The sequence below is a fragment of the Apium graveolens genome, unplaced genomic scaffold (assembly GCF_009905375.1).
Source record: "Apium graveolens cultivar Ventura unplaced genomic scaffold, ASM990537v1 ctg6880, whole genome shotgun sequence".
Taxonomy (NCBI): domain Eukaryota; kingdom Viridiplantae; phylum Streptophyta; class Magnoliopsida; order Apiales; family Apiaceae; genus Apium; species Apium graveolens.
Window position 1 is genome coordinate 37139 of NW_027419861.1, and position 72089 is coordinate 109227.

The 72089-nt window shown below is 34.6% G+C and overlaps 2 protein-coding genes across 8 annotated transcripts in view; one reads left to right on the forward strand and one right to left on the reverse strand.

Annotated features, from left to right (window-relative positions):
- LOC141703632 (histone-lysine N-methyltransferase, H3 lysine-9 specific SUVH1-like) overlaps positions 1-1699 on the forward strand; it is a 3987-nt gene extending 2288 nt beyond the window's left edge. For all 4 annotated transcript variants that reach the window (XM_074507092.1, XM_074507091.1, XM_074507094.1 and 1 more), the window contains 2 exons: positions 1-60; positions 1374-1699. The exon at positions 1-60 is cut by the window's left edge. In XM_074507092.1, the coding sequence (XP_074363193.1) occupies positions 1-9 (9 nt within the window). In that variant the 3' untranslated portion in view covers positions 10-60; positions 1374-1699. The remainder of the gene's footprint in view (positions 61-1373) is intronic.
- A 3930-nt stretch (positions 1700-5629) lies between these two features.
- LOC141703631 (uncharacterized) lies at positions 5630-23682 on the reverse strand. Of its 4 annotated transcripts, none has more exons than XM_074507088.1 (20): positions 23529-23682; positions 22420-22641; positions 22260-22341; positions 22085-22162; positions 21915-21974; positions 21720-21824; positions 21049-21159; positions 20763-20804; positions 16335-16427; positions 16080-16228; positions 14037-14170; positions 13801-13910; positions 13629-13671; positions 13427-13518; positions 11921-11969; positions 8913-8983; positions 8018-8134; positions 7305-7390; positions 6513-6558; positions 5630-5920 (listed from the first exon to the last, which is right to left on the reverse strand). In XM_074507088.1, the coding sequence occupies exons 2-20, from the start codon at positions 22569-22571 to the stop codon at positions 5888-5890; spliced, it is 1653 nt and encodes a 550-aa protein (XP_074363189.1). In that variant the 5' UTR covers positions 22572-22641; positions 23529-23682; the 3' UTR covers positions 5630-5887. The 4 variants fall into 4 exon arrangements, with proteins under 4 accessions (XP_074363189.1, XP_074363188.1, XP_074363191.1 ...); XM_074507087.1 differs by having other exon boundaries at positions 22420-22690; positions 23529-23680; XM_074507090.1 differs by having other exon boundaries at positions 22266-22341; positions 22420-22690; positions 23529-23679.
- Between the last annotated feature and the right edge of the window lie 48407 nt (positions 23683-72089).

Sequence of the window (72089 nt, forward strand, 5' to 3'; positions counted from 1 at the left end):
TTTGGTTAAAGATATCTATGAAATGCTAGCACCAAGTGTGATAATCAAGAAAGATACCAGGTTAGGCTTTTTCTAAATTTTTATAATAATTTAGCGTGCAGTGAACTTGGTATTCGAAATCTATTTTTATGCAATTTCATTGTGTATCTTCTTTATATCTCTCGAGTAAACTTTAAACTTATTGTATGTGGTGTGTGTGTGTGTGTGTGTGTTTGTATATATGTATCACTTATGGCAAAGTTTTACATTGCATCGGTCATACTTGTTGGTGGTATATTTATTTTAAATGAATGACGAGGCATCATGGAATTATGCTTTTCCCCGTCCACTTCAAATTTTCTCTAAATTATCGAGGGCTGGTGTAATATTATATTATGCAGACATCTTTGTATTATTGAAAATGAAGATCAGCTAGAGTTGTTTCTGTGTGTTCCTGAAATGATGGTTAGGGTTTAAGGGTGTAATGCATGAATTGACTATTAATTAATAAAAGAGTCTTACTGGATGTAAGAAAAAAAGAAGTGAAAACCCACTCAAGATTGTCATGAATCTTACAAATCTTACCGAAAGATCCATTCTTTTAACATTTCTTCATATTCAACATAGGTCTGCCTCCCAAGCTGTGTAATAGGTGATTTCATCAATATTTGAATATTTTTATGTTGAATGACTTTCCGCTATTAGTCCTCCGTAACTTGATTGGCGCTGTGACCTTCACATTTTATACTATAAAACAATGTTCTAAAAACAAGCTAGGCGGGCACCTAGGAGGAGGCGGACAGTTACGAAGGCTCATGGTAGTTAATTCTGATATTTCATTCTAGAATATGATGCCTAAGGTGCCAACCAGTAAAATGCTGGAATTATTGTTTTGTTGGTGTTAATGGTTATGTTAACCCTCATTCCAAATTCTGATGTTAAATTGACAGTTGTAGTCAACACAAGATGCTCTCTCTACCGCATTTTATATTCTGATTTATAATATATCTCTCTCTCTACCCCCCTCTCCCTCTCCCCCCCCCTCCCTCGCTCGCTTTCTCCCCCTCTCTCCCACCTTCCCCATTAAATTGCAAAAAGGGCAAAAGACTTGATCAAAATATCGAAAGGACTTTTTCTGAACCTTTTTTCTCCACAAGTAGGATGTTTTCCACCATCAAACTGTGATCACTCTGTTAGATATTTTGAGGCTGATATTTTAGTAGTGAATGTTGTGTATTCCTAACTGTGTAATCTCGATTTAATGCTTTGACTGTTACATGTGGCTAGTGCTTTTCTTATTGGCAGGTATTTATAAAATATATTAAACTTTTTCCTCTGGTGTACATTGTTGCAATTTCTATTACATTCCTGAAGTTCACTACTCTGTTTCGCAGTTCAATTACATATTGCTTTTGGGTGAAGACGTGGAGGCAATCTTTATAGCTATCATCTACCTGAACTTTGTCTTTGTTAGTTCTTTACCTGGTTTATTGCTTCATGAAGACTGCTGTATTTGACTTATATTTATGTTTAGTCCTTAAACTTATGTTTTTGAGGAGTCCTTGTAGTGGGTGGACATATAGATAATGTAAACCTTTTCTATGCGCCCTCTTTGGATACCAGTTTTTGGGGCACTTTTCTTTGTGAAAGTCTGAGTAATGCCCTAGGAAAAATCATTTTTTTTTATATATTTTTAGAAATGAAATTGCAGATTATTAGAGTTATTTTTTTTTTGGAATGTTCATATACACAAATCCAAATATTGGATTTCCATCATGTTGCCGGAATTTTATAAAGGTAATACGTACATCTAACATACAAAATACTTTTTTTTTGGTATGTAACATACAAAATACATCGAGTAGACATATTTATGCATATATGTCAAGGTGACGTTCTACACATGATTATGCATATTTTGTAATGGGTCCTTCCACACAGATTGTTGGTTTATCTGCACCACATTTGTCTAAAAAAATTTCAAATGTCTTCTTGATATAATCCACGACTTTGCCAATGGTTTATCTTTCGTGCAATCTATGCATAATAATACTGCTGCCATTTGCATCGACTCTTCTTGAACCTCCCTTAGCATTGCACAGTTCTATGTCTCTGAGTTTCTTTGGCTCCCCCAAAATGTTCTGCAACACATGAGCATTACAGAATCCTAGCATGTTGAATACAAGTCACCTGAATATTCTCTTCTCGATGTTTTGTCTGCTCAGCACTCCCTCAAATTTTCCTAGCAGCGTGTTGCTCTTAGCGATAGTGAATAAGGAGTCTAGGACTAATGGGTCCTAGCGATATTTTGTTTATTTGCAGTTCTATAATTAGATCATAATACATAATAACAGACTATTTTACGTGATTTTATCAAAATTACACATTGAACTGTAATTCGAAAACAAAACCGATTGAGTAAGGTAGATATGAATACCGATAATAAATTTTTCGCAAATTTGTTTCGTCTGTAACTTAGTCGAATTGCATGGAGACAGAGTAATGATTTTATGTTTTTGGAAAATTGAAAATCAGCTTGAAAATATCATTTTCGAGGAGCACATTAACCATAACTGGGGGCCTATTTATTTACCGCCCGAATCTATCTGAAAGCGAACTTTCTGAGTTCATGAATGGTCGGTCCATTCCTTGAATGTTACATGAACTCATCAACTTTGGATACTCTACGTTAGTTCTTAAATTAAATTCACAATAGCCTATTCTCAGTTGGGGAGTGTAATTGCAGAGTGTCGAGATCTTCTTGCGAGCTTAAGTAACAAAATTTGCAAACAAGACCGCTCACTTTCTAGCGAGATATTAGCTGATCGTATATGGAGAGTGGGGATGTCCGCTCCAATTTACAATATTTCTTGTCGAATGATTTATGTTGCTAATAAAATTCGACTTTTCTTGGCAAAAAAAAAATCACAATAACACTTAAAAGAGTTTAGAATTTAATAGAATTAATGATGACAAATATTAATAATGTATAAAAAGTTAATAGCAAATACAAACATAGAAACTGTTGATAGATGGGATTACTGATGAATGTGTAAAAAGTTTAGAATTTAATTGAGCTAACGATGACAACTATTAATAATATTGGTTTTGATTCATTTGACGTCTGTTTTTTTCTTAATTTTACTTAGAAATATTATATATTTTAGCCATTTAAAAAAACATTCATGTATTTTAGTTAAATTTATTTTATGACCTAATAAGTAAAATATGGATTCAACTTTCTTAATTTTTATTTGATAAAATATATAGCATTTAAATATTATGTGCACCAAATTGTCAAACAAATTTGTTCAATTAAATAGATAAATTGTAGAAAAATAGTGTTCCGATAGAATAAAAATTTTATTCTCCAAATATCATTATTCATTCATAATTTAGATTTTTGATTCATTTATATAATTCATAAATATTAATCATTCAGATCTTTTAGATTTGCCAAACTAGCCTTGTATACTATTCAAAGTCAAATGAGGCTCGGTGTATATAACACATTACAAAGTCTCTAAGATATTGCTGAACTTCTTATTTTACTCAAACTTAATTATTCGCATATAAACTATATATTAAATATGATTGTATTTAAAATGTAGTGTTAATTTTATGAAGTTCTCATTTATTGTGATTCCACACACATTATGTGATTAAATATTTTATAGTATATTATTTTGAGAATCATTTTCCATAAATATTATTATTATAATAAAAATTATGCAAAACACGTAACTATTATGAGTAGAAAATTATAAAATATATTATTTTATAAAAGATATTTAATTTGAAGAACATACATATTTATATTATAATATTACCGAATATGCATGTTTTACTTGTAAAATATACTAGATTTACAAGATTTTTCATTTAAAGAATGCTAATATAAAATTATTCATAAATTATTATATGCAGCAATATTTTAAATAACATTCTAATTGCAGAACTTAAGGTAACTACATGAATTCACAAAAAACATGAATTTCGTAGAACTTTCTTCTTAATATTAATCCCATAAATTGCTTATTATTTAAGAACAAATAAACTCTCACTTAATACAAATCAATCCAAATAAAAATTACATTCAATAATAATAGGTGTGCAAAAAAATATTTATTTTTAAAAGTTTCTTAATTAGTCAATTCGGTCCATCTCATATATAAATATGAAATCAAATCGACTTTTGTAACCTAATCCTAAATAATTCCCATAAATTTATAGCTCATGTTAAAATTGATCTAAATGATTTGCACAAATTTATATGGTTACAGTTTTATGTCTTACATACTAGTATTACGTTAAACAATAGTTTTAATATCCATATTATAATTCGGACAAATACTTTTTTTGTCAGAAAATCGGACAAGGACTTGAATATGAAATTCAGGTTGTCAAAGATTATTTTAAGCCATTTAAAAAATTACATAAATATTTTAGGAATTAAAATTAGTCATGTCATTTTTTAATATAAATATTTATCCAAATACTACAAAACTTGACCAAAATAAAAAATAAAATAAAAATTTGATCCATGAAAAATATCAAATCTAAAAATTTACTATATAATAAAGCCGAATCTAAATCATTCAATTTTGTACAAGAGATTCTTCTAGTGTATGTATAATCCGGCAACACGTGAGTTTTTATACTCGTTTGGATATTTAAAAAATAATGTAATAATATATATTACCATAGGTACACTAATCTCTTGCTTTGTTCTAATTTTAGTGCCTCTAAATATGAAGTTAATACAAATTTATAAGATTTTATATATATATATATATTATTTGAAGTGGATAAAGATCTTAAGGTTAATTTTGAAATACTTTCCTAAAATTATCATAAATATATGTAAATAAGTAATATAATCATTTATTATGAAATATTTACTTATCATAAGTAATATAATCATTTATGTAAATAAGATTATCATATATTTAATCAAGGATCCTTATTCTCTGAGATCAGAATCCTAATATTTAACGTGACACGTGGTTAAAGTAAAAATAAATTTTAAAATATATTATTTACACACACACAAATTAATTTATATGAAATACACTATTTCATTTGGAGTTCACATATATTATGTAAATAAAATATAATTTAAAATATTACAAAATATATTATTTTTTTGAGGTATGTTATACGAACATCACTATTTTATGAAAAATCTTGCAAATTACATACATTTTACAAATATAAATTGCAAAATATATTATTATACAAAATATATTTAGTTTGCCGAAAATAAATAAGAACATACATGTTTGCAGAATATAAATATTGTATCTATAAATGTATGATATTTGAATGATTTTATAGAAATAATAATATTTTTTAAACATGTTTTGCAGGATAACAGTGAAATTAATATAAATGGACTCCAAACACTTCTACAATAAAAAAAAATGAATTCTCTAATTTATCAATGCACACTTTTAATTGTTAATATTTTTAATTTCGTATTAATATTAAATATAAAAATTTCATTGTATTAAAATACTTATAAATACGAATTTAACAAAATCACTCATGACTATATTTGATCTTATAAATGAGACGTAAATTAATAATCAATAGTTTACCAAAAATAGTGTTACAAGTGAAAATAGGAAACGTATAATGGGTTTAGAGGGAGTAGCTAATTTTTCTTTTTCTCATAAATATAAATTTTAAAGATAACAAGCTATTCTACAACTAGTATTACAAACTTTGCACATTTCCTGTCAAAACACTCTTTTACTAGAGAATACAACAGAGACTATGATGATAATAATGACATGCATTTTATTCTTCTACCTAACAAAGAATATCTCTACCTTTTTTTGAAACTGGAAGAATATTAATTCCCTATATACTTGCAGTTGTAGATATCAACAACAAAAAACCAAAATCAAGCTCTCCCTTTGTGCTTTTCGTCCGAAGCCTGCACGGAATTGTAAATCACTTTAGAAGTCTATCTTTCAGTAGTGGCTGCCGCACAACTACAGAAATCCGACATTATCCTGTCTATTTTCGAATAGTAATTTAAGAATATATTTTTCTAATTTTATATTAGTAAAAGTGTTCTGGCAAGCACATATGATCAGGGTGGCCCCCCATGTCTTGTTATTTCTCATTGAATTTTTATGGACATACAGGGGCGCCCCTACAGAAATGAAGTACAAAAGCACCCTCCCAAAAAAGTGTTCCTTGTCCCTATACTAAACTGCATGGATCTGCTCCTTAAATATAGCTTCTTCTGCTAATATAAACTATAATGATGCACACAAGGAACTGAAACCAGAAGGAGCAGTCATTTGTTTCCAATAGAAGCAAGTTCTTCAATAAGTAAAGAGGAAGGTATCACTGACATAATTTACTTCTAGGTATAGAATTAACATCACCAAGAAGAGAATCAAGGAACCAAAGGTGATAGATAGGAAGATTGAAAAAATATGATCTATATAACATAAAATCCCTTTGAGGTCCCTGTATAATTAATTAAATCATTCATGATCTCGTGCAAATAAAAATACCTTGCTTTGGAACATCCTCATGGTCAAAACGATACTGTCACGCATTCTACAATGAAAAAGTAGACGCATAACATTAATAAAAATTCTAGCTCAAAAGACATTGTCATATACAAACATAAACAATTAACACTTTTCAAGTCAATAGATATCATTAGGCCAAACCTAATAATTTCATCATAAAACGGAAAATTACCTTGTAACTACAATCACATTGTTCAAATCAAATATATTATTAACTTATTTTAATTTTTTTAGCATCTTCAAAGTATTTTGTGCCATCTAATATCAATGGCTGTTTCCGAAATCTGCATCTGCTTCTACATAGTTATTATACCCTCGACAGCCATTCACTGTGGTGAAATGATCATTTGGGTATCATCCTGTTTAAGTCTGAAGAAGATGCTCAAGTTGCTGAATGCTGATCTCATTTTTTTTACATAGCATACATTTAGGATTTACGACATGCTCCCATAAAAAGAACTTTGTTGCAGTTCAGATTTATTTATAGTTTCTTCGGATACTCACAGTTTCATACTATACCTTTTTTGAGTGAAAATGTAGGATGATATTTTATGTATTACAGGTCCACACCCAAGGTACAAATATAATATGTTGGAACCTAGACAAAACAAAATTATGCACAAATTCCAATTATGTAATAAGCTCCTCTACCCTTCGAGAAGAGAAGTAGCTAATATTTCTCTTTCACAACATACAATAGTATATGTGTAGCCCAAGAAGAAAGAAGATCTTTATTAACTAAATAATATGAAGACGAATCTGATGTATTACCGCATACTGCTGGCATTAAAAGAATAGGAAGATCCACCTGAACGCCTTGTAACAAATTGTGATGACATCCCAGTGGGAATTTTTATCTGCAAACGTTTTAGGACACATGATATAAATATATACACGAGATGTAGAATAGTCTAAAGAAATATTAATTCGTACCATAATTCAGGCAGTATCTCAATTGATATTGAATTTGCTGTTGTATGAGGCTATGAGCTACATAACAGTCATAGGTACGATACTTTCCACAAAACCCACAGTAATCTCTCGTTATTAAAGAACCTCAGTACTACGCAATCTCAAAACTTATATCAAATCGAATAAAATTGAGCTCATGTCCTTCGATTTCACGATAAAATGTCAAACTCAAAACTCCAAAATGTGACTCTTCTTAGTTCCTATATCTACATAGAACTTCAATAAAATGATAACAACTCATGTCAGGTGATATTGGATGAAGAAACATTGAAAACACCCACGGATCTAGTGCAGTATGTGGCGTAGTTCGATTCAGTCAATAGAGATAACGGGTTGACTGATTATTTGTCTCAATTTACCGCAATTCGAGGGTTTAAATTGGTTTAATGCCTCCAATTATACATACTCAAGTCTCAATATATGTATGAACAAATTCCCCACAAATGCAGATCAAGTTCTTCTCATCCTGTTTTATACTATCAATAATAATGCTTCCAGAGTGAGTAACATACCACAAAGTCAACCGAGAAACTCTCAGAAATTACATCTTGTATTTTATTGACCTGTATCTGGTAACCCGTTCTTTGCAAAATGAGAGTTGCTTGCTCCCAATCTTTGAAAGATTCCAACTGATAAAAATGTCAATAATAGAGCCAAGTGTTACTACCACAAATTTGAACATGATAACTAGTGTAAAATATGAAATAAGCTATTCCTAAAATAAGATCCTTTCTTGCAAAGCCATTCTTAAAACAATCAATTCGAGAAACTAAATTATTAGAGGATGGTGACAAAACTTTGTGATCTTTAAACTGTCATCTCTTCAAGTAGTTAAACTGTATGGCATTGCCAACTTCATTCCTCTCCTGTTAAAAGATTATCTGCTCAGATACCAAATGCCTTTATGTAACAAGTATCTTTTTTCTCTCTTCCTAGAGCATGGACACAGTTAACCTAATTCCACCAAGGCATGATCCTTTAGGTGTTTCTTAGCCCTGTTATTCAAAAATGTTACAAAAGACAGATTTTGCACATAATGTAAGTCCCTTTGATAACAGCCCCTTGAATACTATACAATTCAATCTATATTGATCATTGACCTTCTATGAGATATCATGTGAAGAGTGCACCACAAGACTTCACCATTGCAAAATAGCAATGAAGGGTCTAGCAAGAAGCAAAACTCAAATAGATGGACAAAATAATGATTTTTACTTGCCTATTTAGACCGTGAGAAATTGTCATGCTTTCTGGTTTCTAATACTGATATTATTATATATTATCTAATATTGATATGAATTGATATGTTTTTCCCCATTTCCCAAATCCCTCAAAAGTGGTTCTCCGTTCTTTGCCTATATGCACATTTATTGAGACTATTGGGATGAAAACCAAGTACAAACTTACCAACAGTAGCACATTAAATATAGCTTCGCCTTCAGATATATATGTCTCAATCTCCTGCTGCATTTCTGGGTCTACAAAGAGCAAAGATAACTTTCATGAGATGTGTCGATAGATATATATTGCATAAACTGAGATATTAAGTCATAACTAATATACAAAAAACAACTAACTAATATTTCAAATACTAATAAAAAAATTAATAAATAATTTAAGTAAAATGTTAGATATATTAATAAGATAATGAGAGTTGTGACTATGGCGAGGCCAAGAAAGAGATGTCCTAATTCATTAAATTACTAAATGAGTATTTTGTAATAATGAAATATTTAAACAAACACATATGAATTATTCTTCTTATTTTTTATTTTTTATATGTAATACTAACAAATTACAATATTTTATAGTATATATGTGTGTTTGTGTATGAATATATCAGTTTTTTTAATCCAAATTTGGATTTGGATCAGGTCTAATATAATAGTATAGATATATAGGGTGTTGACCCCAAATGTCATTATTTGAGAGAGAAATGCCCCAAATGTCATTATTTGAGAGAGAAATGCCCCAAATGTAATTTTCTGAAAATATGGCCCCAAATGTCACTCTAAAACGGGAGATCATCTAGCATTTACAAAATAAGAACGAAACGCAACTTCGTGTTGTGTTTTCATTTTTTTTAAAACACAAAACGCAACTTTAAGTTGTGTTTTTAATGGTTAATTTTTTTAAAATTTTTTTTTATTCAGAACGCAACTTCATACAGTGTTTATGTTGTTGTTTATGTTGAAAATGTCACTTCAACTCATCTTTTTTGTGAAAACGCAACTTTAATTTGTGGTTTTATGCGAAAACACAACTTGAAGTTGTGGTTTTTACCTGATAACGCAACTTCAGGTTGTGCTTCTCTCATAATAGCCATTTTTTTAGATGGTGACATTTGGGGCATTTTGTCTCAATAAGGTGACATTTGGGGTCTTTATATACATATATAGAATATAAAAAAGTCCATAAGGCGCATAATTACCAACCAATGTACTAACATAGTATATATTGTTCAGATTTAATACAATAGTCTAGATATAATATGATATAATACATATAAATTAATATATATATATATACCATTACTTTAGAGAGAATATTTTCATATGTAAAATAACACTCCCTCCATCTCACTCATTCTATCCTACATTGACTTTTCAAAGTCAAATGCATCAAATTTTGACTAATATTTACTAAATATTGTTAAGCATATAAATTACAAAAAAATATCATTAAAACGTTTAGAGATGTTTTATCAAAATTAAAATTTCAATTTATCAAAATATAAACATACAACTTTTAATTTATGGTCAAAATATAATGAATTTGACTTTGAAAAATTCAAAAAAGGAACATAGTGGGACGGAGGGAGTATATAATACAATATATTTTTTTTATTGATTTTTCTTTAAGAATTAATTATTAAATGGCAATGTTGTTACAGCGCCACCCCGAGTTGCGGTGCCCGAGGAACTTCGTGGTGTTTGTTGTGGCGTCCATATGACGCCGTAAACAATCATAATGTATGTAAATTTACAAATTTAGTGCTCTACATACTAAGTTACTAAGAGCAAGTCCAATGCATAGCTATATTTAGTCTTATAGCTATAATATAAGACTAAAATTATAAAACTCAACTCCAATGCATAGCTATACATGAATGGATAAATGCATAAATGGATACTTAGTCTTATAAATAGGAAAGATGGCTATAGCCATCCTTGCCACATCATCAAATAACTAATAATGGAGTGCAAAGAGGTCCGACCACTTTCAAATAAAGTGAATGAGTTTGGATAAAATTTTAGTTAAATATGAAAATTCTTGGTTGTATAATTGAACTAGCATTGGAATGCAAAAGTTATTTTAGCAGTAAAAAACACTTTTTGATGTCAAATTATAACAATGGCTATAGTCATTTTCCATCTAGCATTGTACTTGCTCTAACTAACAATAACAATAATACTATTAAATAAAAAGCCATTACTTATAAAATATATACCAAATTACCAAGTCATGCAGGGCAGTAACAAAATAACTAATACACAAAAGTTAAAACAGAAAATAATTAATTAGACAGGGATGGCAGTAGCTAGCAGCTAGCAGGCCTCCACATCTGATTCAGACTCATCTTCCTAAATTATGTTCCTTCTTGCATCCTTGAAGATGAGACATTTTCATTCTTACACCAAAGTATATTTAATATCACCGCGAGCAACTCTCGGGATATCGCGCGGTTCATTTGCATTTGATGCACCATTTGCATCATCCACGTGTAGCCAAATAGGGTCATCTGCAATCCATTCATTTTCCCATTGCAAGTCCTCAATGACTAATGAATTAAAACCCTTATTACTACTATTAGCACGTAATTTGTTGTTATATTGGTTACTGGATCGGAACAAGCCCAATAGGCAAGGCTTTTAGAAAAAATAGTAATAACGATTTTGTGACGTCCCGTGGCGTCCGTGGCGTCCGTGGCATCCTGTGGCGTCCGTGGCATCCTGTGGCGTCCAAGTCATCTTGTGGCGACTTGAGGCACCTGATTGGTGCATGTTGGCAAGGCGATAAGGACGTTTTAAGCCTTTTCCACGCCACAATGCCACATGGAAGCCAATTGGACGCCACATGGACATCGTTGACATGACAGCCCTGTTAGACAGGGTGCGGGGCAGGGTGGAGACTTAGTGTTGCCCGGGGGAACAGGGATGGGGATAAATAATTAAACCCCATGAGGAAACGGGGCGGGTATGGGGCAGAAAGAAAATATACATGGCGGGTATGGGAATCACGATCCGCGCCCCGAACCCGCCCCATTGAGAACCCTATCCATGAGTCTATATGAAAGGTTCCATCTAGAATATTAGCCTATATATTATATAGAATGAAAGATCCACATCTTTATAAATACTGTAGTTCTCTGATAAGTTAGAATAGCAACAGAAAAGAAAGTCCAGAGAACTTACCACACGTGATTTTGTTTTGATCATTTGCAAAAAGTCTGACAATTTCTCCCTGTAAACAATAATCATTTAACAAAACATCAGAAAAATATTATAAAATAATACTTTGCCAATACATTTGTTTAGCAAGTAGGCGGGGGACGCATGCATGAACCAATGATATGGTAGATGCTAGCTTCAACATAGTTTAAAGGCTCAACTGAAAAAAAGTCACTGATATTTTTATCCGAGATCACATAATTAGCATATGCTATTGCATGACACATAATCCCACAAAGGAAGGAAGAAAATAACCTGAGCACCAGATGCAAGGGGAAAAATTCTCAAAGAAACAAAATTTTGGCAAGGACCATATTATTTTTGGAAATAAATGACCACAAGTACAAACATTAAGTTATGTTCTATACCAGACAATGTTGAAGAAGTTATACAAGGGGTGGTGCTGCATGATAACAGTATTGGAGCAGTTTATTTCATCAGGGCTTACACCATTTCGTATCTGGATAAAATATAATTTGACATGCTTGCTGATTTGTTACAGTTTTTCGGATAATTATAATTTGACAAGTTTGCTGATATGTTACAATAATTCCTGTATAACATCACATTTTCCATTTAATTATCTCGTTCGGGATATATTTTATTGCTCTTTATCTTGTAATTTGTTAGACCCCCATTTACAAGGACATAACATACAAGAGCACGGAAAGTCAAGGAACTAAAAACTTATCAGAGACGCGAAAAGAAAGGAAATATGGTGGATGCATAATCAATTGGTCAACTATAAATCATGACCGGTCGAGCAGAATCAGTAGACTTAATTGAGAGAATAAATGACAGATTATATACATCTAAGGAAGGGATTCTCAGCATGATTTAGGAACTAGATTCTGGCAAATTTAGTATTTAATCTGGTGCCTAGGTATAGTTTAGGCATTGAGTTTTATAAGTGGTCTATAGCAGAGAAGTTCTGTCCTGATGGTGAATCACCATTCACCATATATTGTAGTTCTGGTGTAGCACCAGAATGATATTAGGTATTTCAGTTTAATCCAATGTATATCTCTACTTGTTCCATATACCAATTAAATCATCTGGGTTCATAACATAATTTGTATAGTTCATAGGACGCCTGAATATACTATACAAACTTACCATGAATCAAGGTGTTGCTTCAATTCTTAACATTTTAGAGCTCGTTAGAGCTAATTGCCAAGTGCTTCCAGGAGAGTTTGTCTCTTCCGGACTTAGTTTCTTCTAAAGGTAATGATGTATCTAGGTTTGGTGGTGATTAATTTGTTTTTCCTATTTTATATAGCAAGTTCGTGACATTAATATTATGGTTTCGACCTACTGTGTCTTTTGCCATCAAATACTCATAATACAAGTTTTAAACAAATAACGATACATGCCTTTACTGAAACCTTCTTTCTTCATTTATATATAACATGATAGGTTTCAACACATAGAAATAAATAAAACCTAATTGAAATAAGTGAAGTGGCATACCTGATGACCTTGGTCATTCATTGGTATGCACTCAACAGCAATAAGTTTATCAACATCATCAGCTGTAATAGTATATTCTGGATTTGTGGCTCCTGAGTAACGAAAATGAAACAAGAGAACCGATGTGAATGTAAAAGCCACTGGTCAACATTTATAATATCAACACTAGCAAAATGGAAAACCAAGTTACTTCAACACTTGCCTTCAATGAATTGCCGAGTGCCATCTTGATTATGGCGAACCCACTGACACATATGAAAACATTCATCAAGGGATATTGGAGGGAATACTAAAGAGTAGGCTGCGCAGGAAAGACAACTGCAACGAATATATTTATATAAATATATATATATATATATATTTATATATATTACCTGAAACATGCATAAAGAAGTTCCGCGCACGGGATAACCACATCCTAGAAGTTTATTTCCCGGTATAGCATCTCCAATAATTTGAAATCCTTCTATACCAGGCCCGTCTTCTGAAAAGACCGAACCACATCAAAATTAAAGATGTCGATATTTCAGTATGTAAAATTAAATTAGATAAAAGAAACACGCTTCAACAATGTAATTGGAGGAAAAAAATGGTTGTCAGTTCCCTATACCTTCTACATCATAATCAAAATCAACATCTGTATCATTCATATGTTGAGGATCGTTAGAGAAGTCAGTCCTCTCTTCATATGTCATATTCACTCTTCCGTCAGCCAAATTGTCGGGACTGGTTCGTGCAACCTCCCTGGAGAAAAGTTACAAGAATGAAGAAAACTAGATTAGAAAGAACATGGAACCAAAAATAACTAGATGTTATGACACACCTGTTATAAGTATCAACCATAATAACTCTTACCATAATAACGGGGTCAAGAACATGTATTTCCCAACAATACCTAGATCTAATTTTTCCTAACTGTTGAATCTAAATTTTGCATATTGCTGCCAAAAAAAGTGATATAAATGATCTTTAATAGGACAGAAATATCAAGATTCATCCATGTGGACCGACAAATGTCCAATTTGACAACTTTGTGCAAATATTATGAAATAGATAATTCTATCATTTATCCATAGAAAATTTTCTGGCCATGATGACAGAAATCCAGACGTTCTTGATAATGAGTTACCATTACAGTCGCTAGCCTAATCTTATTACTAAAGGTCATACGCAGTGCGCAAGACTCGATATATACACGACTCAATGTCTAACCTGATTTCTGAGGTTGTACACAATACACAAAGTTCTTGCATCAGCAGGGACCGTGGGCAGTCTCGATGTATGCGACATTACCCTTCTTTTACATGATAATGTTTTTATTCAGAGTTCAAACCGTGACCTATCATATAGTTAGTAGACACTTAACCTTCCAAGCCTATCCTGATTACTCAATAACTATAATTACATTGTAAACTGAGGAGATACGCATTAAACGCAAACAAATAAACAGTTTGCAACTTATGCAAGGTAAAATAGTAGTGAGATTTAAACTAAATTGGCCATTAAGGAGAAGCGATGTCATCTGCACAATGAGGGCGGAGCACAAGTTCGTATTGAGGAGCAAGTGTAGCTCAGAAGGATAATTTCACGTATTTGGACTCCACGAGGGAAGATCAAGGACAACGCCACAGACTGTAGTAAAGCAGGATGATAGAAATGAAGGATTGCTACAGAGTTTTGTGTGACAAGGTACTGTTGAAACTAAAGGAAAAATTTCACAAGCAACCTGCTACATTATATGGTTTCCAGGGTAAGGTGATGGTGTAACATGTTTTTATATCTCTCTGTCGAAATAGTTTAGTTTCCCTCTTAAGGCTCCAACAACATTCTCATTAAAAACTCTCAAGACTTTGTCCGAGTGAAATGTATTTTACCACTTCCTAGGTCAACTTTATAAGTTTAATCTCCTGCTAATATTTTTATTATTATTGTCAGCTGAAAGTAATATGCCCAAAAATACAGCTATAACCTCTCTCTCTCTCTCTCTCTCTCTCTCTCTCTCTATATATATATATATATATATATATAACTCATATATAACTGAATCTTCTGATTTTGCCCCATGGCATTTTTTTAATCTGCTTGATTAAATTCTTATACTGATGACTGATGAGAATTACAAGCATACCCATACGCAGAAGAGAAAGAAAAGCATGTAAGCTCCTCATATATCACAGAAATGTTCGCCACAAACTGATGGTTGATTAACTAGCAATGTAACATCTTATTAAACCTTCTCGGAAGTTCTTGTTCTGACATGGATTCAGGTGTTGGCACGGTCATTACAACAGATTACAAGCAAAAAGTAACAAAGTCATTCGAGTAACGGTCCTCTCAACATCTCAAACCTCCTACGGGATGATTTGCCAGAGGTTTAAACAAACAAGGCCAAATTCATTGAAATAATAAGAGGACTTCAAGAGACTCCTATTTCAGTAATATATGAAATCAGTACAGACAAGATTCACACTAAAATGGCAGCAGTTTCTGTGTTGCACGTTAAATGAATACCAAACACAGAACAAAAAGAAACTCACAGGCACACAAGATCTGTGTAAGTATTTAATCTATTTATCGTGCAAACTTTCCAGAAGAGAGCATTAAGTTGCACTGAGAAGAACACATCATCATATTTATCAAAAAGCGGTCTAACCTATCAGAGTTTGATACCATCCGATCTTTAGGCATTGAATTTGTCATTTGACCATAATCATTGTTAGGCACATTTCTTGACATACTAAAACCTGGTTCCAGATGTCGTTCACTGATATGATTATTATGGAAAGAAAATTCACTCTGACTCTGCAGCAGAATAAAAATAAAATAATTCAATCGTCCGCATGGATTGTTACTTGTTAGAAATTTCAAATTGATACACAGAGATAAATTTGAAGTCCTCTAATGTTACCGGAGGTGTATATGAATTAGTCAACAGACTAGAACCAGGAATATCAACAGCTTGACGCTTTTCCCCCGTAGAGAATATATTCCCGATTTTAGCCTGCAAATAAAGCAGACCATCATTAATATTTTTATAAAGACAGTTCTTGTAACAAAAACATCCCGAGGGTCATAGAAAAGATGTAAAATCTAGAAAAGAATTTTGCATTCTTGTCAGATATATAGAAGTTTTTCTGTCGATACAATAAGACATAGTGAACCCAATCAAGATGAGAAGACACACACTTTTTAAGTTGGTAAAGACCCGCCCCTTGTTTTAGCTGCGGTCCGTTTCCCGGCTTCGCTTGCGCGATTTGCACTTCTGATTGGTTCCATATCCATCCCCAACCCAATAAGTTAATATATTTGTATCTCATATAACATGATAAAAAACCGGAAGTTAAGATGATATTTAGTTATTTACAAAGAGGCGTATGAAAGGGAAAAATTATAGTTTCTCACAATCGATTTGGGAAGTTTCAGATTTAAAATCGAAGGTAAAGCCTCGAAAAGTAATTAAGCCTTGTTGGAAACGGTTTCTGATTTTACTTCGTCGACATATCCTGAGTAAACCCTTTGAATAGATGATAGCAACTCTATTGGCTTCTCATATTACATTCCAAGACTGATCTTTACACGTTGGACTTGTTTGATCTATATAGTTAGAAGTCCAGAAAACAAATGGTCAAAGTATCCCTTTTGTATTGCTGATCATTTAAAGCCCATAACTTTAAATCGTTATTGGGAATGATGATCTGCCTTCTGGGTTGCAAACTAGATTCCAAAATCTTTGCTTTCAATATGGTATATAGCAGATTTTTTGAGTTCTAATGTTAAAGTTACTTAGAAAAGCTGCCAAGGGAATCAAATAAGAACCAAAGTACACCAAATATGACACAGCACGCCGGCTAGTTATAACCGCACCTGAGACGTTTGGCTTTCCCTATAAATCGACGTGTTGGGCCATTTGCTTGTATTTTTTTCTCATTTTCCTCTAGAGCGTATACTCTCCCAAATACTCTCCAAAATATCACGAGCTCTATGGTAATCCTAAACCTAGAGCTCATGATATTTGGGAGAGTATCCTCTCTAGAGGTCAAGCTTGTTAAGTTGACAAGTCGAGCACCAAGTACCTTTAAATTTATTAGTCGACAAGTCGCCCGACTAGTCGTAAAAAATCGAAAAATAGTCGACATACATATATTTAGAGTAATTATAATATATGACATTAGTTAACACATATCAATTCCAGAATTCAAATAAAACTAAAAAACACAATAATGCATCAAAGAGTCAAATACACTAAACAAACACTGTTAGATATATTTGAGATGTCATGTCTAATATGTTTCATGTTTAGTTTTCAGATCTTAACAAACAAGAAATATCAGGACTTACAGGAATCAGTACTTAGTGGAAGTCGGAACATAATATCAAGACTTAAGGTCATGTCAGAACTTAAGTACGGGAGGACTTACAGTTAAGGAAGGAAGCTGATTAACAGTAGAAGATCGAGACTAAAACAAAAGAAGATATGCATGGAAAGAATTAAAAGACTGGAAGACTTGTATAAGATATTTGATTGATATATTTTAGGATCAATTAGAAGTTATCTTGTAACTGTGTAGTACATAAACACAGACATAGGTTTACACTATATGTGTTATCATTATCGAGATACATTATTCATTGTAACCTAGCAGCTCTTGGTGATATTTGTTCATCACTGAGAGAGAACAGTTCCATTATAACAGAGTTTATTATATTGAATATATCTGTTTACTGTTACTTGTGTTCAAGATCGATTTGATTGTAATAACACTGTATTCAACCCCCTTCTACAGTGTTGTGTGACCTAACAAACACAATCATGCATCAATGAGATCGGAGATGGAGATGAAGGCAGTTGGAGATGATGACTTTAGGTTTCAATTAAAAATCACGTAAGTTTTATTAAAATACCCTAATTTTTAATACCCATGGACACCAATGGACACCAAACTGAACAAGTCGTGGGTCGACTTTCTCTGCTATGTCGACTTGTCGACTAGTCGCTGACTAGTCGTCGACCGGCGACTTGACAACCATGCTAGAGGTGATGTTATTTCCTGGTTTAACGCAGTGTGGTACAAGCATGGTATCACCCGTTATGCACGTCATAACTGGCTTCTTTACATGGGCAGGCTGTACACTCTTTCAAGACTTCTATCATTTGGCATAGCCTCCACAGCTTCTTTGTGCAGGTGGGATTGAAACTGATCAACACTTGCAGTGTTGCTTTTCTCTTTTGATTTTAGACCGCTTGTTTGAGCAGCTGAACATCAATTCTAACATGTGTCAGAGCTGGTCCATTTTCATTATGGATATTCATCTTATTCAAGACCCAGCAAAAAGATGGATTGGTTGCTTTGCAAATCTATACCTATCATTTATGGCAAGAAAGGAACGCCAGGGTAAATGATGTGGGAATACATAGCCCAAGTAACATTTTCGCTGGAATTAAAGTGGACATTAATTCAATATTGGCAAACTTATCTTGGTTCTCAAAACAATTTTGTAGTAGACCGAAAATTCTTGATTGGATTGCGTAGCCTTAGTAATTAGTTTGTGTTAGTTCTGGGTTGTTCTGCCTAACGTCTAATTTCTTTTAGAGCATCTTTCTATTAGAAATCTTTTTTTTGAATTGCCCTAGATAGTTTGCTCGTGTTTGTACATTCCCATGTAATCCTCTTTTTTTCTTATTAATTAGCAAAAAAATAACCTTGGCTTCAACTTTTCTCCTTATTAGTTTGATTTTAGTTTTGTAGCCCTAGCTTTGGATGATTCAGAATGGTATTCAAAGTTTGGTGATAAATCTATAATTCATGATCTTGTATCTATCTTCCGTGAATTCTAATCACGCCTTCCCTCTCTACTGTCATTGAAGTTCTACGTGTTAGCTTGATCTTTGTTCGAGATTAATTGGATGTCGCTAGGGTTTGTGAACTTCAATTGCATTTGAGACTTGATCAACTTATGTTTGTTGTATTGCATTGCCCTACCTGTTTTTCAACGTTAAATTAGGGCTTTATCTTGTTGTGAGCAATTGAGTGGCTTAATGGCTTTGAAAAAACTAAATGAGTTGGTTTTATGATGTTCATTTTATATTTTGTCAATTAAAATTCAACTAAAATGATTATGACTACTTTTAAGTCGTAAAGATTATATAACTGAGATTTCATGATTATGCAGATATCTAGAGATTTCTAATCTGTTAAAGGTAAATAATTGAGGTTATTGGTGGATATTCAATATTCTACTAGAGTCTAGACCTAAGTTAACACCTAATTCTTGAGTTTGACCTTTACTTGGCACTTTATTACATTTTTGAGCTTTGCAGTGAATAGCTCTGAATTCAAATGTTTTGTGCATTGTTGTTTAAAATTTGACGACGCTTTACGCACTGATCAAAATCAATCGGCCCTAAATATACGAACATAATTAAGAAGTACAAGATAAAAACTTAGAGGAGATAAAGAGTAAAAGAGAAATCCTGTGCAAAATAGAACTTGGAAAAGCAAGAGACTCGCACAAACAAGTTGCCCCAGATCCCCAGTTTCTCCTTTTATGTTGTCAATGGATACAATCATCTGATAATCACGATCACCCAAGTATGTCCTTTTGACTCTTCATTTTTACTTACTAGCTGAAGGAATGAGCTTCCGTAACACACACGCATGCGCGCACGAAGTCAAATAAGAAAGTTACAAAATTAAAAGTAATATCCTACTACTTTTGGAGCTTTTTTAGGAGGCTGCAAACTCTTAAAGCTTTTTTCTTTTAGTTATGCAGTATCCTCCTTAGAATTATAAGAAAAATTTGACAGTCTTACCTTCAAGAAAGGATGTACCACACAAATGGGAAAAAACACTAAAAACATTGTATAGAACAATGACCAATTATGAATTTACGTGCTTATTAATTAAACTGGAGGAAATGTGTTGACGGGTGAATTTTTAACCAGAAAAATAAGCTAGAGACCTCAAATGTTTTGGAGACTCTCTGCATTATTCAGAGGTGCAAAAATTCTATCAAACAGAATATATCTGACCAAGCTGTAAGGTCTGGATAGCCTAGAATTATACCACAGCTATTACACAGCTTATTAAAAAGTCTAATTTTTTTTATCTCTATCTCTAGTCCTCAACCTTTGTGAATATAACACACAAAACATGCATGCACAAATAGGGGGCGGGGACACATACATAACTCAACAAATATAATACAAACTTGAGCCAGCGTGACAGAGAAACACGTAAGTTCAAGATAAAGAAACACTATCAACAGAAAAATAATCATTATCAAAATAATGAGTTAATGAACCATAAGTAATGATAAAACATAAAAACAATCTTACTTGCGACGTTGTAATCTTCAACTTAAGCTGATCATGTAAATGCTGAAATATATAGAAATGATGTTAATCAGGAAAAGCTAAATAGTGGTTAGGAGTTTCTATGAAAGTGCATAGTTGAAATTAAAGTTGCTACAGAAATTACAATTCTGTAAAAATTATGTAAACAAAATTTAACTAAACCTATCTTTTGAAAAGTGCAAACTTATAAAAAATGTCCAATATCTTGCAGCTAGCTCAATTCCTATTGCACTTTGACATATTTACAGGGAAATTTGATATTTGGTACCTTTACATTGTTTGAAAGAGTAGAAGCATTAATAACACGAGGCCAAATGCCATATTCTGCTAATAGAGCAACCATGGATGACACGAAAATATACCGCTCAGCTTCTGTTTCCTGGTACAAAAGTAAACTTAATAACGGATCAAGTAAAAGACTAAAAGTTAAAGTTATACTGCAAGGAAAAGATAAGACTTTAGTTCTTGCATATTACTCCCTCCGTCCCTTTCAATTGTTTACATTTTTTAGAGAGTGTCCGACACGCATTTTAAGGTGCATATATAATATAGTTCTGCAAATTTTTTTTACAATTTTGTTTTTCTGAATAAAAATTAAAACATTCAACTTTTATTCAGAAAAAAAAAATTGTAAAAATAAGTTACATAACTATACTTTTTATGCACCTTAAAATGCGTGTCGGACACTTCCTCGGAAATGTAAACAATTGGAAGGGACTGAGGGAGTATAATAAAAATGTATGTGGGAAATCTAGAATTATTTATTAGGCATTCCTAATTTGCTTGAATGGTACAAAAACCATTCTTTGGTGCCCCGAGAGTCTACTTAAGTACGTATTTCTGCGAAAATCACAAAATACTGTATTTCTATTTCTTCTCTTGTTTACCTCATGTGCAAGTTATTAAGCAAAAAAATATAGGGAGAAGCTTACAGTTCACCTTTAATTCATGAGTCAAATTTAGATTGTTTTCCAGATCACCTTTTCTGCGAGCAATTTCTTCAGCGGCAATGCTTACGATCTCATTTTGCTTCTCATCTAGAGTCTGTAGCCAAACCAATGTTACCTAAGATCTCTTCAATCTGTATAGAGAAAATGAAGATGGAAGAAACCTTCTTTATAAGCGTATACTAACCATTCTCATGTCCGCAACTTTTCTTTCCAGTGTATACTTCTCATTCAATAACTGCAACTCCTGAAAAGAAAGAGGAATTTGTTTTCATATAAAATAAGGAGAAGCATGTACTGTAATATTTTAAAAAAACCAAACGCACCAAATAAAGAATCATCTGTATATTGGCATACCTTAACACTGGCACCAGCAATCCGCTCACGTAGAGAAATTATTTCGTTCTTTTGCGCCTCGACCCGTGAATAGAGTTCCTATCAAAAACTTCATCAGCGAATGACATTATGGCAACAGTGCCACTCTGAATAAGTAAAAACTTGGAACCCCACACTAAAATCTAATAATCTGTACCATCACCTCCTGGTCTTGGAAATAGCTAGAATTGTCATTTTCTTCTAAATTCTTTAAGGTGGAACTTTCATTAGAGTTATGCCTGCACCAAATAAAGATTCTTGTTAAATATTCTTAAGATTTATGCTATATGTATATAGTAAGGATTGTCCTGACTTACCTGCTTAGAAAGTCAGAGTTAATACCCGTGTCGTTATTCTTTTTCACAGAGCTGTTATTGTAAGACATTGAGATGGAGATTCTATGTTGTGCGACAGATAATAGTTGATTCGACAAATCATAATTTGTCCCATCATCACTAAGTTGATGCATTTCACCTCATAACTCTGAGATTTCCATGAAACTGCATGATCCTCTTCCAATGTAATGCAAGGAGTTCCTCCTAAAATACAGCAAGTAATTATATCTTAAACCCTTGAAGAAAAGATGCCCTGTGGTGCAAGAAGCAAACATGAAAACAGAAAACTTTAACTATATGAAAAAAGTTATATATATCCTATGAACTACTTCGTGATATAAAATTAAATTCCAGAGGAACCTCAACTATGTAAACAGAGAATATTAACCATACACATACAGGTGAATACTGACTAATATGTTAAGTTAAACTAAGGTAAAGAAAAGTAAAGCCTTCGGATTTGGGATTAATTACTATCGGGCTAAAACCTTTGGACTAAATAACTGCTAGACTGAACCCTTCTGCTATTGGTTTTCAATTTAACTATGAACTTGACATTAACTTATCCAATTAACAAATTGCTTTCCTTCCCACAGATTGAGGCAGATATGCATACATCTTTCGCAATAATTAATCACAAAACAGCCTCCAAAACCATATATCATCCACATACTTGGAAATCGACATCAAGAAGAATGACACCACCAACAAGAACTTACATTACCAGTAATCTAACAGAAGAAAAAGAACTTTCATTTCACAAAAACAAGCCAATTATAACCACACAAGCTGAGAATCAATTCACAGTCAAATTCAATGCAATAAAAACACAAACTTTACACAACATTAAAATTGAACAACTCTCTTATCAAAAAGTCACCTTTTCAAGTTCATTAATTGAAAAGAACATAATCATCAACACATACTAACTCAAACTACATAAAAATAATAAAAAGCTCAAAACTTCAAACTGAAAAATCAAGATTTTGATTAATACAAGATAATAGAGACAGACCCACAAAATGATTGCAACATTTAAGTAGACATACACCACATACACATTTATTATTTGTATGTAAACACTGAAGTACCTATCTTTGGTTTGCAAAATTGGAACATGAAGAAACTAAAATCCCAGATCCATTTATCAAACGAGAGAGAGATGAGAATGACACAGAAAGAACTTAAAAAAGGTAGGCCCAGTTTGGCCCAACCGGGAAAATTTTCAGAGATTGATGTGCAAGTGGAAACAAGACCAAGACTTTTTAACGAGTCAATAGCATCCTTTTATTAAAAGTAGTAAAAAAATTAAAAAAAAAAAAAGAAGATATTTTGTTAAAAAAAAAGTTAAAAATGTATACTCCTGTTTACATTTTGTCACTACAGTAAAAGTCGAGAATAGGACGTAATAAGTTGAACCGCTGATTTATGAGTAATTCGAAATCGGGGATAATTGGGGATTAATCCGAACACGAACTGCTGATTTATAAGTAATTTGAAATCGGGGATTAATTAGCATAAAATTCGAATGTATTTTAATATTAAAATCTTATTATGGTTATATGAGTTCTTTGTTAAAAATTAGGGATTTTTGTCCGCACTACGCAAACTTGTTATTCGACAATTTATTAAACGTAAATTGTTAAATAAATGAAAAAATTAGTTAAATTAGTTTAGATTATACTTAATGAACTTATCATCAAATTGAATCCATGCATGTGTAACAATGAGGCCAAATAGACTATTCATCTTCTTATAATTACACTTTACTACATTAGTCTTTTGCATCACACAATTTTTCTTAGGTGATGCAATATATAAAATGTTTTAACTTTAATGTTCACACAAATGTCATGCCGTGTTTAACAATACATGGGATAGGGAATAATTAAATCATGATTACGTAATTAAATATTGCATTAATTACACATGATTTGGGCTAGAAGGCCCAATAAGAAGATTTATGACATTTAGACCAAAATGGTTAACACATTGATCAGGCCTGATGGACCAGATCAGGCCTGATGGAACAAAGAAGGCCCAAAATCCTGAATATTAATTAATTTTGTAAGTAATTAATAAGGGAAAAATCAGCTGTTAACAAGAGTCCCGATAAGGACGAAAATCTCAGTAGATTAGCCTCCAAGGGACCTAAAAGGATAAGGAATTAGTTTCCTACCACTTAGGACTCCAAAGTCCATTCTAATTCTGAAACTAGACAACCAAGTCTCCTAACCCAAGTTCAATTTAAGGACTCCTCACATCTATATAAGGGGCCTCACCCCACAAGTCAGAACTACGTTTTTTGACTTGATCATTGGCAATCAACAAGGTACGTAGGCATCTTGTTAAGGCAGATCGAGTCACGAAACACAAGAGCAGTCAAATCGAGCCTCGAAGCTCACGTTCCCTAGTAATAAATACAGCAATTATTATACTTTAGTTTTTGATCCATAATATTTGGCGCCGTCTGTGGAAAAGCATAACAACAATCATGGCGAGAACACGGAGAACAATTAGAGCCCTTGAAGGAGGAACACCAGCGGGGACAACCCAAGTGATTTCGTCAACCGTGGAGGTACCTCCTCATTCAGCTTATGCAGCCACCCAAGGAGAAGCCCAGATAGGGGCAACTGAACCTCAGCCACAAGGGACGATTCCCTCGGCTACTCAAGGTACGAATCCCCAACTTCAACAACTACATGCACCTGTGAATTCTCGACCCATTGGGTATGAGTATTCAACTTTTGTGACTACTAACCCCCCATATGGGATGCCCTTTTACCCCGAGATTGGAGGAAGTGGACATGCTGGACGGAGTGAAGCACGAGGGCGATCGCCCCCCTATATACAAGGTTTGACTCCTATCCCTGAGGATCAGGAATTTTCTGGTCCTTACACTGAGAGAGACTCTGAATCTTCGGATGATGAAGTGGCCTCAAGAAGGAGGCGTGCTGGCAAAGAGCCGATGGCTGATGGTCGTCAACGTCCTAGGAGCACCCAAGGGACGAATTCCCAAGAAGTGCAGGAAAGGATCAGGGCTCACGAGGCTAAGATTTAAAGGTTGAAGTGCGACTTGGAGACGCACCAGAACACCAGACCCCCACTACCTCCGAGGGGGAGGACTCTTCCCCATATCATAGACCTGGATGTTCCAATACAGAGAAGGGATGTTGTCCCAAGGGCTGATCCAAGCAATCTTCTTCCCCTTGGAGATCCTGATGATCCTACCCCACCATTCACTGAAGAGATAATGAATGCCCATATCTCAAGAAAGTTCAAGATGCCCACTATCAAAGCTTATGATGGCACTAGAGATCCCGCCGATCATGTCAGGACATTCTCTAATGCACTGTTGCTGCAGCCCGTGAATGACGCTATTAAGTGTTGGGCCTTTCCTCAAACCCTTTCGGATATGGCTCAAAGATGGTATAGCCATTTGCCCCCGAACTCTATTGGGTCCTTCAGAGAATTAAGTCAGGCTTTTATTAAGCAGTTTATCAGTGGGAGAGTGCATGAGAAAAGTTTAGCATCCCTCATGAGCATTGTGCAGGGAGCGAATGAATCCTTGAGAGACTACCTGAATCGTTTCACGAGGGAAGCTTTAAAAGTCCTGGACCTTGATGACAAGGTAGCCATGATAGCACTACAACAGGGAACTAGGGATGAGTTCTTCAAGATGTCCTTGGCCAAGTGCCCCCCTGAGAGCATGTTGCAGCTCCAAGATAGGGCTGAGAAGTACATCAAGGTGGAAAAGAGCATGAGGAAGACCGTAGTGAGCAACGAGCCCGCTGGAGGTAAGAAGCGAAAAACTTATTTGGAGTATGTCGCTAAGGACAAGTATCCTAGAACTGAGCAAAGCAACGACTCAACTCCGAAGAGGGGAGGACCTGGACAAAAATTCACTGAGTATGCTAAGCTGAATGCTCCAAGGAGCCAAATTTTGATGGAAATCGAGAAAGATCAAGATATTCGTTGGCCTAAGCCCTTGAAGGATGATCCTACCAAGCTAGATAAGAGCAAGTATTGTAGATTTCACAAGGATGTTGGTCATGACACCGATTAGTGTAGACAACTGAAAGATGAAATTGAATTCCTCATTAGAAAAGGAAGATTGAACAAGTACACTCGAGATGGAGGAGATAGGAGTAATAACGTGAGAAAGAACTTTGATGATCGAAGAAGAGATCAAGATGATCAGGGGCGAAATCCCCAACCTAGGGGACCGGTGATAAATACAATCTTTGGAGGACCGCGACCCCGAGGGCCTGTGATAAACACAATTTTTGGAGGACCAACTACTGCTGGATTATCCAAGAACTCCAGGAAAGCGTATACCCGAGAAGTTGTGTATATTGTTGGGGATGCCCCGAAGAGGGCCAGGACAGAAGTAACAATGGTTTTCGATGATTCTGATCTGGAGGGTGTGAAATTTCCCCATGACGACCCGCAGGTCATAACCCCGATAATAGGGAACAACCCGGTGAAGAGGGTCATTGTGGATAATGGTGCTTCAGTGGATATCTTGCTCCATGACACCTTTTTAAGGATGGGATATAATGACTTCCAATTAACCCCAACCGACATGCCGATATATGGATTTGCGACAGGCCAACCATAGGACAGGAACCAAGGCAAGCAACACAGATGTTAGACTTTGTGGTGGTAAAAGCTAGTTCAACTTATAACGCTATCATGGGAAGAACAGGGATACATGCCTTTAAGGAAGTCCCTTCTTCCTACCATTCAGTTATGAAGTTTCCCACCCGGAATGGGATTGGAGAAGAAAGAGGAGATCAAAAAATGGCTAGAAGTTGCTATGTGGCCTCACTGAGGGCAGATGGAGTTGGGGGGCAGGTTCTGCCTATTAAAGATCTGGATATTCGAGAGAATGATGAGAAAAGAGGGAAGTCAGCTGAAGACTTGGTTTCAATTCCTTTAGCTCCTGAGGATCCTGAGAAAGTTACTTTCATTGGAGCCACACTAGAGGAGCCCCTTAGAGGGAAGTTAGTGAAATTTTTGCAAGAAAATAGTGATGTGTTTGCATGGTCGGCAGCTGATATGCTAGGCATAGACCCAAAACTAATTACTGACAAGCTAAATGTGGATCCGAGTCGGAAGACGGTGAAGCAAAAAAAAAAGAAGTTTTGCTCTAGAGAGGCAAGAAGCTATAAAATAGGAAGTAGAGAAGCTCTTAGAGGCTGGTTTCATTGATGAGATACAATTTCCGGAATGGTTAGCAAATCCTGTAATGGTGAAGAAGGCCAATGGAAAATGGAGGATGTGTGTGGACTTCACTGATCTGAATGATGCATGTCCTAAAGACTGTTTTCCATTACCAAGGATAGATACTTTGATAGATGCCACTACTGGGCATGAGATGTTGAGCTTCATGGATGGATTTAGTGGATACAATCAGATCAAGATGCACAAGGACGATATTGCAAAGGTATCATTCATCACTGACTTTGGTGTTTATTGTTATCTTGTTATGGCATTTGGTCTCAAGAATGCAGGAGCCACCTATCAAAGGTTGGTAAATAAAATTTTTAAGGATCTTATTGGAAAGACTATGGAAGTCTATGTTGATGACATGTTAGTCAAGAGTCTAGTAAAGACTGACCATATAACCCATTTGAGGGAATCTTTTGAAGTCCTGAGATACCATAAGATGATGTTAAATCCTACAAAGTGTACTTTCGGAGTAGGGTCTGGAAAGTTTTTGGGATTAATGGTCTCCAAGAGAGGAATCGAGGCCAATCCCGATAAAATAAAGGCAATCCTGGACATGGAACCACCAAAAACTATCAAAGATGTTCAGAAGCTCACAGGAAGGGTTGCTACGCTGGGACGATTCATCTCCAAGTCAGGGGACACGTGCTTGTCGTTCTTCAAGTCCTTAAATAAGGTTAAAGATTTTGTATGGAGTGAGGAAAGCCAGAAGGCATTCGAGGAGTTAAAGAAATATATGGCTCAGGCCCCGTTGCTGGCCAAGCCGGCTTTGAATGAAGTTTTATACTTATATTTGGCCGTTTCAGAGAGTGCCTTAAGCGCTGTATTGGTTAAGGAGGAACTGAAAATCCAGAAACCCGTATACTATGTCAGTAAAATTTTGCATGGAGCAGAGTTGAATTATTCAACTATTGAGAAGTTTGCTTTAGCCTTGCTAATGGCTTCGAGAAAGCTGCGTCCTTACTGTTAGTGTTTATGCCCTAGAGACAACATTATGATGTTTTAGTTTAAGACATTAGGATTATTAATGTTTATGTTCTATCGATTATTCTATTTATAATTTATTAATTCTTAATTTACTGCGATATAAATGTTAGATTAATAAATGTCCTTGGAATATGATATGCAATTCTATATCTCTAAGTATGTGACTTAGAAATCAGATTATGAGAATAGTATCATATTCCTAAAGGTCCCTAGTCGAGTATTATTATTAAGGGACAATAATAATGTATTAAGACTGGTGTGTTTGTTGACTGATGATCACATCTCATTGATCATAGGTATAGTGATACTAAAGTCAAAAACACAAGCGGATGTATATGTACATGGTGCTGGACAGACCCAATGTGAGATTCTACATATCTGTTGTGTCATAAGTAATTCTCACAGTGATAATGATGTAATGGTCCTTAGACCTGAAGTCATAATATTTCTATACGAGAATTAATATACATTGATTCCATTCAAAGTTATCCTTGATCGGGTAATGATAAAAGTGGGCATTGGGTATATTATGAATCGTATGAGAAATATGAATGATCTAGATGGGATTTAAACCTCCTATTTTAGGAGTGATATAATTGGCCTCTATTGTGTGAGCTAGACTATGAAATGCGTGGCCACGCTCAAATGTTGATTTGATATGATAGTCTACTCATTGATCAAGGAAACTTGGATTAAACTATGATGAGGATGACACATTACATGCATCTAGTTTAATCTATAGTATTTGGTTAAAGGGATTATATTACATTGTACATTATTCACAAAAGGTTTAATTGATCACCGATTCAATTATTATTACTTGGGTAGCAATGATGTATTACTAGATGCCACTCATTGTTTACGATTTTAAATTAGATTTAAAATTTGTTGCCAACGCAATAATAACCTATAGGGTCACACACTAAGAATGTTTGAAGGATTATTTAATTTAAATTGAATTTATATTATATTAAAGTAATTCGAATTATTTATAATATTAATTAAGTATGACTTAATTAATTAGATAATATTGATATTCCAATTTACTAATATTAATTATGAAATTTATTTGTTAAATAATTAAGTGAGACTTAATTATAATACAAATAGGATTTTTGAATTAATAATAACTTCTAATTAGTTAAGAGTTATAATTCGTTTTTCTACTCTCTATATAATATCTCTTGTGTGGCTGATTTTGTATGAAAAAGGACTTTTACTAAAACCCTAGCCACCAAGAGAGAAGAGGGAGAGAGCAAGAAGAAACGAGTTTGTGCTACTACACATCCAATCCTTGAATCCTTGAGTTCAAGCATTCGTGTGGATACCGATAGAGCGTAGATCGTGAGAGCGGGATGCGTGGTGATTGAACAAGCTTTGGATCTCCATTAGTCAACCAATTGGTAAAGCTTCTTAAGGTAAACAATCTGATCTACGAATTAAATATATGTTTTTTGCATGGATCCTGCGGCAGGTTTCAAAAATTCTGTTTTTTTACGTTTTTAATTACTGTTTCCGTTGCGTTTATGTGCTCGAAACCCTTCAATGGCATCAGAGCTACTTGTGAAAAGTGTTTAATTCGTTTATGTGTTTACCGGTTTTATGATGATAACATGTATACAATATTCCATGACTGTTATGTATGCAATTTTATATGTTTTACATGTTGTTATATTTATATATGCGTATGTATATATATGTTTTGAATATATGATATTCATGAGAGTTGTATAATCATATGATGATTATATAATCTGTATATATACTGATATATACATGTTTTGTGTTTGTTCTTTTTATAAGAATCATATTTGATATGATTCTGAATCGGATGCAGCAGATTTGCTGAAATCTGGGTCTGGTGTCTAATTTTGGCGAACGAATATGCTATTTCATATGGAATCGAGCGTCTGAACAAAACAGATAGCAAAAGCTATCATCGACTGATCTGTAAGACGTTTGACGTCGTTTAGACCCTGTAATCTGCGATTTAATGTTATCAGATTTAATTTTGAATTTTCTGATTTTTGCTATATTTGGTTTTTATGATTAGATCATGATGGGTATGATATGTTAAGATCATATTATGTGTTTTAACATGTTCTTATGTGTTAATTGAGAATGGTGGATGGTTATGTCTTATGACCTTAGGTTAATGGTTTTGTTTTTTTAAATATGGCTTGCATGTCGTTTGATCTTGTAATTATTAAATCTCGAATGTAACTCGAGTTCTTATTGTAAGTACATTAGATTAGTTTTTATTTTTCATTAGTGTAATGTACATGAATACATGAAGATTTGAAGATCAAGGAAGGGTAATCTCACATGGAGGCCATCCAAGGAAGCAATACAAGAAAGAAGACATGTAGTAGTTAGCCTGTATTTATTTTTCACCTTAGATTGACCTAGATCTTTGTCATTAGCTTGATGAAGATCACATAGGATAAAGCCATAACCAACCACGTTTATTTATTACACTTTACATATATATGAGCATATGATGAATGTATGTGTAGAGTAGTTTATCAAGATGCATGCTTCATTAGATTGAGGATGTTTGTATTAGATACGACACACATGCCATGCTTTCTAAACAAGATAAAATCTGTAACGACTCAAGATTTTAAAATGAACAAACGATTATGAGATTCTCGTGTTTATGAAACATGGAATAAAATACAAATTTTCTTTATTTCTGATATGGGGCGATTTTGTCAAAAGCGAGTTCTTTGAACTTGTAAGGTTGTGGGTTTTAACCGAGACCGCTGTGACTCCCTCACTACCTGGAAATCAAACCATTGAAGAATATTGATTTGAAGTATTTTATTCAAGGAAAAATTGGGAATCTCTTTATGATGGGATCATGATCGTTTTAAAATTAACAAAACCTTAAAGTTAATATTAAGTTGATCAGATGTCTTCCAATGAGTCCAATGTGTTAACCCCTAGATCGACCAGGAGTGGGTCCGCCAAAGCGAAGTAAACCTATCTATCGTGGGAGATGTGTTGAAGTAGATTGATACTTTTTGACTATTGGGTTTGACTTAACTTAGTTATCATAATAGGATTGTGAACTTAGAGGCATAGAGTTTGGCGAGATTTATTAGATAAATATGAACAAATATTGTTCCACCAAGCTATCCAAGAGTTATATTGTTGATATAATTGACAAATGTTGTCTACCTAAATAATCATGTTTTAGGAGAAAAGCCAAAGCTGACCTAACGCATGGTGAAATATGGATCTTGGCTCACTAGAAAGGATATAGAAGACGTTCTTTCCGAATTAATAGTTAGGGCTATTGATTTGATAAAAATAGTGGGAGATATATATTGTGTATATATATATGAATAATCATTTGAACATATATTAATGATCATCTGTAGACTAAGTCATTTTATGCATTTTAATATTGTAGATATCAAATGACAAATAACACAAATAACTTCTCTATGTAATAGTCCTTGAGAAGGACAAGTTGACATTAATTAATTTCCTCAATTGACACGGGAACTTGAGGATTGTCCTCAGGTTCAAGGATGTCACTCAAACCCCTCCCTTATTTCTTCTAGCTGAGAATGAAACATGTGCTGAACAAAATGCTTACCAGAAGCAAATTATTTATGCAACTGATGTTTCTTGTCTCATGCTTGTAATTATGAGTGTTGAGCTTTAGAAGCAACAAGTGCATAATGATGCTTATGATATAATTGAGCACCTTCAAAGGATGTTTGAAGGATAGGCTCGTTAGAAAGATTTGACAATAATAAGGCACCATAATTTTGCATTAATGGGAGAATGATATCCGGTTGAACCACATGTTCTAAAGATGATATGTATATGTACCTTGATATTTTGGGTTTCAAGAATAGTCTAGAAACTCAGCTTGATTTGATCAAACAATCTTTGAACAACTTATACTCTTAGTTTGTTAAGAACAAAAGGAATGAGATAGACAGAACACCCACTGAGTTATTAAGCATGTTTAGAACTGCTGAAAATAACACGGTAAAGGCATGAATTACGTCCATATTGATGATGTACACATGGAATGCAAATGGGAAAGGAAAGTGGACAGGCAAGGTGAAGATTTGATCTTATTCGGTGCCAAAACAAAGTCCAATCCCAAAGGGCTTTTGAAGCCTAATAGTGGTGTAGCTAAAGGAGGTGATTGTCATTTCTGTGAAAATAACTGGATGAATGGAAGTTAAATTGTCGAGCTTATTTGGAAGATCTAAAGAAGAAGACTAGCAATGGTCAAGCTTCAGGTATAGGGTTAGAATTGGAGCAAAAGTTGTTGCTCTAGTTGAAGGAACTCTATACCTAATGTTGCCCATAAGGCGAGATTGAGAACTTGATAAATTGTTATTACGTGCCTGCCTTTAGCGGATACATTAAGTCAATTTCTTGTCAGGACAAGAAAGGTTTTCATTTTAATTAAATAAACAATAGTTGTTTATTCTATTTCAATGATAAGACTTATAATGTTGCACAATTAGTTAACAATTTATATGTTCTAAGTTGACTCAAATCAAACATTACCTATAGCATTGTCGTTAAGCCATATTAATGAGAAACGCATTTCTGAGTTACATATAGATGAATACTTGGATAAGTTTGATTTTGAATCATACGAAAGATGCGAACTTTGTCTCATTGGCAAAATGACTAAAGCTTCTGATCAGGTGAAAGGGCCACTGAACGATTATGACTTATACATAATGATGTATGTGGTCGAATGTGTATGATAGCAATGGGGCTTATACTACTTCATAACATTTACTGATGATTTCAGTAGATATGGATATGTGATTCTAATGAAGAACAAATCCGATTCTTTTAAAATGTTCAAAGAATATAAGGCCGAAGTAGAAAAGAAAACAAGGGAAAAGTATAAAAGTTTTACGATCAGATCGTGGAGGAGAATACTTAAACCTCAATTTCAAGAGTTTTTTGAAGGAGTGTGATAGTGTATCATAACTTACTCTTTCTGGAACACCTCAATAGAATAGAGATTCTTAGAGGAGAAATCATACCTTGTTGGACATAGTGCAATCGATGATGAGTCAAGCAGATCTTCCATTCAGTTTCTAGGGTTATGCTCTAGAAACGGCTGCATATACACTTAACCAAGTTCCGACTAAAGCGGTTCAAAATACTCCGTATGAGATATAGAGTGATAAATGTCAAAGCATGTCACTTATGAAAATTTGGGGACGTGAAGCATTTATAAAATGTTTAGCCTCTGACAAGCTTGGACCAAAATTAGATAGATGTTATTTTGTGGGATACCCAAGTGAGACTAGGGTATAGTTTTTATAATCCTTCCGGGAACAAAGTGTTTGTTGCTCGGGCCGCTATATTTCTTAGGGGAGAACTACTTTCTAAGAAAATCAGTGGGAGGATAATACATCTCGATGAAGATCGAGAACCATATGATAATATTGAACCAGAGTTGGAATAAGATCAGGATGTACATCAAAAATGTTGAAAGTAATCATGTTCAAGAAACATAGGTTATTCGTAGATCTAGTAGGATTTACCATTGAAAGAGATGTGTCCTAAGTCCAATCATGTATGATGATTTAGGAATAACTTTTATGTAATCTATTTTGATTTTATTGATATTAATAAAAGACTTGTTTTGGTTTTATTACGGGCTTTATCTATTTAAGTATTTAAATAAGATATACCATAATTTAGAGTAAAGCTTTTTATGGATTATGATGAGATCATAATAATGAGACCTAAAAGATGATAACTCTAAACTTAAATATTTCCTGGTCGTAGGATTACTAACTGGTAATTAGTAATCCGCAAAGATCGGTACATACTATGCTTGCTTCATTATGAAGGATGTCTGTTCTCATAGACATTTGTGTGGTGACACTATAGCTAGTATGTAGGTGCTTATTATAGAATAAGTTCACTGAACATGACTCACACAGTTGAACAACTGATGGAGTTCACTCACGTGTCAGCAGTTGTTTACATAGTGATAGTTGTACAAGTATCCTTAGACATGAGGTCATCATAGTCATCTTGTGTACACTGAACTATGCTTTGGTTTAGTTCTTAGTCTCCAGGGATAATTATAAGGGCTCTACTGGGTATAGGAATTTGTACACGAAGATAGTGTATGATCAATAAAGGATCTACCCCTTCCAGTGAAGGAAGAGAATGTTCAATGCTGATCCACTTATGCTAGTTCAGGAATCTCTGGCCAGAGTGAATGAAATTAGAAAGGAGTTTCTAATTTACATTAAATAGAACTAAACATAGTGAATGGGAAAGCAAATGATTAAATAAGATAGGCTTGACACAAGTTCCATGTCTTGTATTTAATCGTGACATTGCAGGGTGGAAGGGATTAATTGTACGGTAACTACTCGCTGAATAGGTTCTTGGTATTCTAAGCAGTGAATTCGTATTATCCGGATAGTCGCGATATGCTGAGAAGTATCCCTCACGATGTAGAATAAATATGATTAATTTATTAATTAATTATATTTAATGAATTAGAGAATTTATATAAATAATGATAAAATAGTTTTATTATTATTTATTTCTACTACCAGCTTAATATTGAACCTACAGGGTCACACCATAAAAGAGAATGATTTAATGGTGGAGGAATTAATTAATAATGGTTGGTAATTATTTATTTGTGAAATAAAAAAATTAATTAGCAGATTTAATAATTGATTAAATGAGATTTAATTAATTCTTAATATTATTAATTAAGAATTTAATTTTGGAAATTAAATCAAGTGAGAGAATTATTTTTCTAAAGTGTTTAGAAAAGTGATTAATGATTAAAAGGTGTTTTAATTATTAGTTAATTGGTTAATAAGAATAATCAATTAAAGGGTTAATAATAATAATATTTTATGGAAAATTTTCAGCTGAAAATTTTGCCTATAAATATACTATTATAAACCATATTTGCCTCAACCCAAATAATTAACCCTAATTCTAAAGTAGAACAAGAGGGAGGCAACTAATTCTCTCAACCTCTTCCTCCTCCATCACATTGTACTCTTGGTGGATACCGGTGGAGTGCTTCAGACTTGAGGAGTAGCTGCTAGGGATTTCCGTTCATCGTTCTTGGATCTCTATTAAAGACCTCCATCTTTCCATTAACGTAAAGCTTCTTAAGGCAAACATACTGAACTATGAATTAAATATTATTTTTCGCATGGATCCTGCGGAGGGTTTCGGTTTTTTTTAAGATTTAAATTTACGTTTTCGTTGCGTTTATGTGCTAAAAACCCTTCAATGGCATCAAAGCTACTTGCGAAAAGTTTTTAATTCGTTTATGTGTTTAACTGTTTTTGATATATGAGCATGTACGTGATTCGCCATGATTTGATGTTGATATAATATGCTTATATATGTATGGTTTTCAATATATGATATTCATGTGAGTTGTATAATCATAAGATAATTATGTAATCTGTATATATACTGATATATACATGATTTATGTTTGTTCTAATTATGAGAATCATATTAGATACGGATTCTGAATTGGCTGCTGCAGATTTGCTGAAATCTGGGTCTGGTGTCTGATTTATGCAAACGAATACCCTATTCCATAGGTAAACGAGCGTCTGAACAAAACTGATAGCTAAATCTATCAACGACTCGTTTGTAAGGCGTTTGACGTCGTTTACTACCCGTAAACAATGATTCTTTTTTTTTCTGATTTGATTCTGATTTTTCTGATTTTTGTCATTTTTTTTATGATTAGATCATGGTTAATATGATATGTTAAGATCAGATTATGTGTTTTAACATGCTTTTATGTGTTGTATGAGCATGGTGGATGGTTATGGCCTTTCGACCTTAGTGTAATAGTTTTGGTTTTGGTTTTAAATACGACTTGCATGTCGTCAATCTTTGTAATCATAAATCTCGAATGTAACTCGAGTTATTCTTGTAAGTTCATTAGATTAGTTTTACTTTCAATCTATGTAATGTAATTGAAGACTCAAGAAGGCTATCCAATGGAGGTGATACAAAGAAGAAGACGAGGCATACAAGAAGTCTAAACAAAGAAGAAGACTTATGTAATAAGTAGTTGTATTTATTTCCATCACCATATTAGATTGACCTTGATCTTTATCATGAGCTTGATAAAGATCACATAGGATGGGGCCATAACCAAACACATTTACATTATTTCACTTTACATTTACTTGTTTATTTAATTTTATATAAGAGATATATGTCTATGTTTACCATGCGATGATAAATTTAGGTGAACTTAAATCAATATAAGGCGTGCTCTAGAAAATCTAGAATAGGAATCGTTTCTTGCCTTAACAATAATATTATGAATACAATCATGAGATTCTTGTGTTTATGAAACACGTAATTAAATATGAATTTTCAATATTGAGAGAAAGGATGATTTTGTCAAAAGCATATTTATATCTGTAAGAAAGGGGTATTAAGTGACGCCTCTTGACAATGCTCCCCCCGATCTGGGAATCATCTGATTATCGATTATTGATTTGAAATATTTAATTTAAAAGGAAGAATCTCTTTATAATATGATTATGATTGTAACATAATATAATCCCTCTAAAATTAAATAATATCAAGTAGTAATTGGCCAATGACACAACGGGCTTGTGTCGGTCATAGCCTTCCAACATGGTAGAAAGTGGTTCTTATTTTTAAATCATTGTCGTTTCGTGCTACAGCCGAGGGCTTTGATTTCGAAATAAGAAATATTTGTCTATTACATAGAGATGTGTACATTGAATTAGAATCTAAAGGTCGTTACGTGCTACAGCCGTGGGCCGTTGGAGACTGATTCAATTGTACGAAATGTTGGGTTATACTTGACTTAGAATATTGAGTTTGTCGTGCTACAGCCGTGACTCAATTATTCAAGAGGCTAAAGTTTTATTAGGGAATAACATAAGATGTAATTGACAAGAGTTGTCTGCCTATTAAACATCACATGACGTTTCGTGCTACAGCCGAGGTTGTGTGATGGAATGTAGGATCCCTATTCCCACTAGCATTATGAATGCTTAATTTTCACTTAGGGGTTGTATAAATTAGATGAACTAGTGGGAGCCACTTATGAATAAAGACCCGATTCATATAGTGTCTTGAAATGAAATTGAATATTTGCTAAGTGTTGTTATATGTTCATCATTTACAGATTTACTATATTCGTTATGTCTTCTGTACTATCACTCCAGAGTATAGTAGATGCTCACAAGTTGACTGGTCCTAATTTTGCTGACTAGCTTCGAAACTTGAGAATTGTTCTCAGGGTTGAGAAGCTGGAATATGTGCTTGACTCACCTAAGCCTACTGAACCTGCTAGCGATGCACATAATGATGAACATGTTGTGTATCATAAGTGGATAGATGATGCAAATGTTGCTCAATGCATCATGCTAGCTTCCATGAACATTGAGCTACAGAAGCAACATGAGCATATGGATGCTCACACTATCCTTATGCATCTACAAGAGTTGTATGATGTGGCAGGGAGGACAGCTCGATATGAGATATCGAAGGAACTATTCGGTTGTAGGATGTCTGAGGGATCATCTGTGAATGAACATGTACTTAAGATGATCAATTTGATTGAACGTCTTGGACAACTTGGTTTTGCCATGGATGGGGAGCTGAGCCAAGACTTGGTCTTGCAATCACTTCCGAGTTCGTTCTCGCAGTTTGTTGTGAACTTTCACATGAATTAGCCGGATGTCAGCCTGCCTAAACTCCACAACATGTTGAAGACTGCGGAATCAAATTTTCCCCCTAAGAAGAGTTCTGTTCTTCTAATTGGTGAAGGTTCCAATCCTAAGAAAAGGAAGAAGAACCCTTCCAAGAAGAAGAAAGTAGGTGAGAAAAAGTCGGTTCCACCAAAAGCTAAAGACCCCAAGAGCAAAGCCGTTTGCTTTCACTGTAACAAGGTGGGGCACTAGAAGAGGAACTACAAGGTTTACCTTGCAGAATTGAAGAAGAAGAAGGGTAGTGAGACTACCGCTTCTGATTCAGGTATGTTCATGATCGAAGGTAATATGTCACTAAGTCAAATTTCTACTTGGGTATTAGATACCACTTGTGATTCTCATATTTGCAATTTGTTGCAGGGACTAAGGAGAAGTAGGACTCTTGAAGAAGAGGAGGTGATTCTACGGATGGGAAATGGAGCAAGAGTTGTTGCTGAAGCTGTAGGATCATTTCATTTACATATGCCTACGGGCAAGACTATTGTTTTAAATAATTGTTATTTTGTTCCCTTGATTGTGAGAAATATTATTTCTATTCCATGTTAGACTTGGCTGGATTTTCGTTTGTTATTCAGAATAATAAATGTTCAATTCTTAGAGAAAACGTTCTTTATGGAAGTGGTATTTTAAATAATGGTCTATATGTATGCGACATAGAGCATAATTTACTACAAATTGAACATACTAATAAAAGAAAAAGGGATGATGAAAATCTCACTTTCTTGTGGCACTGCGGAGTTGGTCATATTAGTGAAAATAGACTGTGGACATTGCATAAGGAAGGGTTACTTGACCCCTTTGATTTTGAATCATATCCTACATGCGAGTCTTGTCTATTGGGTAAAATGACCAAATCTCCATTTAGTGGACATGGAGAGAGGGCTGCAGATTTGCTAGGATTGGTACACACAGATGTATGTGGACCAATGTCTACGCAAGCCATGGGTGGATTTTCATACTTCATTGCTTTCATAGATGATCAATCTTGATTCAGATATGTGTATTTGATGAAACACAAGTCTGAAGCCTTTGAAAAGTTCAAAGAATATAAGTATGAAGTGGAGAAACAAACCAAACATAGTATTATAACTCTTCGATCAGATCGAGGTGGTGAATACTTGAATGGAGAGTTTCTAACTTATCTCAAAGAAAATGGTATAGTCTCCCAGTGGACTCCTCCATATACTCCACAGTTGAATGGGGTATCTGAAAGGAGAAATCGAACTTTGTTAGACATGGTTCGGTCCATGATGAGTAATGCGAATCTTCCAGTATTCCCATGGGGTTATGCATTGGAAACCTCAGCATATTTACTGAATAAGGTGCCTTCCAAATCTGTTCCTCAAACTCCATATGAGATATGGAAAGAAAGGAACCTGAGTCTTAAACACGTTAAGATTTGGGGATATCCAGCTTATGTCAAGAAAGTTGACCCAGATTAGCTGGAATCTCGATCTGTAAAATGTAATTTTGTGGGATATCCTAAAGAGACTTTAGGGTATTACTTTTACACCGATCATCTGATATTTGTCTCTAGACATGCTACCTTCTTGGAAAAGCAGTTTATCCTTGAAGGAAACAGTGGGAGCAAAATTGAACTTGATGAAGCTCAGGAAGCACAAACTACTACAGATCAAGTGGAAACACCTGTTCAGACTAAACAACCTTCTGTGGAACAGCCCATTCGTAGGTCAGGGAGAGTGTCTCGCCAACCTGAGAGGTATTATGGCCTTTTCATTGAGAATGACAATGAGTTGTCAATCATTGATGATGACGACCCTGTGACCTATAATGAGGCAATGAGTAGTGTTGACTCAAAGAAATGGCATAGTGCCATGAAATCCGAAATGGAATCTATGTATACCAACCAAGTATGGACTCTGGTTGAGGCGCCTGATGAAAAATCTGAAGCTCTGGTGATTGGTGTTAAGCCTATTGGGTGCAAGTGGGTATACAAAAGAAAGATTGGAGCAGATGGCCAGGTGGAAACCTATAAGGCCAGGCTCGTGGCAAAAGGATTCAAACAAAGGCAAGGGATTGACTTTGATGAAACTTTTTCGCCTGTAGCCCTGTTAAAATTAATTCGGATTTTGCTTGCCATTGCTGCTTACTACTACTATGAGATCTGGCAAATGGACGTGAAAACGGCCTTCCTCAATGGGAAACTTGAAGAGGAAGTGTATATGACACAGCCAGAGGGTTTTCTTTCCAAGGGAAATGAACACCTAGTGTGTAAGCTGCTGCGAACCATATATGGTTTAAAGCAAGCTTCTCGTAGATGGAACATCCGTTTTGATGAGACAATCAAATAGTTTGGTTTTATCAAAAACATAGATGAACCATGTATCTACAAAAAGGTTAGTGGGAGCGCGGTAACATTTCTTGTATTGTATGTGGATGACATACTTCTTATAGGAAATGTTTTGCGACACTTTTAACAGATTAGGGAGATTGTTGAAAGAGGAGATATCAACGTCAAGAGAGTTGACACACATAACAACATAGCAGACCCTTTAACAAAGCCACTTTCTCAAAGTCACTTTGATCATCGTAAAGACAAGATGGGTATTAGATACCAGAGTGATTGGCTTTAGTACAAGTGGGAGATTGAAAGAGATGTGTCCTAAGTCCAATCATGTATGATGATTTAGGAATAACTTTTATGTAATCTGTTTTGATTTCATTGATATTAATAAAAGACTTGTTTTGGTTTTATTGCGGGCTTTATCTATTTAAGTGTTTAAATAAGATATACATAGTTTAGAGTAAAGATTTTTATGGATTATGATGAGATCATAAGAATGAGACCTAAAAGATGATAACTCTAAACTTAAATATTTCCTGGTCGTAGGATTACTAACTGGTAATTAGTAATCCGCAAAGATCGGTGCATACTATGCTTGCTTCATTATGAAGAATGTCTGTTCTCATAGATATTTATGTGGTGACACTATAGCTAGTATGTAGGTGCTTATTATAGAATAAGTTCACTGAACATGACTCACACAGTTGAACAACTGATGGAGTTCACTCACGTGTCAGCAGTTGTTCACATAGTGATAGTTGTACAAGTATCCTTAGACTTGAGGTCATCATAACTATGCTTTGGTTTAGTTCTTAGTCTCCAGGGACAATTATAAGGGCTCTACTGGGTATAGGAATTTGTACACGAAGATAGTGTATGATCAATAAATGATCTACCCCTTCCAGTGAAGGAAGAGAATGTTCAGTGCTGATCCTATTATGCTAGTTCAGGAATCTCTGGCCAGAGTGAATGAAATTAGAAAGGAGTTTCTAATTTACATTAAATAGAACTAAGCATAGTGAATGGGAAAGCAAATAATTAAATAAGATAGGCTTGACAGAAGTTCCATGCCTTGTATTTAATCGTGACATTGCAGGATAGAAGGAATTGATTGTACGGTAACTACTCACTGAATAGGTTATTGGTATTCTAAGCAGTGAATTCGTATTATCCGGATAGTCGCGATATGCTGAGAAGTATCCCTCACGATTAGAATAAATATGATTAATTTATTAATTAATCATATTTAATGAATTAGAGAATTTATATAAATAATGATAAAATAGTTTTATTATTATTTATTTCTACTACCGGCTTAATATTGAACCTACAGGGTCACACCATAAAAGAGAATAATTTAATGGTGGAGGAATTAATTAATAATGGCTGGTAATTATTTATTTATGAAATAAAAAAATTAATTAGCAGATTTAATAATTGATTAAATGAGATTTAATTAATTCTTAATATTATTAATTAAGAATTTAATTTTGCAAATTAAATCAAGTGAGAGAATTATTTTTCTAAAGTGTTTAGAAAAGGGATTAATGATTAAAAGGTGTTTTAATTATTAGTTAATTGATTAATAAGAATAATCAATTAAAGGGTTTATTATAATAATATTTTATGGAAAATTTTCAGCTGAAAATTTTGCCTATAAATATACTATTATAAACCCTATTTGCCTCAACCCAAATAATTAACCCTAATTCTAAAGTAGAACAAGAGGGATGCAACTAATTCTCTCAACCTCTTCCTCCTCCATCACATTGTACTCTTGGTGGATACCGGTGGAGTGCTTTACACTTGAGGAGCAGCTGCTAGGGATTTCCGTACATCGTTCTTGGATCTCTAATAAAGACCTCCATCTTTCCATTAACGTAAAGCTTCTTAAGGTAAACATACTGAACTACGAATTAAATATTATTTTTCGCATGGATCCTGCAGAGTGTTTTTGTTTTTTTTTAAGATTTAAATTTACGTTTTCGTTGCGTTTATGTGCTAAAATCCCTTCAACCATGAGCCCGGGAGAAATTATGAATTTTTTTGACTCCAGATGGTGATATGATGCTTATGGATAATGATAAGCCTCTCACCTACCAAGATGCTATGAACAGTTCAGACTCCAAGAGATGGCTAGAGGCCATGAAATCCGAGATGGAATCCATGTATCAAATGAAAGTACTGACTTTAGTTGATCCACTCGAAGGGGTAAAACCTATAGGGTGCAAGTGAGTTTTCAAGAAGAAAACTGACATGGATGGTAAAGTACAGACTTATAAAACGCGACTAGTGGCAAAAAGGTTTCAAAAAAATTCATGGTATAGACTATGATGAGACTTTTTCATCAGTTACTATGGTCAAGTCTATCAGGATTTTGTTAGCAATAGTTGCTTACTTTGACTATGAGATTTGGCAAATGGATGTCAAAACTGCTTTCTTAAATGGGAGCCTTGAACAGGATGTATATATGATACAACCTGAGGGTTTTATCGATCCAAAGTTTGCTAAGGTAGTTTGTAAGTTGCTTCTATCTATTTATAGATTGAAGCAAGCCTCAAGGAGAATGAATATTCATTTTGATGAAACAGTCAAAGAGTTTGGTTTTATTCAAAATGAAGATGAACCATGTGTTTACAAGAAGGTTAGTGGGAACCATGTGACATTTCTAATATTATCTATAGATGATATATAACAGATATGGAATAACATACCTTCTCTACAGGCTGTTAAGACTTGGTTGAGAAATAGTTTCTCGGTGAAAGACTTAGGCGATGCTACCTATATATTAGGGATCAAGATCTATAGAGATAGATTGAAAAGATTAATCGACCTAGTCGGAGTACATACATTGATAAAGTATTACATCATTTTATGATGAAAGAGACAAAGAAATGATATATTTCGATGTCTCATGGGATAGTGATCTCAAAAGATAATTGCCCCCTAAATCATTAGATGATAAGGGCCGTTTGAGAAAGTTCCAGATGCGTCAGCAATTGGATCTATAATGTGTACAATGATATGTATTTATCCTGATGTTTCGTATGCTTTGAGCATGACGATCAGATACCAATCTAATCCAGGTGAGGGTCACTTGATAGTTTTCAAGAATATTTTTAAGTACTTAAAGAGGACTAAAGATTTATTTTTGGTGTATGGAGAAGATAGGGAACTGGTTGTAAAGGGTTACAATGATACTAGTTTCTGAACCTAATTTTTGGACATACAAGGATGATTACGAATTTATGTTTGTTTTGTGTTTTGTCTAAATATAATTGATGTTAGCTTGAATAGTTCACAGCAAGAATATTGATGATTCTATGGAAGCCGAATATATTGATATTTTTTTGAAACAACCATGAAGACTGTTTAGGCATGTCCTTAGGCAAAATCGCCTTATTAATGAGATTAATGATTAAGAAGACATAAATGTAAAGTGCATAGTAATGATAGTGTTGCAGGCCCACTGACTAAGGCTTTGTCACAGCAGAAGTATGATGGTCATACTAGTTCCATGAGTATTAGATACATGGGTGATTGGATCGAGTGCAAGTGGGAGATTGTTAGTGTTTGTGCCCTAGAGACAACACTATGATGTTTTAGTTTAAGACATTAGGATTATTAATGTTTATGTTCTATCGATTATTCTATTTATAATTTAGTAATTCTTAATTTACTGCGATATAAATGTTAGATTAATAAATGTCCTTGGAATATGATATGCAATTTTATATCTCTAAGTACGTGACTTAGAAATGAGATTATGAGAATAGTATCAATATTCCTAAAGGTCCCTAGTCGAGTATTATTATTAAGGGACAATAATAATGCATTAAGACTGGTGTGTTTGTTGACTGATGATCACATCTCATTGATCATAGGTATAGTGATATTAAAGTCAAAAACACAGGCAGATGTATATGTACATGGTGCTGGACAGACCCAATTTGAGATTCTACATGTCTGTTGTATCAAAAGTAATTCTCACAGTGATAATGATGTAATGGTCCTTAGACCTGAAGTCATTATATTTCTATACGGGAATTAATATACATTGATTCCATTAAAAGTTATCCTTGACCGGGTAATGATAAAAGTGGACATTGGGTATATTATGAATCATATGAGAAATATGAATGATCTAGATGGGATTTAACCCTCCTAATTTAGGAGTGATATTATTGGCCTCTTGTGTGAGCTAGACTATGAAATGCGTGGCCACACTCAAATGTTGATTTGATATGATAGTCTACTCATTGATCAAGGAAACTTGGATTAAACTATGATGAGGATGACACATTACATGCCTCTAGTTTAATCTATAATATTTGGTTAAAGGGATTATATTACATTGTACATTATTCACAAAAGGTTTAATCGATCACCGATTCAATTATTATTACTTGGGTAGCAATGATGTATTACTAAATGTCGCTCATTGTTTACGATTTTAAATTAGATTTAAAATTTGTTACCAACGTAATAATAACCTATAGGGTCACACACTAAGAATGCTTGAAGGATTATTTAATTTAAATTGAATTTATATTATATTAAAGTAATTCGAATTATTTATAATATTAATTAAGTATGACTTAATTAATTAGATAAATATTGATATTCAAATATACTAATATTAATTTTGAAATTTATTTGTTAAATAATTAAGTGAGACTTAATTATAATACAAATAGGATTTTCGAATTAATAATAACTCCTAATTAGTTAAAAGTTATAATTCATTTTTCTACTCTCTATAGAATATCTCTTGTGTGGCTGATTTTGTATGAAAAAGGACTTTTACTAAAACCCTAGCCACCAAGAGAGAAGATGGAGAGAGCAAGAAGAAACGAGTTTGTGCTAGTACACATTCAATCCTTGAGTTCAAGCATTCGTGTGGATACCGATAGAGCGTAGATCGCGAGAGCGGGATGCGTGGTGATTGAACAAGCTTTGGATCTCCATTAGTCAACCAATTGGTAAAGCTTCTTAAGGTAAACAATCTGATCTACGAATTAAATATATGTTTTTCATATGGATCCTGCGGCGGGTTTCGAAAATTCTGTTTTTTTTACGTTTTTAATTACTGTTTCCGTTGCTTTTATGTGCTCGAAACCTTTCACTTACTTCCAGGCTCATAAAATTGAGGTGCTAACAAATCAACCCCTGAGAAATATCATTCACAGTCCCAAGGCTAGTGGGAGGTTGATCAAGTAGGCAATAAAGTTGGGAGAATTCGACATCAAGTATAAACCACGAATGACAATAAAAGCCCATGCGTTAGCTGACTTCGTGGTGGAATGTACCATACCCAACCAAGACGTCGGGGGGCAGGAAGATACCATACCTCAAGACAAGGAAGTTGATAAGGGGGACAAAGAACAGGATGATAAAGAGAAAGAATATTGGGTGCTCTATTTTGATGGATCATCAAAAACAAATTCAAGTGGAGCAGGTTTGGTTTTACAAAGCCCTGATGGGTTCTTGATTGAGTATGCCATGAAGTTAGACTTCCCAACCACAAACAATGAGGCAGAATATGAAGCTCTGATAGCTGGCATCGGCCTAGCAAGGACACTGAGAGTCAAGAACTTGAAGGTCTGTGGAGACTTGAAGTTGGTTATATCCCAGGTTAAGGGAGAGTTTGAGGCAATGGATGATACGATGGCTAAATATGTCCGCCTAGTAAGGGCTGTAATGACCCAATTCGATGAATGCCATGTTGAACACATTCCAAGGGAGGAAAATGCTAAGGCAGATGCCTTATCAAAGTTTGCTTCATCCGAGATAGAGGAAAGTTCAGGAAGTGTATACTTCCGCGTTCTAAAGACACGGAGCATAGATGTTAAGCTTGTAGCTCCTATAGGTATGGGGACGTCATGGATAAATCCCATTAAGACTCATATTCAAACCGATTGGTTGCCTAATGATGCTACTGAAGCACAGAAGTTGGCTGTTCGAGCATTAAGATACTCCCTAATAGATGGGATTTTGTATAAAAGATCTTATGTGGTTCCTTACTTAAGATGTCTCAGACCCGATGAGGCACGCTTGGCTCTTGAAGAAGTACATGAAGGTATCTGTGGACAACACTTGGGGGGTAGAGCACTAGCTCATAAGATAACCCGTTTAGGCTTCTATTGGCCAGAAATGATGGTTGATGCCAAAGAGTATGTGAAGAAGTGTGACCGCTGTCAGAAGCATGCACCTGTCGTTAGACAACCCCCCGAGATGCTGACCTCCATCAACCCACCTATCCCCTTTGTTATGTGGGGAATGGATATACTTGGGCCTTTCCCCATGGCCACGGTACAAAGGAAGTTCCTGATTGTAGCCATTGATTATTTTACTAAGTGGATTAAAGCTAAACCCTTGGCCAAAATCGCAACTAAGCAGGTTTCACAATTCCTATGGGAAAACATCATGTGCCGGTATGGAATTCCCCGCATCCTGGTCACTGACAATGGAACACAGTTCAATAATGAGGAATTCAAGAAGTATTGTGAGGAGAATGAAATTGAATTATGATTCACCTCTGTGGCTCACCCGCAAGCCAATGGGCAAGTGGAAGTGGTGAATCAGATAATCCTGGATGGACTAAAGAAGAGGATCGAGAAGTCGATGAATAATTGGGTGGATGAAATACTCCCAATACTATGGGCCTATAGGACTACCTGTAGAGTCACGACTGGAGCAACTCCCTTCATGTTAGCATATGGGGCAGAAACAGTTGTTTCCGTAGAGATATCACATTCCTCCCCCAGGATACAAGCTTTTAATGCTGAGGAAAATGAGGAAGGGCAAAGGTTAGCCATGGATCTAATCAACGAAGTACGAGATGAGGCACATGCGAAGATAGTGGAATATCAGAAAAAGGCTTCATTCTATTATAACCTAAGGGTTAAGGAAAGGTTTTTTAAGCAAGGTGACTTAGTCCTGAGGAAGGTGGAAGTTTCTGGTGTAGGGCAGAAAGGGAAACTTGCCCCGAATTGGGAAGGGCCATACAAGGTCAAAAGTGTTCAGGGTAGAGGAACCTACAAGCTTGAGACTATGGATGGTTTTGAAGTCCCAAGAACTTGGCATGCACAAAACCTGAAGGTTTACTATGTGTAAAACAGTTAAAGCACGATTCTCACTTGTCGGAATGACAAGTAGGTTTAAAAGCACCTTGAAGCTTTGCTTGTTTAGGATTTTTATATATTTAATAATAGAAGATATGTTTAGGTTTTATCAGGTTTGAACCCATCTCATGTAAGGTATCGAGAATACCAAGTTATAATAAAAAGCGTTCAACTTGATCTAGCCTATTAGATTGATACATTGTGAAGGATAAAACCAAGTTATAAACTTGAGTTTGAAAACTCGGAAAAATTATGATAATGTTTGGACAATACAAGTGAAAATAATCAAAGTCAATTACACAAATTCAAAAACGTCTGAAGAAAATAAAAGTACATAAAGAGGTAGGCCTTAGAAGGGTCGGATTCTTCGGAGCTGCTATCTGTAGTCTCCTCGGACGTCTCCTGAGTTGGCCCCTCGGAAGTCTCTTCAGAAGTCTCCGCCGAGGTCTCCTCAGAACTACCCTCGAATGGCTTAGATGCCTTGGGGGATGCTGGTTTCGGAGGCTCCTCCACCCTTGCCTTCTTAATAAGGGGCTCGACCTCTACCTCAAAAGAAGATTCATCCTCTTCAGAGCTGGATTTGGGCTCCCTCCTTTTTTGGCCTTAAACTTGGCTTCCTGATGACGCTCTGATTGGGGACACTGAAGTGCCCTCTTTAATAAGATCAGCGAGCTTATCTACAATGCCTCCAAGTGCTGGGACTTGCACAGGGCAAGGGAAGAAAGATTGTTCAAGAACCTCAGGTAACTCGTCCTGGATAGCCTCCACAGCAGCATCCCAGCCTTCCTTATAACTGACTGGATGGATGAGGGCATCGTGCTCTACCATTAAGTCCTTGAATTCTTGAGTATCCATCCAGCCGTCAAAGGCCTTGTCTTTATAGGCCTTGAGAATAACAATCTCAGCCCGGGCAGTTTCAAGATCGAAAGTTGAGGAGGCAAGTTGGGCTTTAGAGCCTCTATCTACTGGTTAGCCTCCTCAAGCTTCTTGTTTGTGTCCTCTAGACCAACTTTCCAAGCCTTGGCTTGGTGAATTGCCCCTTGAAAGTGGACGTTCGCCTACTAGAGTCAAAGGAAAAGTGAGAAATGAGAAAAATTACAACAGAAAACTATGGATACCAAAATAAAAAGACATACCGTCGCCAAGTCCTGAGCTCCGAAAAGCTCGTTAGCTTCCAAGTCCTGTTGAAGGACAAGGTCATGATAATCTACGGGGGTAATAGACTGAATCGACCACTCCTTAGCTAGTTTTGTATTGCCAACGATCGAGTCCTTCCCCCGAATCCCCCAGGGAGGCTGGAAGAAGGCCCCCGATTTTTGTTTTGTACGTAAGGGTTGGCTGGGGCCTTCCTCGTCTCCTTCCCATGCCTAGAGAAGGAACTCTGGGAAGTGATCCCCAAGGCGCGGGTCCTTGAAGCCCTTCCCAGCTCTCTTCATCCTGGTCGTTTCCAGGTCTTTAGGCTTGGTAGCCTCTTCAATCTTCTCAACAACTACAACGAATAAGTAAAGTAAATTGAGAAAATAGTAAAGTAAAAAAGTAGGAAAAACGAAGGCAACTGGAAAAAGGAAGAAAACGTACCTTTTTTAGGAACGGGAGAAAGGCCACGTTCCATAAGAACAGTCTCCCTGATTAGATCCCAAGAGTGGGATGTCCCATTATCCTGGGTAAGGAGGTTGAAGGCCCTGGTCTCCTCCTCAGATAAAACTATATCATTCGGGCTCCCATCTACAGCTTGCCCAAATGACGAGCGAAAGAGGGTGCCCCAATCGCCGCCCTCCCAAAGGACGTATAGAAACTCCTTCCTCCACCCCAAGTTATTATCAGGGATGGACTTCCCATTCACTATGTGGGGAACAGTGGGGCGTTGGTTCAAAGAAACCCACCCCGGATTCTTTTCGGGGCTGTTCTTGAACTGAAAGATTTTTCTAAACACAGCAACCGAGGTAGGGACGTTGTGCTTGGCACATTGTGACAGGTTACAAAGAATTAGCCTACAAGAGTTTGGAGGGAGTTAGCAAGGGCTGATACCCACATCAGCTAGCAGAACAGGGATAAAAGGATGAAATGGGAGTCTGATACCTGCCCTTAGAGTGTCCCTGTAGACGTATAGAGCGTCTTTCTTCCATTGACAGGCCCTGTCGGCCGGACCCGCAAGAACCAGCTTGAAGGATTCCTTGATCTTGAAATAAGTACTCAACTTATCCAGCTTTTTTGGATCCCGGAAGATACTGATGTGATCATGCGCGTCTAGATGCGCGTCAGATGGGTACTCATCCCCTCGAGTGTTGATCATATCAATCAAGGAAGTGTACCTTGATCGAATGGGGAACTCATTAGACTTTTTGGCCACGTTCATCTTGGCCAAACGAGTCATTCTCTTATCAGCCATCTGAAAAAGGGCGTAAAAGAAGTCAATTTTAAACACCAACTATGCAAAAACGAGCAAAAGAAAAGAAGAGGGAAAGGTATTTACCTGAAGTAATGCTGGAAAAAGGGGCTGGCTTGCTAAAAGAAGGCTTTGGGGCTCAAAAACTCCGACCTACAGTTATTTCTCTGAGATCTTTAAGAGAAGAAAAGAGAAAGAGAATTCAGAAATAAGAAAGTGAGAAATGAGTGACCCTAGTCACTCCTTTATATAGGCGGAAAAGGGAAGATGAAAGGGCAAAAAAGCCCATGAAGCTGAAGGCCCAAAGGAAAAGCCCAAATTCAGGAATGTTCCAGAATATCTTTGGAGTTATTAATATCCAGAGTATCTTCAATAATTCTGAAGGCCCATCTCAAATCCAAACAGGACTTAGAGAAATAAAGGCCCAAAAATGAGGCCCAAATCCAAATAGGATTTGGAAAAATAAGCCCAATAAATGGCCCAATCCAAGTTGGATTAGGAAAAGCCCAATAAAGACCATATATCAGGATTGAGGTCAAATTTGAGGTCGTGAATCCTGTTCGAATTCTTTCCCGAAAAATGCACGATAAAAAGACCAGGATGGAGGTTGAAGTTGAAGTCGTGGATCCAGTTCGAATTGTTTCGAACAAAAGCCAGAAAAGCACCTATCAAAAAGACCACGATTCAGGTCGAAATCCTGGTCGTGGATCAAGCTCAAAATTTTTCGAGAAGGAGTCAAAAAGGGACCAAAACTTTGACCAGGATTCAGGTCGTGGGTTCGACTAGGATCCAGATCGAAACCCTGGTCGTGATTCCTAGTCGAAATATTACGAACATGAGTCAAAAAGGAACCAAAACTTCGACCAAGATCCAGGTCGTGGGTTCGACTAGGATCCAGGTCAAAACCCTGGTCGTGATTCCTAGTCGAGAGATCATGAAAAGGAATCAAACAAGGACCGAAATTTTGAACAAAATCCAGGTCGAAGGTTCGACTAGGATCCAGATCGAAACCCAGGTCGTGGAACCTAGTCGAAATTCTTCGATCAGGATTAAAAGGTTGGCCCAAAATTCGACTGGGATCCAGGTCGAATTTTTGACTAGGATCCTGGTCGAAAAAGGGCTAAAAATTAGAAAACGGTTCTGAAAAATTGCAGTAAATTCGAAAAGTTCCAGAAATTAAGAAAAAGTCCGGGAAATTAAGGGAAGATTCCTAAAAAATACCAGAAAATTCCTAAAAAGAGGGAAAAAGGTAAGAAAATAATAGGGAAGTTTTAAAAACAACCCTGAAGCCGCGTACAAGGCAAATCATTGTAAACGTGTAGGTCGCTCCACACTTTACACCAAACGATACCCTGTAAGGGAACGAGTGAACTTAACTTTTGCGAAGTCTTTTACGGTTTCCCAAAAGTTGGGGGGCAAATGATAGGGAATAAATAAATCCTGATTACGTAATTAAATATTGCATTAATTACACATGATTTGGGCTAGAAGGCCCAATAAGAAGATGTATTACATTCATACCAAAAAGGTTAGCATATTGATCAAGCCTGATGGACCAGATCAGGCCTGATGGAACAAAGAAGGCCCAAAACCCTGAATATTAATTAATTTCGTAATTAATTAATAAGGGAAAAATCAGCTGTTAAAAAGAGTCCCGATAAGGACGAAAATCTCAGTAAGTTAGCCTCCAAGGGACCTAAAAGGATAAGGAATCAGTTTCCTACCACTTAGGACTCCAAAGTCCATTCTAATTCTGAAACTAGACAACCAAGTCTCCTAACCCAAGTCCAATTTAAGGACTCCCAACATCTATATAAGGGGCCTCACCCCACAAGTCAGAACTACGTTTTTTGACTTGATCATTGGCAATCAGCAAGGTACGTAGGCATCTTGTTAAGGCAGATCGAGTCACGAAACACAAGAGCAGTCAAATCGAGCCTCGAAGCTCACGTTCCCTAGTAATAAATACAACAATTATTATACTTTAGTTTTTGATCCATAACAACATGTTTGTTTAATTGTACAAATAGTTAAATCTCGATATTATAATACTTAATAATTTCTAAAATATGGGTTAATTAAATCTAACTTCGGTGAATCTAAAATTAAGTAATATGGTTTAATATCATATATGTTAGGATAAAATATAAAGTCTGTCATACAACGATAACATTTTTTTTAATTTAATATTAGTAAGAAATTATCTCTTTAATATCATTCTAAGCAATAATATAAACAAACTAATGATAACTGGTCTTCTATATAATTATAAATTTAATAGACATTTTATATTTAATGTAAAATATATTTGATCGAAAATGACAATAGTTTATCCATGGTGAATTTAATTAGAATATAGTAAAGACAATACAAAATTTAAAGGTAAATAATGCATAGAAACTTAAATTATGTGCCGTACTTAATTTATACATTAAAAATTTATTTTATTTTCCAAAATTGTAACTTTATATATATATATATATATTTATAAATATAATTTAGAAGTAACCGGGTAGAATTTAAGATAGAATAATAACATACGTTTATAACTACAAATTATATTTTTAAGAAAAATGTAAGGATTATATTTTAATTTAAAAACTTTATAAATAGAATGCATTAATATTGAATTTATATCCAAGTTGAAAAAAGTAAAACTTGTGTTATCTAAGTGGTTTACGGTTGGAATACATTTGATATATCGTTGAAACATAAAAGTAACTTTAACATCTAATTGCTTTACAATTAGGTAATATATACTATCATGTTGAAGCAGAGAAGAAACCGTCAAACATCCTATACGCTTACCGAGTTGATTTATTATTCAAACTACATAATACCAACAAAGTTCATCAATTGAGGTATGTCAGTTTTTACCGAGAAGGAAGTTATTCGGTTTTGTTCTTATTTACATTAAGCATATACGACTTTCTTGCAGATAATACATGATTATGTCAAGTTTATTGTACTTTGTAACTACTCATTCTTCCATTTTCATATTTAATTTGTACTCACATTTAACATGCATGTTTGTCATATAATTTTTCGTATATTCAATGTCAATCTATGCTTCTGAAATTATTGCTTTGAAATCATGTTTCAACTCATTATTTTATTTATATTTTAGCATTTTCATAATTTCATAGCTTTTACCACATTATCAGAACTCCTACTTTTTAAAGAAACAATTGTGATTTTAAATGAACAATTAACTGATGGTAACACAAAATTAAAGATTGTGGAAGACAGAAGATGAAAGTGATTGCAATTAGAGCAAACTTGAGATGGAAGTTGGGATTATCGATAAGTGCTTGTAAAGCAAGGTTCTCTGTCGATTCGAGTAAGTTTGTAAAAGATAATAGAGTAAGAATAGAGCACAATATATTCTTTAAATGACTGGAGACAGAGAAAATGGAGTGAAATTTGAAATAGAATTGGTTAAGAAACCACATGACATGAACATCAACTAAGATCAAGTCAATGCTTAGATACTTGTTTTGTGACTAATCTCTTCATGTACTAATCTGGATTGAGTTTAACTGTTTATTATATAATTATTATGAAAAAAGAATTTTTGCATGCTTGTTGTGGATCAAATGCTTTGGGCATTAGGAAACTTGATACGAATTCCTTACTTCTCCTGCAAAAATGATAAAACTCTAATAAGATTTCATTGCATCAATGTTAAGATGAATATGTGTAATTTTGAGTATAATAATGATTACCACTTTGATCTTCTTGCTAACTGGCATTGCAGAGTCTGGAGTCCTGCTAGAGTCAGAAAAATTCATTTACCGCAAAACTGACAATTGACTAAACATCATACCTTCAGATATTATTCTAAAACTAACAAAAGGAATTAGACTTATATCAGATATGTTAATGACTGGAATCTGAGGTGGACTTGAAACATCAGTGAGAGAAGTGCTTGTTATAGATACTTCATAAAGGTCAGTGGCGCGAAATAAAAAACCCGCCTTTGTTGTGCTTATCTTCTCTAACAGTGATTATAGCAGAAAGCTCTTTTCTATCCAAGAAAAGGAGAACATTAGAAACCAATTTGGGATCTTTACAAAATAAATACCAACACGGTATTTAGGATAATTTCTAATACAAATGATTAGGAAGTCTATTATTAATTGAGGAAGGTACTTACACCTTTATAAAAAAAATTGATATACAATTACATTCTTACTATATATGTGTCTTTCATGAGATTGGTAGCAGATTGTGAAATCATTCACTTCACAACACGGTCCATAAGAAACACAACGCATAAACCCATAGAATTCTTAGCAAAAACTTTGATTCTGAATCTAAAAAAAGTTAATACAAACATTAAATTAATTTGTAAAGATGAGACAATATTATTATTGGGAGATAAAACAGTTGATCATATACCACTTTTCAACAACTGCAAAGATGCGAGGACATTCAACATATTTGTTGCTTCTATCAATCTTAGTAACTTCAGTTTGAAACTTGTTGTATGAATTGTACCACCAGAAAGAAAACTCCTCGAAATTGGAAATCATAAATGTGGAGAACATGTTCTTCAGTTTAATTCGAAACAAAATGAGGACAGACGAATATACGCTGAAAAAGTTTTGTACAAACTTAACATTGCATCAAATTTATAATCCGCACAACCTTAAACAAATCTTCAGGATTCAGCATTAGTTGGCCAGTAGACATCATCTCAAATGTTGGAATGATGATAGTTTCCGAACTATGACCATTTGGAAAGCAGGGGTGCGACACCCCACACTGTACTGCGTACTGTATACATTGCGGTGCGGGGGTGCGCAGGGGTGCGGCTTCAAACGTACGGGGTGCACCACCATGGCGTGTCCCCATATATCAAAGTTCAGATTCGTGGGGGTGCGGGAAGGGCATGACTTGTAATTTTTTCGACATCTAGGAAACCTTCGCCACCGCCATTCGCCTCCGTCATCATTGTTTCTCCGCCTTTGTTGTCATTAGTTTGATAATTTAACTTCATCTCCATATTTGATTCCTTGTTATCAATTATCGACCTCAAATCTTCTAACAAAACTTCCAACTTCATCTCCATTTTGATTCCTTGTTATCAATCATTGTTTCTTCGCCTTTGTCGTCATCGGTTTGATAATTTATTTTATTGACTTTTATTAGTGTGCTAAATTTATTTTAAAGAAAAGGAATCAGTATGATACTCATAATCAAATAATAATTTTTTAATAAATAAAATAAATATATAATTAAAATAATTTATATAATATTTTTATTATTTTAATATTTGTCGTATCCCCCCGAACCCGAATCCCTATAATTTTAATTTTACCGAATTCTCGTACCCCCTCACCGTGCACCACCACACCCGCACCCATGCTTCACACCTGACCATCATCATTCACAGACGACTTTTAACAATCTTCTTGAAATCTTGAGATAAATATTAGGCTATTACGTAGCATCTATATGGTTGTTACAATGAAACATATGAAAAAATAAGGAAAAAGTACAAACATACTCTTATATGCTTCCAATTTAGTGCTTGTTAAAATAGTAGTAACATGCTTATCCAATTCAGCAAAATACTAATTATTAACAATCTTGGCAGACTGTCCCCAAATAGATACTCTATGAGGAACACTACATTAAAATATAGGAAAATAAAGCATGCTGACTCATAATAGTTTAAATTTAATAAACCATAATAAAAAGACCAATTACTCAACATATGTAGCATCATTTAACTTAAACCGGAAAATCTCCTTGTCTTCATATCTAGTGTTAATAATCCTCTTCAAATTCATCAACTACACCAATAACATCTAAATTATTTTAAAAATTAAAATATTACAAAGTCAATATAACATTAAAATGACAATACAAAAAATGGCACAAACTAATGATATATATAGAATACATGCGGCGTACTCCAAATTTTCATTAGGCCCGTACATAACAGTCTGGCTGTAGAGATCTCCAAAGTTAAGAAATTCAAATTTCTGCATGGGCATCGTCGAGTTATCAATAGTATGTTCAAAGTTAGTTCCATTATTGAACCTTATAGTATGCTTCAATGATACATGCTTCAAAAGGCCAATCGAATCATTGACAACAAAGTCTTGTATGACGTAAATATCACCCTCTCTCACATTCTTCCCAATAACATCCCAAGTGTCACTATAGGAAAAAGCATGAACGTGTGTGTTCTAAAACAATCAAAAAAAAATCATCAATGATTTATGTTATCTAACAATGATATGTTATTTATTTTCAAACAATAATATAAAGAAAATGAATCATAAATTTAAAATTTTGGAAAAGGATAATACTCACGTTACCATCTAAGAAAATAAGATTATGGCCTTTGGTAGTTTTGTTAACAGGAGAAGTAGCTTGCCAAATCTTTGTTACTCATGCTCTAATCTTCCAGTTCATTCTTGATTTCTCAATAACATTAAGAATCCATTTCTTAAAACCTTTTAATAACATAGGAATGAAAAACAAATAGTCATATACATGTGCTATGTAGGACAATGAGAAATATATGTGAAATTATAAACACTAACCCTCTTGAATGCGTGTGAATAACTTGAGAATTAGATAAGAAAACTGTAATGATTTGTAGTAATTCTGATGAACTTAGAGGAGTTAAAAACATAAGAAAATGTGTGAGCATATTAGAGATCTTAATTGATAATGATTGGAGTTAATTTGTAACAAACTATCTAGTCAATGAAAAAAGATTTGTGAAGATATGGTCTTATCATAAAATTAGTAATTGATTTATTTTTAATACTTAATACCAGTTTGTGATTCTGAAGATATGTTCTATCTAAATAAATATATCCCAAAACATATTCAACCTCATAAAATTAATTATTTTAGAGTTAGTTTAGCGGAAAACTATACGAAGATATTTACTTTATCTTTAACAATTAGGTACATTTTAATCTCTTCCTAAAAATAATATTACTTCATAAATATCTGAAAATTAAGTATCTTAGAGTTATTTTAGCATAAAACTATATAAAAATATTTACTATATCTTTAAAAATTATAAATATTATTGATGCATAATATAAACATGGAAGCAATAATATATATAGAGACCATTTGTGGTACAAGAAAATGTTCAAACAGCTTAATAAAGTGGAAGTCGTCTTAATTAAAATGAATGCACTTGGTTCATTTTCTTGTTTCTGAATGTTGCTATCTAGGTGTTCAATGTTTATCATAGTTTAACTATTTACTAACAAATGTTTAGTTTGACCATTGGAATTTACCATTTTAATTATGTAGATGGAATATTGTGGCGCCCTCCAAACCCGGGTCAGAAGTTTGGGGTCCACACACACACCTTATTAACAACCTGCTTATAACAATGATAAAGATAATAATAATGATATGCAGTGACCCTACTTACCAATTACCACGGACCGCAACAGGTTAAAGAATGCACACAATCCAACCACACTTACTTATATTACAAACCGTTCAAATCCCAACTATCCAAACTCAGAACTGAGTATTAAACATTATTACAAACTTTTACAAACTTAAATTATTCCAAACAAGCCTACTAGCTCAACTCGATCAACCTGAACCCCTAGCTCTCGCGCTGGACTGGGGATCCTCGGTACCAACCGGTTTCTTCTTAACTGGAAAAGAACATAAACAACATCGCACAAATGAGCTAACTAGCTCAGCAAGTCACAATGACAAAACTGAGAATAATGATCATCAGGTAAATATGGTTATGATATCAAGTGAACAATAGATTATGATTTAGAGTTGGATATTATATATTCATTTTAAAAACCAAGGTTAGGCTACTGATCAGTCACGCACTAACCCCGAACAAAGCACACAACACTGCTCTAACTACTGGATCCAAGGCACACATTGGCCTAACTTGACCATTATATGGTCTAACCACGAATCTGGTCCACAATTTTATAAAAACAATCCAATTCTACCATAATAACAGAATAAGCAGTAATAAACAATAAACAGGATCATTAACAACATTGGACGTTCAATAATGAAAATGGTTTCAATCTACATAAAGATCAATACGACATTTCCAAAGCTTGGCTACTAGGTAGTGAAGGGTTTTTAGCACATAAACGCAGCGAAAACGTAAATTTAATCTTAAAAAAAACCGAAACCCTCCGCAGGATCCATGCGAAAAAATAATATTTAATTCGTAGTTCAGTATGTTTACCTTAAGAAGCTTTACGTTAATGGAAAGATGGAGGTCTTTAATAGCGATCCAAGAACGATGAACGGAGATCCTTAGCAGCTGCTCCTCAAGTGTGAAACACTCCACCGGTATCCACCAAGAAAACGATATAATGAAGGAGGAGGAGATGGAGAGAATTAGGGTTTTGTAAATTTTTTGGTTTAGGCAAAAATAGGGTTTATAATAGTATATTTATAGGCAAAATTTTTAGCTGGAAATTTTCCAATAAAATATTATTATTATTAACCCTTTATTATTCTCACTAATAATTAAAACGCCTTTTCATTATTAATCCTTTTTCTAAACTCTTTAGAAATAATTCTCTCACTTGATTTAATTTCCAAAAATGAAATTCTTAATTAATAATATTAAGAACCTTTTCTTAATTAATTTATAATCAATTAAATCTCATTTAATCAATTATTAAATTTTCCAATTAATTATTTATTTCATAAATAAATAATTATCAGCCATTATTAATTAATTCCTCCACCATTAAATCATTCTCTTTTATGGTGTGACCCTGTAGGTTCAATATTAAGCCGGTAGTAGAAATAAATAATAATAAAACTATTTTATCATTATTTATATAAATTTTCTAATTCATTAAATATGATTAATTAATTAATCATATTTATTCTACATCGTGAGGGATACTTCTCAGCATATCACGACTATCCGGATAATACGAATTCACTGCTTAGAATACCAAGAACCTATTCAGTGAGTAGTTACCGTACAATTAATTCTTTCTACCCTGCAATGTTACGATTAAATACAAGGCATGGAACTTGTGTCAAGCCTATCTTATTTAATCACTTGCTTTCCCATTCACTATGCTTAGTTCTATTTAATGTAAATTAGAAACTCCTTTCTAATTTCAATCACTCTGGCCAGAGATTCCTGAACTAACATAAGTGGATCAGCATTGAACATTCTCTTCCTTCACTGGAAGGGGTAGATCCTTTATTGATCATACACTATCTTTGTGTACAAATTCCTATACCCAGTAGAGCCCTTATAATTTTCCCTTGAGACTAAGAACTAAACCAAAGCATAGTTCAGTGTACACAAGATGACTATGATGACCTCAAGTCTAAGGATACTTGTACAACTATCACTATGTGAACAACTGCTGACACGTGAGTGAACTCCATCAGTTGTTCAGCTGTGTGAGTCATGTTCAGTGAACTTATTCTATAATAAGCACCTACATACTAGCTATAGTGTCACCACACAAATGTCTATGAGAATAGACATCCTTCATAATGAAGTAAGCATAGTATGTACCGATCTTTACGGATTATTAATTACCAGTTAGTAATCCTACGACCAGGAACTATTTAAGTTTAGAGTTATCATCTTTTAGGTCTCATTATTATGATCTCATCACAATCCATAAAAAGCTTTACTCTAAACTGTGGTATATCTTATTTAAACATTTAAATAGATAGAGCCCACAATAAAAACAAAACAAGCCTTTTATTAATATCAATGAAATCAAAATAGATTACATAAAAGTTATTCCTAAATCCTCATACATGATTGGACTTAGGACATATCTCTTTCAATCTCCCACTTGTACTAAAGCCAATCACTCTGGTATCTAATACCCATCTTGTCTTTAAAACGATCAAAGTGACTCTGAGAAAGTGACTTTGTGAGTGGGTCTGCTACGTTGTTATATGTGTCAACTCTCTCGACGTTGACATCTCCTCTTTCAACAATCTGAATTGCACCACCATTCAGAGTAAACACGTACCCTGACATGGATTTGCTATCACTTTCTGATTGAAAACTAGAGTCATTATAACCCTCTATTTTCAACTCAGATTCACCACCAAAAACAAGAAAAATGTCCTGAGTCCTTCGCAAGTACTTAATGATGTTTTTCACTGCTTTCCAGTGGTCTTCACCTAGATTGGACTGATATCTGCTCGTCACACTAATTGAATAAGCAACATCAGGCCTTGTACACAATATCGCGTACATGATAGATCCTATTGCTGAAGCATAAGGAATCTTACTCATACGCTCTCTTTCCTCAGGTATCTTAGGAGACATTTTTTCGGAAAGGGACACTCCATGGCTCATCGGTATGAGACCTCTTTTGTAGTTTTCCATGCTAAACCTTTTAAGCACTTTCTGGATGTATGTACCCTGGGTAAGACCTATCATTCTTCTAGATCTATCTCTATAGATCTTCATACCGAGAGTGTAGGATGCTTCTCCCAAGTCCTTCATGGTGAAGTTCTTTGATAGCCATACTTTGACTGATTGTACCATCGGTATATCATTTCCTATAAGAAGTATGTCATCCACATACAATACAAGAAATGTTACCGCACTCCCACTAACCTTCTTGTAGACAGAAGGTTCATCTATGTTTTTGATAAAACCAAACTCTTTGATTGTCTCATCAAAACGGATGTTCCATTTACGAGAAGCTTGCCTTAAACCATATATGGTTCGCAGCAGCTTACACACTAGGTGTTCATTTCCCTTAGAAAGAAAACCCTCTGGCTGTGTCATATACACTTCCTCCTCAAGTTCCCCATTGAGGAAGGCCATTTTCACGTCCATTTGCCAGATCTCATAGTCGTAGTAAGCAGCAATCGCAAGCAAAATCCGAATTGATTTTAACAGGGCTACATGTGAAAAAGTTTCATCAAAGTCAATCCCTTGCCTTTGTTTGGATCCTTTTGCCACGAGCCTGGCCTTATAGGTCTCCACCTGGCCATCTGCTCCAATCTTTCTTTTGTATACCCACTTGCACCCAATAGGCTTAACACCTTCAGGCGCCTCAACCAGAGTCCATACTTGGTTGGTATACATAGATTCCATTTCGGACTTCATGGCACTATGCCATTTCTCTGAGTCAACACTCCTCATAGCGTCATTATAGGTCACAGGGTTATCATCATCAATGATTGATAACTCATTGTCATTCTCAATGACAAGGCCATAATACCTCTCAGGTTGGCGAGACACTCTCCCTGTCCTACGAATGGGCTGTTCCACAGAAGGTTGTTCAGTCTGAACATGTGTTTCCACTTGATCCGTAGTAGTTTGTGCTTCTTGAACTTCATCAAGTTCAATTTTGTTCCCACTGTTTCCGTCAAGGATAAACTCCTTTTCCAAGAAAATAGCATGTCTGGAGACAAACACCCGATGATCGGTGTAAAAGTAATACCCCAAAGTCTCTTTAGGATATCCCACAAAATTACATTTTACGGATCGAGATTTCAGCTTATCTTGGTCGACTTTCTTGACATAAGCTAGACATCCCCAAATCTTAATGTGTTTAAGACTCGGTTTCCTTTCTTTCCATATCTCATATGGTGTTTGAGGAACAGATTTGGAAGGCACCTTATTCAGTAAATATGCTGAGGTTTTCAATGCATAACCCCATAGGAATACTGGAAGATTCGCATAGCTCATCATGGACCGGACCATGTCTAACAAAGTTCGGTTTCTCCTTTCAGATACCCCATTTAACTGTGGAGTATATGGAGGAGTCCACTGGGAGACTATACCATTTTCTTTGAGATAATCTAGAAACGCTCCATTCAAGTATTCACCACCTCGATCTGATCGAAGAGTTATAATACTGTGTTTGGTTTGTTTCTCCACTTCATGTTTATATTCTTTGAACTTTTCAAAGGCTTCAGACTTGTGTTTCATCAAATACACATATCCGAATCTAGATCTATCATCTATAAAAGTAATGAAGTACGAAAATCCACCCATGGCTTGCGTAGACATTGGTCCACATACATCAGTGTGTACCCAATCCTTGCAAATCTGCAGCCCTCTCTCCATGTCCACTAAATGGAGATTTGGTCATTTTACCCAATAGACAAGACTCGCATGTAGGATATGATTCAAAATCAAAGGGGTCAAGTAACCCTTCCTTATGCAATGTCCGCAGTCTATTTCACTAATATGACCTAGCCTACAGTGCCATAAATAGGTCAGATTTTCATCATCTCATTTTCTTTTATTAGTTTGTTCAATCTGAAGTAAATCATGCTCTACGTCACATACATACAGACCATTATTTAAAATGCCACGTCCATAAAGAACATTATCTCTAAGGATAGAACATTCATTATTCTTAATAATAAATGAAAAACCATCCAAATCTAATATAGGAATAGAAACAATATTCCTCACAATAGAGGGAACGTAATAACAATTATTCAAAATAATAGTCTTGCCCGTAGGCATATGTAAATTAAATGATCCTACAGATATGGCCGCAACCCTTGCTCCATTGCCCATACGTAGAATCACCTCATCTTTTTCAAGAGTCCTACTTCCCTTTAGTCCTTGCAACGAATTGCAAATATGAGAATCACAGGCGGTATCTAATACCCAAGTAGAAATTTGACCTAGTGACATATTAACTTCGATCATGAACATGCCTGAATCAGAAGCAGTAGTCTTACTACCCTTCTTCTTCTTCAATTCTGCAAAATAAACCTTGCAGTTCCTCTTCCAGTGCCCCAACTTGTTACAGTGAAAACAAACAGCTAAATTAGGACCAGTCAACTTGTGAGCATCTAGTATGCTCCGGAGTGATAGTGTAGAAGACATGACGAATATAGTAAATCTGTAAATGATAAACACATAACAACACTTAGCAAATATTCAATTTCATTTTAAAACACTATATGAATCGGGTCTTTATTCATAAGTGTCTCCCACTAGTTTATCTAATTTATTGAACCCCTTAAGTGAAAATTAAGCATTCATAATGCTAGTGGGAATAGGGATCCTACATTCCATCACACAACCTCGGCTGTGGCACGAAACGTCATGTGATGTTCAATAGGCAGACAACTCTTATCAATTACATCTTATGTTATTCCCTAATATAAGTTTAGCCTCTTTAATAATTGAGTCACGGCTGTGGCACGACAAACTCAATATTCTAAGTCAAGTCTAACCCAACATTTTGTACAATTGAATCAGTCTCCAACAGCCCACGGCTGTAGCACGTACCGACCTTTAGATTCTAATTCAATGTACACATCTCTATGTAATAGACAAGTATTTCTTATTACAAAATCAAAGCCCTCGGCTGTAGCACGAAATGACAATGATTCAAAAATAAGAACTACTTTCTACCATGTTGGAAGGCATTTACCGACACAAGCCCGTTGTGTCATTGGCCAATTACTACTTGATATTATTTAATTTTAGAGGGATTATATTACGTTACAATCATAATCATATTATAATGAAATTATTCCTTTTAAATTAAATATTTCAAATCAATAATCGATAATCAGATGATTCCCAGATTGGGTGGAGCATTGTCAATAGGCGTCACTTAATAACCCTTTCCTACAGATAGAAATCTGTTGTTGACAGAATCATCCTTTCTCTCAATATTGAAAATTCATATTCAATTACGTATTTCATAAACACAAGAATCTCATGATCGTATTCATAATATTTATATTATGGCAAGAAACGATTCATATTCTAGATTTTCTAGAGCACGCCTTATATTGATTTAAGTTCACCTAAATCTATCATCGCATGGTAAACATAAGCATATATCTCATATATAAAATTAAATAAACAAGTAAATGTAAAGTGCTATAAAGTAAATGTGTTTGGTTATGGCCCTATCCTATGTGATCTTTATCAAGCTCATGATAAAGATCAAGGTCAATCTAATATGGTGATGGAAATAAATACAACTACTTATTACATAAGTCTTCTTCTTTGTTTAGGCTTCATGTATGCCTCGTCTGATTCTTTGTATCACCTCCATTGGATAGCCTTCTTGAGTCTTCAATTACATTACATGATTGAGAGTAAAACTAATCTAATGAACTTACAAGAATAACTCGAGTTACATTCGAGATTTATGATTACAAAGATTGACGACATGCAAGTCGTATTTAAAACCAAAACCAAAACCATTACACTAAGGTTGAAAGGCCATAACCATTCACCATGCTCATACAACACATAAAAGTATGTTAAAACACATAATCTGATCTTAACTTATCATATTATCCATGATCTAATCATAAAAAGAAAATATGACAAAAATCAGAATCAAATCAGAAAAACAAGAATCACTGTTTACGGGCAGTAAACGACGTCAAACGCCTTTCAGACGCTTTTTTACCTATGGAATAGGGTATTCGTTTGCGTAAATCGGACACCAGACCCAGATTTCAGCAAATCTGTAGCAGCCAATTCGGAATCCGTATCTAATATTATTCTCATAATTAGAACAAACATAAATCATATATATATATATATCAGTATATATACAAATTACATAATCATCTTATGATTATACAACTCACATGAATATCATATATTCAAAACCATACATATATAAGCATATTATATCAACATCAAATCATGGCGAATCACGTACATGCTCATATATCGAAAACAGTTAAACACATAAACGAATTAAAAACTTTTCGCAAGTAGCTTTGATGCCATTGAAGGGTTTTTAGCACATAAACGCAGCGAAAACGTAAATTTAATCTTAAAAAATAACCGAAACCCTCCACAGGATCCATGCGAAAAAATAATATTTAATTCGTAGTTTAGTATGTTTACCTTAAGAATCTTTACGTTAATGGAAAGATGGAGGCCTTTTATAGCGATCCAAGAATGATGAACGGAGATCCTTAACAGCTGCTCCTCAAGTGTGAAGCACTCCACCGGTATCCACCAAGAAAACGATGTAATGAAGGAGGAGGAGATGGAGAGAATTAGGGTTTTGTAAATCTTTTTGGTTTAGGCAAAAATAGGGTTTATAATAGTATATTTATAGGCAAAATTTTTAGCTGAAAATTTTCCCATGAAATATTATTATTATTAACCCTTTATTATTCTCACTAATAATTAAAACACCTTTTAATTATTAATCCTTTTTTAAACTCTTTAGAAATAATTCTCTCACTTGATTTAATTTCCAAAAATTAAATTCTTAATTAATAATATTAAGAACTTTTCTTAATTAATTTATAATCAATTAAATCTCATTTAATCAATTATTAAATTTTCCAATTAATTATTTATTTCATAAATAAATAATTATCAGCCATTATTAATTAATTACTCCACCATTAAATCATTCCCTTTTATGGTGTGACCCTGTAGGTTCAATATTAAGCCGGTAGTAGAAATAAATAATAATAAAACTATTTTATCATTATTTATATAAATTCTTTAATTCATTAAATATGATTAATTAATTAATCATATTTATTCTACATCGTGAGGGATACTTCTCAGCATATCGCGACTATCCGGATAATACGAATTTACTGCTTAGAATACCAAGAACCTATTCAGTGAGTAGTTACCATACAATTAATTCCTTCTACCCTGCAATGTCATGATTAAATACAAGGCATGTAACTTGTGTCAAGCCTATCTTATTTAATCACTTGCTTTCCCATTCACTATGCTTAGTTCTATTTAATATAAATTAGAAACTCCTTTCTAATTTCATTCACTCTGGCCAGAGATTCCTGAACTAACATAAGTGGATCAGCATTGAACATTCTTTTCCTTCACTGGAAGGGGTAGATCCTTTATTGATCATACACTATCTTCGTGTACAAATTCCTATACCCAATAGAGCCCTTATAATTGTCCCTTGAGACTAAGAACTAAACCAAAGCATAGTTCAGTGTACACAAGATTACTATGATGACCTCAAGTCTAAGGATACTTGTACAACTATCACTATGTGAACAACTGCTGATACGTGAGTGAACTCCATCAGTTGCTAAATTGTGTGAGTCATGTTCAGTGAACTTATTTTATAATAAGCACCTACATACTAGCTATAGTGTCATCACACAAATGTCTATGAGATCAGACATCCTTCATAATGAAGCAAGCATAGTATGTACTGATCTTTGCGGATTATTAATTACCAGTTAGTAATCCTACGACCAGGAACTATTTAAGTTTAGAGTTATCATCTTTTAGGTCTCATTATTATGATCTCATCACAATCCATAAAAAGCTTTACTCTAAATTATTGTATATCTTATTTAAATATTTAAATAGATAGAGCCCGCAATAAAAACAAAACAAGCCTTTTATTAATATCAATGAAATCAAAACATATTACATAAAAGTTAATCCTAAATCCTCATACATGATTGGACTTAGGACATATCTCTTTCAGGTAGTGAAAGAATTGGATAACAAAAGGATCAGTATTTCAGGGTTTCAAGAATTTGGTCTTTCAAAGCATAAGATACAATGGTTTGAGTGTGTAAGCAATCTGGTTCAGTGTTTGATAATTAGTTTGTATGTATTTATGGAGTAGTATCGTATATTTGAGGTTCGTATTTGAGGATACAACAATCAATGGTTTAGAAAGAATCAGGTTTACAGCTCAAGATCAATAACTGGAATCAGGGTTTAGGGTTCAGTGCTTCAAAGCACTTGCAATATAAAACAGGACTATCAATCACTATAATATCTCGAGAAAGTTCAGAACACTTGCCTGGTACTAGCTTACTACACTGCACTTGCTCTCAATCACCACTGTCTTACTCCTTGACTATCTATTTCCCTTTCCTACGCCTTGCCTCTTCTGCTCACATATCATTAGCATCTATCAATATTCAACTCATACGATTCGATTCAACACTTACTTCTATCTACCCTTCGTTTCACCTAAATCTGATTAACGGATTGAAAGTTACGCAATAAACAAGTAAACATCGAATATACAGACCGACAGTTAACCAACAAGTCACATATAACACATAACACGTCACATAATCAATGGTATATCATTTATAAAGAAGTCTCGGGTCATAAATAGGCTTTCGGATATTTAAAATGATTTTTAAAACATTTTTCGGAATTAAAACAGATCGTTGAATCAATTTCGAAGTAGTAAACAGGGTTCGGTTGGCCAATTATGGCTTAAAAACAATTTCATAATAATTATCGAGCCTTGAAAACAATTTAAAATAATATTTTAAAGCTCGAAACTATTTTTCGGAATTTTTAAATCATTTTTAAATAATTAAATCTAATTAAATAATTAATTAAAATCAATTAATCAATTAATTTTCGAATTAATTAACAAATTAATCAATTAAAAATTAACTGAAATTAATTAACTAATTAATTCAGATTTATTTTTGAATTAAATATAATTTTTTGGAATTAAAATAATAATTTTTGGAATTTTCAGAAACTAAAATGGAATTTTTATAATTAAAATAAATAGGAAATATGATTTTTAAATAATTTATAAACAGGAATCCAAAATATGCAAACTCTGGAAACATGGGGGACTAAACTGTTTCTTCCCCAAAAGTCCAGGGGCATGTTTGCAATTTTGCAAACCCCCGCCGTCGACTTGCCGGAGTGTGGCCGGAGAACACGATTCCGGCCACCTCAGGCCACCAAACTGTCCAGAATTAATCTACACATTACCAGGAACTTATTTATGCAATCAAAACACATCAATCATCCCTGTCCTGGCCGAAAATTGGCCAAGAACATCGCCGGTTTCCGGCGAAACATCGAAAACTTAAAAAGACAACTCCCTACGATTCAAGCATCCTCTGTTAACGAGCTATATACCAATCGATTGAAAATTTCATAAGGAACATAATCCACTATAAATCAACAGCTAATAACCCCTAAATCAAAAAGCCCTAAATTTCAATGGAAAACATTCATACGGGTTATAAACCCTAATTTTAAAATTCGAGAATTAAACCCCCTTTTGAGCATGTTATTGAACTCCAAATCAGAAGTATGACATATGAAAATCATCGGGAAAACAAGCTCTACAACATGCAAGCATCAAATCATACAAACAATCATCCGAACAAAAATTCATATTTTTAATAAAATTAATTCGAAAATAAATAATTTTTCAGAAAATAAACCTTGATTTCTGCAGTGATTTGGAACACATAATTTGATAGAACACCTCAAGACCTTCGTTTTGAGTACTCGAGCTTTTCAAACGGACTTCGGTAACATCTCCGATTGTTGGTTTGATTCTTAGAAAGGTTTATGAATATATGAATTTTCTCTGGAAATTTATATAATTACTGACTGCAAATGATTTTTGATACGAAATAAAATACGGTAAAGACTATTTATAATTACGGAAAATTAGTATCCCGTTGGATCATTCGGATATAAAATGGTACGCTTATTTATAAAAACTGATCCCAACGGTATCGGTTTTCGGGACAATTATCTAAATCAGTACAATTTGTACTGCAGTCTTGGTCTCAGCGCCTGGTTACACGTACTACGAGGTGATAATTGGGATAGTTTAATAAAAAGCTCCCTTTTATTGAAAAACGAGTTTTATTGATTTACCGAAATGAATATTGTATCGAAAATATTGCGCCGGGACCCGCGTAGGACAAACCGTACGCAGGATCGAAAAAGTCGAAACATGGAATATGCTCGGAATATTACAATTAGGTTAGGAAGGAGTTCTCGGAAGAGTTTCGGGTTCCAAAAACGTAAAAACGGATGACGTTGGTTGGTTCCCGTTTTTATAAAATAGATTTTAAATACCCGGAAAAAGATTTTAAAAATTTCATATAATTCTTATAAATTCATAAATCAACATAAAAATAATTAGGAAGATATGACAATTATCTATATTTTATTTTGGACATATAAAAATTAAAATACTTAATTAATAATATTTTTAAACATCCAAACACATTTAACACTTAACAAATAATTCACAGAATAGATACTGAACACATATTAATTATTTATTAGCAAAAATAATTACACGATATATCCCGGATATTACACCCTTCCCCCCTTAAAAGGATCCTGTCCTCAGAATCTCCTAAGAAAACAAATGAGGGTACTTTTCTCTTATATCACTTACTAACTCCCAGGTTGACTCTTCAACCTTTGGGTTTCTCCATAACACTCTTACTAGCTTTACCACTTTATTCCTCAATACCTTCTCTCTTTCCTCTAGAATCTCTATCGGACTCTCTACATATGACAAATCTGCCTGAAGCTCTATTGGCTCTTATTCTATTACATGCCTGGAGTCTGGATTATATTTCTTAAGCATCGATACGTGAAAAACATTGTGAATGTGCTCCATGTGCGGAGGTAACGCCAATTCGTAAGCTACTTTGCCAACGCGCTTTAGAATCTCAAAAGGTCCGACATATCTTGGGCTCAACTTTCCTTTCTTTCCAAACCTCGTTAATTTATTCCACGGTGATACTTTCAGTAATACCAAGCTTCCTTCTTTGAATTCCATGTCTTTCCTTGAATGGTCTACATATTTCCTTTGACGGTCCTGCGCGGCTATCAATCTCTTTTGAATAAATTCAACCACTTCTTTTGTCTGCTGTACTAGTTCAGGTCCAAGTATTTTACGTTCTCCTACTTCGTCCCAATACACTGGAGATCTGCATTTGCATCCATAAAGGGCTTCATAGGGTGGCATCCCAATACTGGCATGATAATTGTTGTTATAAGCAAATTCTACCAGAGGTAAATGCTCGTCCCAACTTCCTTTGAAATCAATAGCACAAACACGTAACATGTCCTCAATCGTCTGGATCGTTCTTTAACTTTGGCCGTCCGTCTGTGGGTGGTAGGCTGTACTCATATTCAGTCTTGTTCCCAAACATTCTTGAAAACTCTTCCAAAATCTTGAATTAAATCTTGGATCTCGATCAGATATGATAGACACAGGAACTCCATGACGAACTACAATTTCCTTCAGGTACATATGGACCAACTTGTCGAGTGAAAATCTTTCATTTATAGGCAGAAAATGAGCTGACTTGGTAAGTCTATCCACTATAACCCAAATGGCATCATGATTAACCCTTGTCCTTGGTAATCCAACTATGAAATCCATGGCAATATGTTCCCACTTCCACTCTGGAATCTCCAATGGCTGTAGCAATCCACTTGGTCTTTGATGTTCGGCTTTAACTCTCTGACATGTATAACATCTTCTAACCCATTCCGTAATTTCCCTCTTCATATCTGGCCACCAATAATTTTTCTTTAAATCTCTGTACATTTTGGTACTTCCTGGATGGATTGAATACCTTGAATTATGTGCTTCCTGTAAAATTTCATTCTTCAGCTCCGTCACCAGTGGAATCCAAATTCTTGAAGAAAACCTAAGAATACCTTGGTCATCCTTCTGCGTGCACAATTCCTCACCTACCAAACGATTTACATCTTGATCCATTACATCTTCCTGACACTTCTTTATTTTCTCTAGCAACTCCGGCTGAAAAGTCATACTGTACACTTTTGCTTCATTAGGCCTACAAACTTTAATCTCCAATTCCAGTTTCTGAAATTCCTTATATATCTCTTCAGGTACTGATAACACATTTAACTTTTCTTTCCGACTCAACGCGTCTGCTACAACGTTCGCTTTACCGGGATGATAATTAATCAAGCAGTCATAATCCTTGATCAATTCTAACCATCTCCTTTGCCTCATATTAAGCTCTTTCTGTGTGAATATGTACTTTAAGCTTTTGTGATCCGTGTAAATCTCGCACTTTTCTCTATACAGATAATGTCTCCAAATTTTCAAAGCAAAAACTATGGCTGCTAGCTCCAAATAATGAGTAGTATATTTCCGTTCGTGTGGTTTCAATTGCCTTGACGCATACACAATCACCTTCTCGTGCTGCATTAGAACGCATCCTAGTCCTTTATGAGAAGCATCGCTATAAATTACAAAATTCCCTTGATCGTTTGGAAGTGATAAAACTGGTGCTGTGATTAATCGTTGCTTCAATTTCTGAAAACTTTCTTCGCACTTGTCGTTCCATATAAACTTTTCATTCTTCCGTGTAAGCTTTGTCAATGGTATTACAATCCTTGAAATTTTTTGAACGAATCGATGATAATATCCCGCTAATCCCAAGAAACTTATTACCTCGGTGGGTGCTCTCGGTCTTTCCCAATTTATAATTGCCTCAATCTTTGCTGAATCCACTTTGATCCCTTCATTACTGACTATGTGTCCTAAGAACTGAACTTCCTGTAGCCAAAACTCACACTTCAAGAATTTAGCATATAACTTCTTTTTCCTTAAAATCTCCAAAGTTGTTCTCAATTGTTCCGCATGATCCCCTTCCGCCTTTGAATAAATCAAAATATCATCTATAAACACAATAACGAACTTGTCCAAGTATTCCTTGAAATTTCTATTCATCAGGTCCATAAATACTGCCGGGGCATTGGTCAATCCCAAAGACATCACTAAAAATTCGTAATGTCCATACCTTGTTCTGAAAGCTGTCTTCGGTATATCTTCTGGCTTAATTTTCAGTTGATGATATCCCGATCTTAAGTCAATTTTGGAGAAAAACATGGCTCCCTTCAATTGGTCAAATAGATCGTCAATTCTGGGAAACGGATACTTGTTCTTGATTGTAAGCTTGTTGAGCTCCCTATAGTCGATGCACAGTCTCATGCTTCCATCTTTCTTCTTGACAAATAATACCGGTGCACCCCACGGGGACACACTAGGTCTGATTACTCCTTTCTCTAACAGCTCTTGCAATTTCTTCTCTAACTCTTTCATCTCAATGAGCGCCATTCTATA

Excerpts from the sequence above, each read along its gene's own strand:
- LOC141703631 (XM_074507088.1), bottom strand. The coding sequence starts at position 22,571 with ATGCATCAACTTAGTGATGATGGGACAAATTATGATTTGTCGAATCAA. Across the intron at positions 22,163-22,259 it reads TCCAAGACCAGGAGGTGATG|GAACTCTATTCACGGGTCGA; the intron begins GTACAGATTATT and ends AGTTTTTGATAG. Across the intron at positions 14,171-16,079 it reads ATGGTATCAAACTCTGATAG|GGAGGTTGCACGAACCAGTC; the intron begins GTTAGACCGCTT and ends ACTTTTCTCCAG.